The following is a 62469-nucleotide window of genomic DNA, read 5'->3' on the forward strand; positions in this document are numbered from 1 at the left end:
TTTAGATATAATTAGGAGGATGGTGGAAAAGAACGGGATAAAGAAGGCCAAAATGCCCATCATCTATGACAGGGATGGGACAGTTGATGTCTGTGCCTTGTCTATAATTCTGAGTGTCTCAGAATTCTCCCCATTGAGCAGATGCTCTTAGTCACAAGAAAAAAAATATATTTCACACCTCTAATTTTCCCCGTGAGCAGTGTCATATTGGGAGGTAGAGGTGGTGTGAGCAGATAAAGAATTAACAGGTGCTGGACCTTGGGTTATGTGGCCCGGAGGCTACAATGGCAGATAAACTCCAATTTCAGAAAAGGTTCAAAGAGACTTTAAGCTCTTCAGTAGTCTGTATAAATTGCATTTCTGAAGTCATGAAAATGAAGAGACAAGAGTTTTCTCTTCAAATTTAATCTCAGTGATAGGCTTTTTAGAACCAGACATCTTGTTCTGTGAATGATGTTTTTTCATTTCCTTAATTTTTGTAACCAAATTTCCTGTGGAACACTAGGAGCTTGGTATCGGGCTGAGTGTCTCTCAGCTTCTGGCTCTTATCTATATTTATTAAACCCATACTTGGCTCAAGGTGAGAGAGAGAGAGAGAGAGAGAGAGAGAGAGAGAGAGAGAGAGAGAGAGAGACAGACAGATAGAGACAGAGAGACAGAAAGACAGATTCCTTGAGGAGTATCAGAAAATATCCCTTAATAGAGAATACACTGTCAATGCATAACATGAAAATTCATGCATATTTATCCTAAGTAATTTGAGCACTCAGTTTGAAAAACCAATTGTTCAAGTGAAACCTGAAAGCAAATTTATTTTGAGTTTGGGGAAATCTGTCAACTGTGTAACGGGGAAGAAACTTTGCTTGTCAAGGAGGAAGACGGATGGGATGGGGGTGATGAAAAGAGGGGTACGAATGTGTTGTCAGCAGAGGAAATAAATGTGGCGAGGGAGAAATGTTAGCTCAATTATCTCTTCCTTTCAGGCAGACACATGATGAAAACTCAGATTGATACTTTTGCCGCCACCAAAGACAAAGCCATTCTGTCACACGTTTCGGAATTTGCTATTGTGAAAAATGAAAGAGCTTGGCTATAAGGACACACAGTGTGGGCACAGAAGATGACACATATCTCAGACGGGGGTAGAAAGGAGATGCTGGGGAAAGTGGCATATGAAACAACTTGTAGGTCATGAAGTATGTCTCGGTTTCTGGTTTGCAACAAGGAAGGATCTGTTGAAAATTCTCGCAAGACAGTATTGTGTCCAAATCCCAAAGACCATCCTCCATCTGTTTCCGATCTGAACCTCAAGTCTAATTTCTAATTATTTGCTGCACACATCATGGACTAGTCTATACTCGCAGAAAACACCTAAACAGGCGTTTCTTCAGGTCCTTTCCCTGCAGAGGCAGTGGAATTTCCCTGAGGGATGAGTGAGGAAATGAAATCTCCTGAAGCTATGATTTTTAAGTCCTGACTCATGTGTCCCTTTCCTTGGGAGTATCTTCCTTGAATTCTACATCCTCTTTATCAGGGAGAATTGATATATCCTCTCACGTTCCAGCAGCCTCTGACGTATCTGTAATATTTTACCATTTATCTTTGTTCTACTTTGCTAGACAGTGAGCTGGACAAGGGCTGAGACCATGGCGCTCATCTTTGCATGCTCGGCGACACCAGCGATGCCTGATGATGCGTTAAGTCCTTTCTGGATGGATGCAGAAGCAAATTACGTTTATTTCTTAATTACGATAACACATTGGTTAGGTCCATCAGTTCTTGAAGATACAGTACGGAGGTGGCATGTGGGTTGATAAATTTCGGTTATGAAAGGTATGCCAATGTATCTTTTAGTGTTCTCTGCTCATACAATCATCTTAGTTTCCTGGAGAATGGGGAGAGACTTTATGGCATCTTAGAGAATCCGGATTATTAGCGGTATCTTATAGTTTAATGAAGAGGCATTCGAGGTCATATCTATAATTAAACTGAAATAAATTGAAATAAACTTCCAGATCTATGAATCTCACCTGTACATTCACTTTGCTATGGCCCAGCTAGTTGTGCAATTAAAACGAACACCTTAGTTTAGCTCTAACCCTAACATTCAGTCCAACGCTACTGAGAGCTACTCATAGGATTTGTATCAAGTTCATGCCCCTCGGTGTTTCCGTTACCCCATCCTTGCCATCACAAAAAGGGAAGCAGCAGACAATCTAATGTTCTAGCAGACAACAGGGTGTTTAGTGTGAAAACTTTTTAGCTTTCACACTCTCTCAGAAATGGTTCACAGCAGTCAGAACTCTGCCTATCCAGTTTCTGAGACCATCTGCTGCAGAGAGCCATACAAATAGTATCCGAAAGTGAATACAGAGAGAAAGACAGTAAGTATTGAAATCAGAGACGAATTTAGAGATTCAGAGACTAAGACACACTTCTACTTGCAGACAGTGCTTCAGCCTTAGATTTATGTGTGAAGCCAAATATGCCTTAAACTGGGAAGACAGGCTTTTCAAATGTGCAATTGGAGAACTTTCTGGCATAGAAATGGCTAAACAGGGACACGAGTAAGGAAAGCTCCAGAAAAGAGGAGCATCTTTTTCCATTCTGCAGCTTTTTCTCACCTTCTCGATCTCCACAAAACTTTCATTTTAAGGTCTGTAAACCCTGCTGGTCTCAGGCAGAATCATTCTCCAGGAGTCTCGAATTTCCTCGGTTCACAACCATCCCTGTTCAGCAGACTACTCACTTTTGCTCTTCATTATAACAAGAAAAACCCTGCTGATCTTAATCAGCCAGTAAACTTATCTGTCTGACACATGTCCTAAGTATGAAGATAGTCATCAAAGTCATAAGCCAATCTATCTTAACCGCCCACCGAAACACACCCTGAGAGGAAGCCCACCGAGGCTTGTTGTTAACACTATTCTTCATCACTGGATCGCTCCATTAATGAAAAAGAAATGGAGACAGTAAGTAGAAGCAGAGCAGATATTGCTCTCCCAAACCCACAAGAGCTCCCCAGGTAAGCACAGGCTATTATTATTATTATTATTATTATTATTATTCCTAATTACTTAGTGAGTCAGAGATAGTCACAGTGGTGGGGAGATGTCAATTTGTGGACCCGGATGTGGACCCATCTGTTTTAATTACACTATTGAATATCAGGAAGCTATTTGCTCTACTTCCCCAGTAGTTCTCTCTGGTTGATGGGGAGGAAGGTTTTTACTCAGCCTGTGAACTGGGATTCACTTAAGTTTTCTAACTAAAGAGGCTCATATTCTGAGTTTGAGGCTGAGAGTTTGTACCATCAAGATAGATCTCTTGACTCTGTGTCTGGTGGGTATTAAGGGACAGAAGGTTTTTAAAATGGCCTTGGGATCCTTCCTGGTTAGTCTTTGTGAGTTGCAAGCTGGGGGGCTCCGCCTCACTGTGTAGAGGGGACATTCCTGGAGCGAAGGCCGATAGAGGTGGATGCTTTAGTTTTCCTTTGAATACCAAAAATGGAACACATGCTAAGATTTCCCTTTTAAAGCTTGTAGGAGAGTCTGAATCCATATTGGATTGATTCAATATTGGATTGACTTTCATTGCAAAATGTTACGTATACTCCAAATCTTTAGAAGGCACAGTATTTCTAGTTAACTTCCTCTGAGAATGATAACAAGAATAGAGATTTAACTAAGCCTTCAAAGCCATTCCTTTGTGTACACGATGTTGGGTGTGTCACTGACAAAATATATTAGATGCATTTCTATATTAAAAAGACTGAGAGATGCCAAAGTAAATGTGTTTGATTGTTTTTTATTTTCACTCATCAGTTTAGATTAATGGGGAAGAATTTGGATTGATTCTTGGATTAATCCTGGAATAAGAATAAGACGATTTGGCACAGATTTTGTTCCATTTTGTCTCCTCTAGTCACTGATCAAATAGTGATCTTGGCCAATAACTGGGACTCTCTGAGCCTCCGTTTTTCATTCCTTGCAATGAAAATTTTAATTGCAGGATTGTTTTGAAAAAATAAAGCATCAAAAGTCCCCTTTCTGCGGGTTCAGAACTTTGCACAGGAAGTTAGAGAATTTTCTCACGACTGAATTTCTGTTTAAACTTCACAGTGAGCCTGGAATTGAACTTTCCGAAGTACCTTCCCATGAGGACACCCAGCCAGGGAGGACTGTACGATCCCCACCACGCCAGACATGGCTGACATTTTTGAAGAAGGAGCTGGAATTTCTCGGGGTGAGTGAGCCTCCTCCAACCTCAGTGAAAGTAAGGCCTGGCTCTAGGAAAGAGTATTTAGTTGCATCAATAGCTTTCCCACTTGGATTCATGAGGAGCCAAGAACCCCGTAGATGAAGAGTTGACACTAACTGGGCCCCGTTGGGTAGACAGAGCATTTTCTCCTGAAGATTAGGATAAGACTGGCAAATAGGACCTGCCACCTCTGGTCGGTTGCTGGTGGATTAAGGCAATATCTTGCCATGAAGGATTACAATCTTTTTCTTCATTTAGATGGAAAGGGCAATTATTGATGTCCACTGTGACTACATCAGTAAGTCACTTGAGAAATAGATTGGCCATTTCTGCATTAGGTCATGCCTGTAGCGATTCTTAGATTGCCCAGAGGATACTGGAAAATACTGTATTTGGATCCTTTTTTAGGACTGCCTAAGACACTAAAGCAATTTCTCATGTTTGGCCTCAATTATGAAGAAATTGATGCAATCTTGCAAAAACATCTTTTTATTTCACAAGAGTTATGCGTTTCCCTACAGGTAACACAAATTCTGATTGCTTTGATATGCTTTTGTTTTGGAATAATTGTCTACTCCATGCTCAAGATTTCAGGATTCGAAAAAGATTTTTTTTCATCATTTAAAGCAGGCTACCCATTCTGGGGAGCAGTATTTGTGAGTATCTATCTACAATTGTCTCTAAAATAACATTGCACATAGCCTTTCTCTTACTCCAATCAGATCTAACCAATTATCTATCTCTAGTATTTAGATTATATATATTATAATATTTATATTATATATATTTATACATAAATATTTATATAAAATATATTTGCAGTTTATAAAACACTTTGGGTTAAACATGCTAGCATAATTTTATCAGATGAGAAACCCGAGGTTAATAAAAGCTAAATGAATTGCTCGAGGGACATTTAGCCAATAAAAATAGAACTTAAACTTTCAGAAAAATGTTCTTGAAACTATTCATCAATAAAGCTATTTTAGTGAAAGGAGGATCAAGAGACTGCTGAAGTGAAGAGAATAAAGTCCAGAGGAGGCACTAGACAAACTCCTACCATGCCCTAGAAACCATTTCAGGTGCTTTCTTACCATATCTCTTTTAATTATTGTACTGTTTAGAAACGAGATGACTAACTGACCGAGGTTACAAAGATACATAGCTTTATTGAGGAATAATTGACATATGCTAAATTGCACATATTTAAGCTGTGCAATTTGACAAATTTTGACACACGTATGCACACGTGAAAACATTACATTAATATAATGAACATATCCAGCATCTCCAAAAGTTCCCTTGGTAATCCCTCCTTACCTTTATCCTCTGTCTTCTCATCCTCAAGCAGTCGCCAGTCTGCCCTCTGTCACTACAGATTAGTTTGTGTAATCTGCTCTCTATCACTATAGATTAGCGTGTGTTTTCTAGAGTTTTCTATAAATAGAATTATACAGCATATTCTCTCCACTTCCTTCACACAGCATAATTACTTTCAATTAATTCACATTATTTTTGTATCTACACAGGACATATTTTAACTCTAAAAAAATGACACTGGTTTGGCACTCTGCCAAATACTTAGGACTTGATCACTTGTTCAGCATACTCTTTGAACTTCAGCCATATTTTATTCAAAAGTTCTCTGTGTCTTCATTCTAAACGCTTAGCTTGTTAATGTCTCTCCACCCATCATCCAATCTGATTCTTTGACTTTTTTTTTGAATTTATGCTCTTAATTTATATTTTTAGCCTGTACGCTTTCGTAATTCCTATATGTCTACGTGATATATGTTGGACTCTAGAGATAGGCATGCCACAAACACACGTTTCTTGTTCAAAAAAGAAGACAGTCTAACACACAGCATGCTCGCACAAATAAAAGCAATACGACGACAATGAGAGTCTCGTTAGAACAGAGTCACACGTCGGTGCCATCGGACCTTGCTACCCTGACAGTGACCCGAAGCCCGTCAGGGTCAACATCACCCGGGGAGCCTGGGAGACATAAAGAATCTCAGGCCCCAACCAGGACCTACTGAATAAGAACCTGCCCTTTCACAAGATTCTCACATGAGTCACATGTACATTTAATTTTGAGAAACACTATAGGAAATAAGAAAATAGTGAGCCTCGTGGGGAATGGAAACAGATGGCTTTATAGAGCACCCACAGCTTCACCTTGTATTTGAGGGAGGTGGGCGAAGGGGACATAGAGAAGAGCAGAGACTCACTGTGCCTCCCCCTCCCCCTTTGGACAGTTCGCGATTTCTGGATTTTTGTCAGTTATGTCTGAAAAGAATCATGCCGCATATCTGGTGAGTTGTAATTCTTTGCTCATCTTTGAGAAGGTAAGAAAAATTGAATTTTAGGAGTCTTAAGAGAGACATGTCATCATCTCTTATGTTATGAAATGATGAGGATATGTGATTTTTTTCCCCCCAATCTACTTTATGTTGGATATAATCATTGGAAAATCAATTGTGTCATCTAAAAATAATAATGTGTAATTACCTTGACATGCGACTTGTTTTCACTTAAGGAGAATATTGGAGGAGAGACTAGGCGTGTCTGTGTGGGTCTTTCTGAATGCAATCTCAGCAAGAAAGTTATAGATTCTTACTCAATGAGTATGTTTTCAAGATTTCCCTTATTCATCCCTATTTTGAATAAACGTAGAGTTAACTGGATATGTCCATCCCTGAAATGCCGGTGGGTTAATTGAATGCACAGGCAGATGTGGGACCAGGTGTTCTTTATCACCAGGTGCACGGCAGCCTGGGAGCAAACTTGGTCAGCAGCATAGCCGCGGTAGCAGGATTCATTATCTTGATCGCCAACCTAAAGAACAGCTTGGCTTACATCTCCTTTTGCCAGGAAGCTTCTGTGGATGACTTCTGCTCTGCAGTTTTTTTTTCTACTGTACGTATTTCTCACAGGAAGATGAAGATTCTGGGCCCCGATCTAAGAAAGAAGCCCTCATTTCCTTTTCCATGAACATGATCCTTTCTCGCGACCCCTATCATAGAACGTGGTTTTCTGTAGGTTCATGGACAGAGATGCTGGGTGCCTTCCCCCGCCCCCAGCCCCAGTCCCCAGATGACTTCTGCAGGTTGCAGTCATCCGCCTTGAGCAACCATCTCCTGGTTTTCCCACGCATGTGTGTCAGTTTATAGAGACAGATCGTGTGGTGGGGGATCATGAAAACAGGGGTTGCTCTAAGGGAACGCACCTTGGGGACACCTCCCTGGTGACTCTGCCTTTTTTGGTTGTTGTTGGTTGTTGGTCAACAGGAAATTGTGGCGACGATCCTGTTTCTCACCATTCTGGGGTTTGGCGCTGCTGTGGCACTCACAGTCTACAGAGTTGGAGAGTTATTCAAAAGAGATAAGGTAGGCCGAGGCCCGATACCAAATCCAGAATGACAGGCTAAAGAATTTGAGTTTAATCGCTTACACATATGGCCTCTATTTCCTAGAACACTTCTTCCGGAAAATTGTTTCTCCAAGTTTCAGTTTTTTGGTCTCCAAACCTCATGTTTTAAATCACATTTTCCACCCAGAGGTAGCATAAATATCACAGGCTCTCCCTGTGACTGAGGGTTGGGAAAATACGACCTTCATCATGTTAGAAAATGCAGATGCTTCGAAATGTGTTGGGCCTGAGACGAACGTGCAGGTAGCATGTGATGGGACCCCTCAGATGTGTGGGCTTATTTTCTGTCCCAGAACAGTTCTCTTCTATCTGTTCCTGTTCTCTCTTTTTCCTCTTGGTTTTCACATTTCCATCTGCTCTTCTGAAGCCTTAATTTTCTTTCCTCCCTAAATCCCAACTGGCACCTGTGTTTCCACTTGCCTCACTCCTTTGATGCATGAAGAAGAATCGCTAATACTTGATGTGTGTACACTTACTCAGACCTTCCAGAGGAAGCACATTCTCTCCATCTGTCCACTTACCTGAAGTATTCAGGTCTCGCTACCTATTTTGATCGCTTTCCCCAAAGACAAATAAGACAGCAGGTATACTAAAGCCCAGACAGACTCGACAACTTGTCATTGACCAACATAATTTCTTTTGGGCACACTCGGACAGCCAATCTGGCTTGGTTTGTTGGAAATGGAAGGAATAATTAGAGGCTAATGGGAAAGAATATGATATTCAGAAAGACAAAAGCAGATGATATGTCTCTTGAACAAATCTTCTAGGGGTGGAAAATTCTTGGTGATTGATTTTGAATAATTTTTCCCTCGTCAGAGTCTAGAAGAGCGTCTTTATGAAGAATTGAATATATATTCACCGATTTACAGTGAGTTGGAGGCATTACCTCCCACGGATACATAAGAATCATGTGTTCAGAACATTCTTATTAACAGCAAAAGGGTCTAGAAAGCCAAGATCTTTGTTTAAGAGGCTACTGGCAAAATTTCAGTTCTCTCTATGATCTGCCTGTTTTACATTGTGACTTACTCTCCAGATGGCAAAACTCTGTTTCTATTGTTTCTGTAGACCTAACTACTCCCCGTCCCCACATTCGTAAATATGATAGATTCCTATTTTTCTTGTTTTCTATTGCTATTGCACATCCATCTCTTCTGGGAAGTCAACATGTAATAAGCATTTACTGTGTGCCTATAACCGCCAATGGGAGAAACAAGAGGAAGCCTGGTTGAGAGTTGACAGTTTGATAATATTTGGTTTTCAGCCCTTTTTAGAGTTCACAAAAGCTACAGATGTGTATGACATATGTCCCCTATGAGACTGTAATTGCTTTGAGTGCAGAGTCCACTCAGCAGACACATCCTGACGACCAGGATGTGAGAAATAAGAGATTAGATTATGGATAGAAAGTAGTGGAGAAAGTTAGAAAAATAATTTTATTGCTGTTGCTGTTTTTTATTATTAAGAGAAGGAAAAATAAGTTCAAATCTTTAGCCTCAGTAGAGGCATCCTGTGGAGGGACTAAACAATCAGTTTAAAGTATTATTCACAATTCATTAATGCAATAATTAATTACATTTTATGTATTTAGGAAGCCAAAATTAAAAAGTGATAAGTAGATAGATGTTAATTTCCCCAAACTAGGAAAGCGATCACATAATCATACAGTGAATGACTAAGTGACTTGCCTGTCCAATCACAGGACCTCAGGTATCCTATTTTCATTTTTCTGAAATAAAATTACATTTCTTGAAATTCAACAGCAGAATAAAAACATACCGTGTAGCTAGCTCTTAGCTTCATCTCCATTTTTTATCATTGATAGTTATTAATCACATCACTACCATGGCATATGTATTCACATTCAAACACTAAGCCTGGCCTAGGACCTCTACAAACAGATCTAGTCTACTGTTGCAATTGTGTAATATTTTACAACTCTCTTTCTTCCACTCAATTCATTTTTTTTTTCTTCCAAAGAGCTCACTCTAATCAGGCCCAGTTTAATCCTTTGTTTACTTATCTTGGAGGAAGGACAAGCTTGACATCTAACCCCAATGAGAAAGATTCCTACAGGCCATAACATCAACATAATGGTTTACATAAGCAGAATTCACAGCTATACTAAAGAACCCTCTTACTCCAGCTTTTTTTTTTCCAAAAAGGTGGGTGGGTATACTGCAACTGAAGCAGAATTTAAAAAGTAAGTTTCTCTCAATTCATATCGTAACCATGTTGTTGACGGTACATTTTCTGTGTACACAACACAAAATCTGACTCAAGATCACACGGATAGTCGTTCTGCCGCTGCCTGCCCTTGATCATATGCCTACTTTAGGCATACACTGAGCACATGACTGGCACGCTCTACACAGAATCATTGCTCTAAATTCCTTGATAAAAATTTCAACTGAAAGGTCATCTTCTCCATGAAGACCGTCTAATGCTCACCTATTCATTTGGCCTTGATTTCTTGTTGCACGACTTTATCCTATGATGCAGTGTATTATCGTTTATGATTAGTGTACTTGTGATCTCTGACCTATCCTCGATTACTTGTATTGAAAAATAAATTGGAATCATTTAACTCGCTTCCTTGTCTCTATCTGTGTGTATATGAGGCGAGGGACTGATCAATAATAGAATCAAAGCATCAATTCGATGATGCCGAAGGCCAAGAACCACTTCTGGAGTCCTTCATCAATGCTTTACCAAATGGGACATCTACAAGTAACTCCATATACAGAAAACTATTGTAAGAACAATTATCAGCTATCTACTGTCAATAAAACATTGACAGGACAATGGACCATGAGTCACATTTTACAGGTTGGTTCTGACCCTAATTTATTCACTATGTGACCTTGGAACAGTCTCTTTCTTTTGTGGACCTAAAGTTTTCCATGTGAAAATGAGCAGTTTGGAACAAAAGATTCCCACCTGAACTTTCTGTTTCCTTTTCATGTGCTTGTGGAAAATCACAATTACTAAGTTTGAGGCTGGGATAGCAACAGCGATCAGAGCTATTTGATATGTCATCTAGCAAGACATCTGGGATGATAACACTGGATCTATACTCTCCTGACAAAAGCCAATCAAAGGTCTCTTTTTGAAAACTGTCTTAGAAATAAAATTTCCCACATACTTCCCATTCTATGAGCTATGGATCTACCCTCCCCTCACACACAAAAAAAATACTGATAAAATAGGATACTGTATTCATCATTTCAGCTTTAGAGTGTCAAGATAGTTTTAGATGTGCAAGAGTGTGAGAGTCTATTGGGAGTCTCTACCTGTTTCATGAGTATTTCCCTTCACAGGAAAACCTCTGCTCACTCCACAGTCAAGTGGGCTCATTTATGCTTCCCAAACAGCTTCTATCTTGGACTCTCTACACTGGGTTTCATTGAACAACACTGAGGAGCGGGGATCATTTGGAATATGGACTATGGAATATAATATACTCAGAAACAAATTATAGCAGCTACGTGAGATACCAGCTCTATGTTTTTGGGTAACCTTTTACATTTTACCTTAGTTTATTTTTCTCACCTTTTAAATGGATATATTTAATATAACTACTTCAGATACAGGTATATGTTCAAAGATTATGTAGCCAAGTGTCTAGAAAGATGTATGGGACATATTTTTTCATTCATAAGTATCGACGCCTAATCCTGAACTTGAAATTAGGAAAAGAGACATTGTTCCAAACTTTCAAGAACTTTTGATGAAATTCACCTCTACCTTGTTATTTTTGATTGGAGATAATGGATATGAGTTCCTGGAAGAGACGATGAAGGTCATTCTTAGTAGCTTTCACATAGAATATTTCCAGGTAAATGAAAATGCGACAAATATATATTATAAGCTGATACTGTCTTCGTCCTAAAAAGGCAGAGAAATAGATGGAGAGAGGCAATAGGAAAAATGCTATCAGATGAGCTTTGGGAAACCTCTAAAAACATTTCTTGTCAGCAATGAGAACTATTTTAACACGTATTATCCACCTATTAGGAAGAAACTGCTAGAAAAACACAGTGCAAGAGCCTTACTCTGTAACAAACACAAGGAATAGAGAGATCAGGACAATCCGTGGCTCCAACACTAAACTGTGCCAAAAAGAACAGAACAGCTCATTTCCTGATCTTATTCTTTAGGGGCTCAGACACCATTTTTTGGTTAGATTTTGGTCTTTGCTTCTGCAAGGTCTCATTCATGGGGATAGGAGGGCTGTGCAGAGGAGGGCTGGTAGTTACTCTATGTGAGGAAGTTAGGGACAGTTTTTTACATGGTATAGTAGCTTTCGGTGATTTTTTTTTTTTTAAAAGAGACAAGTGTCCTAGGATAGAAACTATGCCTCCAACCACATCTTTTGCCATTTTAAAATAAATCGTTACTTTATTTAATGGGATTCTATGGATATGGCAATAGACCAGAATAAGGGCTGATGCCCTGTTGGATTCCAGACATTTTGCTAGGACACAGAATGGAAGATATGAGTAAGCTATAAATCCCACCCTCAGGAGTTCATATTCAAATAGAGAGAAAGATCCTTTTGAGCAAATAGAATATGCTGTTAGAACCTAGGGGAAGAGTACCTCTAGCTTGGGAAAGTAAATGGGAAATCAACAATTAAATCAAAAAGTTGAACTGAAATTCTAAATCTCAAGGGAGAATGGGAAAGAAAATAAAGCTAAAATTAATTGAATTTCCATTATGTCTCTAGCCTCCTGCTGTAAGGCTGATTTGTCTTCCTTGATTTTAACCCATAAAATGAACTCCTGAAGTAAGCAATATCTCTTTTTTAAAGGCACAAGCTTCTTTACACAAAAAGAATTAAAACAATTTGCCCAAGCTCACTTAGCCAGTAGCCTACAGAGCTGGGATGTAAACCCAGGCCAGCTTGACTTAAGCATGCATGTCATTTCCACTTGGCTCTACAACCTCTCTTTATCATTGGAGGTGTGTAATAAATAAGCTCTACCTTCCAAGTGCTTGTTTATTTGTTCTTGATATAGAAACATGGAGTTTTGGAGTGCCACTAGCATCATGGCGGCCTAAGACATCCCTCCTTTTTCTCCGCCATTTTAAACAATTAATTCTGCATCCATCCCTGAAAAAAAGTACCTCTATGTGGGCTGTGGGATTCAGCGTTATATACGTAGGAACTCAGTAAGGGAAAATCAAAAGAGTGCTGACTTTAGCAGATACCCATGGATGAGAGAAACCCTGTAGAAGTCCAGCCTTCCCAAAGAGAGATTCTAGCACTCGGTTGGAGAAACAACAAGCAAGCAAACAAAAAACAAAACAAAACAAAACAAAACAAAACAAAACAAAAAACAAAAAATAAGTTTAGGACACATTGTAGAGGTAAGAGAAACTTTGCCAGTGATGCCCTTGTCTTAAGGTGGCACAACATGGGGCTGAAATAGTGCCACTGTCTGAAAAAACAAAAGAGGTTTCCAGCAGCCAGTCTGATGAGTTAGAAGAGCTAGAGAGGACATAAGCATAAGAATATTGCCACGAGAAGGAATAAGACATATAGAACAGGCTTATCCATACGAGGTTGGAGAAAATGCCGGACATAAGCAGGACCAACAGAAAATATATCCTACTAGAAGATGACAAGTAGAGAAAGACTCTAGGAAGTGTCTGCTGATTCCAATGGGAAAATAGCAACACAAACTCCAAGGAATGTCAAGAATCAAGGAAACACGCTATTACCAAGAGAAAACAATAAATCTCCAGTAACTGAATACAAAGACACAGAATTTTGCGATTTAGCTGATTATGAATTCAAAATTGCTGTTTCAAGGAAACTCAATGAGCTACAACAAAACACAGAAAGATAAAGCAATGAAATTGGGGAAGATGATTCATGAATGAAATGAGATATTTGACAGAAATAGAAATCATGAAAAAAAGATCTGAACAGAAATTCTGGAGCTGAAGAATTTAATGAATAAAATAAAAACTGCAATAGAGAGCATCTCTTTTAGCAGAACAGATCAAAGAGAAGATAGAATCAGTGATCTCAAGGATAGAAACTTTGAAATAACCCAGAGGAAAAGAAAACATAATAAAAAAGAGCAAAGAAAGCCTACATGCTTTATGGAACACCACGAAACATGCGGATGTTAGAATAATTGGAGTCTCAGAAGGAGAAGAGGGAAAAGAGGGGGCAAAAACTCTATTTAAAGAATTAATTAATAACTGAGAACTTATCAAACCCGAGGAGAGACCTTTACAAACAAGTTCACAAAGATAATGGATCACTCCATAATCTCAATGAGAAAACAACCTTCTCCAAGGTACATTAAAATAGAACTTTCAAAAATCAAAGACAAAGAGAGAATTCTAATTCTAATTTATAATTTATATCTCTCTTTCTCCTAACAAATTTTATTCTAGTACATATCGGTGGCAGAATATAAATTGCCTCCAGAACCCTGGCACCAAAGATATCTGCGAAGCATTGGCCTCAGTCTTCCAGAGCCTTTTACACAAAGTGGAATATGAAATTGAGAAGGGCTCGTCTGATTTCCGTTTAAAAAAATTTAACATACGTATTGAAGATAACTTTCTTAAATGCTTAGTTTGGACCTATAAACAACCTACCCCCTTTCCTTTCTATTTCCTTTGACAAGGAAGAGGAAAGTTTAAGACAGAACAGGATGCTGGAGTGAAGGCAGGTATCTGTCGCCAGAGATGACTCTCCATAACCAATGCTGAGGAGTTGGGTATGTGGGGAAGTACAAACTACAAACCATAGGTATAGGAGAGTCTTTCTTCCACGTTATTGTGAGAATGTTCAACTGTATTTGTGGCTCTACAATGCTATACATAACGTCTTGCCCAAATTTTGCATCCTGAAGAGTAGACTTACTCACCGAATATAAAATCTTTACTCTTTGTTATTTGTAAATGTTGGTTCTGTGCATTCCCAGTGATGCTGTTGCAGATAATTCCATTTCCTGTGGAGGAAAAGGTGACCTCGTGGGTTATTTCAGAAAGTGGAACCTCTCTGCAAAACCGCATTATCTTTTTTGCCTTTCTTCTGTTCCCAGTCACAATGCGATATGTAATCTCATGATATGTACTCTTTCTTATTTGGCTTCTTGCATTCAGCAAACTTATCGCAATGCTCACCCATATATTTCTGTGCACAGAGCAGTATTCCATTGTATGGGTGTACTACGACTTGTTTATCAACTTGCTTATTGAAAAATGTTTCCTTTCCCGACTAGAGAGCAACGTGTATATAACCAAAGTTTAATGAACTCGCTATAATGAACGGTGCTCAGCATTTCTTCTTCCAATCCTCACATGACACAATGATCCTCTCGTTATCTGTATTTCATAATTTGAAAAAAAAAAAAAAGGAAGTTGAGAATGGATCCGAGATCATGCAGGTAGTAATTAATCAAACCAAGTCTGTCAGAGCATACACCTGTATTGTTACGGTTCATTTCAGCAAGCTGAAAATCAGCCCAAATGTCTTGCTGTGGTTCCTGCATGGCACTTGACCCTGAGTCAAAGCATGAACATGCCGGTTCATAATGCTGCTTTGTAACCATGGGTGCAGGAGTTTCCGGATGGTTTGCCCCAGCTTGTCAGGATTATTTATTGATAACAGTGTGAATGGTGATTTTCATGCTGCTTCAGTGAGACCACGGAATGGTCTGCCATTGGGCCGGTTGTGTAACAAGAAATATGACAAGCCAGGTATGAGGATCCTCAACCACGACTATAATTTGGGGCTCCCTGTTTCTGAGGTGTTCTGTTGGGGTTCTCTATCAAAACAGAACATGCATCACAGAAAGAGAGGACAATTGGATCTGGAGCCTGGCCTTCTGTACCCCTTGCTGTGAGGCAGTCTTTAGCTGGAATGTATATTATTACACATAACGGTTTAATGTTGTTGCTATATTATGTCTTGTTTCTGCAATAGACTCTAATATTTTAAGCACTGTCCTATTGGATCATGTGAGTCTTCTTTAGAAATTAAACCCTGTCTAACTACCACCATTAAAATTTACTTATACATAAAAAGGATGGTTCTGATAAAGTGGATAATGAGGCGGTACTGAGCCACTTTAATTTGAAGTAGCACAGGCTTTGAAATTAGTTACTGATAATACGACTCTCCAGTATAACATTGAAATAATAGGTACTGTCAAAATGGATGAGTAAAGAATTGCAAAAAACTGGCAGGTGAGCTAAAAAATTTTATTTTTAGTGTTTCTGCTTAACAAAAACAAAAATGAACATTCCGCTTTCTGGCCAGCAGGTGGCGCTCCAAACAAACGAACCTGAGTAACTAAAACTGATAAAATGGCTTCTGAGAATTTGAAGTTTACTAGACTGGGCTGAGGGAGGGTGCATCATGCTCAGAGAAGGATCTGCTGACCCTCCTTTGTCACATGAATATTCAAAGCCTATAGAAGGCGGAGAAACAATACAGATGAGTATACATTGAGGATGTATTTCCACGTGTGTGTGTGTGTGTGTGTGTGTGTGTGTGTGTGTGTGGTGTGTTGAGGCTTAACATCTCCATTTGAACAACTGTTCTTATTTTGAAATCAGAAGAAAACAGGAACTTGTCTCTTGAAGACGGTAAGTATTCCGGCTAGATTTTGTTTGTTTTGTTTGAATATTTGATGAGGAGGAAAGAAGTTGGAATTTAGGTTTATGTCTATCGTTGACTTACTCTGTGTTTAAAAGGAAATTAGGAAAGTGAATTTCAAAAAGTAAGTAATTGCGATATTGTGATTTATAATAATACATATATTTGATTTTCCTTTCATTTCCTGGTACAGAGCTCCTGAAACCAGTAAATTTCCCAAGTGGTAGAGCAGTAAGCTGTCTTTTGTTATGTTAACGAGGTCACTTAGGGAAAGCCTTTAGGTAACTTACAGATAGGGGCTGGTTGTCAGGGGAACCAACCACACGACTAGACAGTCGGAATTTGCATTTCTACTCAGACATCTGGGGAGGAGGAAAGGGCTGGAAGTTGAGTTCAGTCACAGATTACCTGTGATGTAATCAATCATACCTGTCCGATGATGCCTCCATAAGAACCCAAAAGAACGGGATTGAGAGAGCTTCTGGATTGGTGAGCATGTGGAGATTTGGGAAGAACAGAGTGCTCAGAGAGGGCATGGAATATCCCCAGCTCTTCCCAAGCCTTGCCATATGCATCTCCTCCAACTGGCTGTTCCTGAGTTATATCGTTTTATAATAAACAGGTAATCAACAAGTAAATGTTTTCCTGTGTTCTGTGAGCTGTTCTAGTAAATTAATCGAAACCAAGGAAGGGGGCTTAGGAACCTCCACTCTATCGCTTCCAGTGGGTCAGAAACACAGGTGATGACCTAGACTTGCGATTGGCGTCTGAGGTGTTGGGGGCGTGGGTGGAAGGATGCAGGGCTGCAGGGTTGGGAGGGTTGGGGAGAGTCTTGTAAAACTGAGCCCTTTTCCTGTGGGATTGGATGCGACCTCCAAGTAGGTAGTGTTAGAATCCAGTTAATTGCTAGGTAGAGTTAAATACACACACGCACACACATCATAGTACTCAAATAAAAATTTCATTTTGAAGCCATGTACTTCAATAGGTCCTGAGACTTAACTGCAGGGGGCCGTCTGCGTGCACTAATGAGTGACGTGTGTGATGAAGGACTCGTGTCTACTATGAAAGAGTCTGAACACCGCAGTAAATCAGTTGACTCTCGTTGGCGGTGAAGGGGTACGAGGACACGTTGTCTCCTTTACTTTGTCGTTATCCACCGAATCACCATTCTGCCTAGTTTTCTGGGAAATGTCTATTTGGCCAGTCCAATCAATGGTAATTTATAGTCCCGTGCTTTTGTTGAAGTCAATATCTGGCAAATCTAGAGATCAACCCCCTGAAAACATACATTCAATGACAAGAAAACAAATATATAGTTTTTAAATGTTCATTACATAAACGTGTACATTTCAAGGAACTCAAACTGCTTTCTTGGTTAGGTTTCTTCGGTTGGTTTCCATACATTATTATAAAGAACCAATTTCTGATGAATATTTTCCTTTTTTTTTTCCCCTAAGAATTCGATAGTTTTTCATATCCACAGCCAAAATTTGCCTCTGCAACTATGCCGGATTTATCCTTGTCACTCAGAGGCTGGAAAAGCACACTCTAAAAAAAACAAAATATGTTAGTTTTTCAGTTGTCACTTGGATTCAGCTTAATGTGTATCTTTATCTCGATGCCATCTCCTCCAAACTTTAAATATAGAACTCTTAGGTATTCCAAGATTAGTAAACCATGTCATTCAGTTCTTTAAATAACTGATATTCATCAGCCTAGCATCCATTCTACTTTCTATAAGAAAATTTTTGATAGATCAAAACTTTTTAAATTCAGTTAAATAAAGCCATGAATCTGAGGTGGTGTTAGGGTGGTGTCCCATGAAATTTGAGTCAACACATTTTTTTTTATTATTATTTTAAGAGAAAAAAAATTTTTAAGATCACAGAAAGGGAAAATCAGATCATAGGACATTGACTGAATCCCTCCACATGCGCAAATGCCCTTTACCAAGTCAAGACTGTTAAAGAGACTAGCGGCTGCGGCAGAAGGTGTTTCTGCCCGGAAGAGAGGCAAATGGCACGTTCTACTGACGAGCACAGGCACAAACTCATAGCATAATGCTCGGCAAATCACTTAACTTCCCAGGTTTCTGCCTTTACAAAATAGTTGATTTCTCAGAGTCAACTATTTTGCCACGCAGCGACTCCTCAGCTGGTCAGAGACTCGATCGCAGTCTGCTTCCATCATCTGTCATCCATCACCAGCAAGCCACCCCCCATTTGTATCTCACGACCAGCAACTAATGGACCCTTCTGCCACTTTTGCTGACATGAGCTCAACACAACCCAGAAACAGAGGTACGCCAGGCAAGACTCAGGGAGGCGAGGCATCACACTCACCCCAGGAAACTCAGAGTGAAACTCCTTCCACCAGATCATGGCCATGAGCACAGCTAGGCAGAACTCCAGCACTGAAAAAATCAGCATCACAGACAGTACTCCCTGAAATGCAGGAAACACGAGGTTGGTGGTGCTTGAGTCAACCAAAGCCTTCGCGCCTTGTCGGGAGGTGCCCGTCGCCACGAAGACCACCTCGACCATCAGAGATGCAGCGAGGATGCCATCAAGAAGAGAACCCTGCTCCTTTCATACCTAACAATTGGCTCAACTTAATTCCTTTGCTCCTTTACTTCCTTGGGAAGAAGAGGAGGGATGAGCAGTAACTAAGTCAACTAACTCACTCTACACACTCGTTTCTTACCTCTCTAAGGTGCAGCTAAATCTGATTACACCGTTCACTCGGCGAAGGGGCACGGTGGACTAACACCCAGGACCGAGCGGCCAGGTTCCCGTTCGAGCCACACCTCTACTGCTCAGCTGCGGCATGAACCTGAGCGAGAGTCTCTACTCCTCCAGCTTCCGTTTCCTCATTTATCAGATGTGCATAATGATATTTCCTTCGCAGAGATTTGTGAGAATCAGTGAGGCTTTGACTGGGCAAGCCCTCTATAAAATTCAATGTGAATGCCCCTTCTCTCCATCTGAACCCCTTGGGGTGTGTCTCCTTAGCCTTTCTTGATGGCAGCAAGGGTTAGAACAATCAGATTGTAAACTGCCATCGCTGTTAACAACCCAAACCAACTGAAGGGGGGAGCCACACCGAAGGGTAAGTGCTACCATTTCTGTCCTGAGGCATCATTTATGCGGAGCTGACCAGCCAATAGAACGAGAGGAGATGTGATTGCACAAACCTCTGGCTTATTTACACACAATTAAAGAGGAAATGGAACTTGTCTACATTACCTAGAAATTTTCCCAACAAGCAAGCTCGATATAATCCCTTTATTTACCATGAAAAAAATGATCCCGTTATGAATTCATACTTCAGCGACCACACAAATCGTTCCCAAGCGTCACTGCAGAATTTTTTCCAAGGCAGAGTTGTCTCTGCCGCATGTTGGTTTCTACTAATTACTATCAGCCTTGTTTGCATGTATTTTTTCTTATTAAAACATCATTAATCTAGAGAAAAGCATCTGGGGCCAGCTTAATCAACTCTGCTTTTATCTGGCCATTCTCCAACTGTGTCCTTGACTTAACGCACTTTTATGATTGCAGGACAATAAAAATTCTGCATCTTTTTTATTCTTATGTGACCTGTTTGTTCCCCCCACCCCCGAATGTGTTGGTGACCAAAACCATGGCCCTAATGCTCCAGCATATTATTCTTGTTAGCCACACTTTGTCCTCCAATAAGGACAATCGTTACTAGTTAACATTCTTCGTCTCCCTATATTTCTAATTTTATAAATCTCACTTCTGTAAGTTTTGGGGAAAACAATAGTGATGTTGATTTCTGGCCTGATCAATGCTACTCAACACTGGTCTCTGGAAGGAGGAGAAGCCCTCACCTCCAAACCCCATATTTCCTGCTCTCCATTTCTCAGTGCTGGGCCTGAAGTCTGCTCAGACCCAGTTAACACCCCACCACACATACATACCGTGTTTTCTTGTTGGCATTTCCTGATCACCTGGGTCTTTCTGCTATTTTGCCTTTTTAAATTCACTACTCCATAAACCAAGATGTTCAGTTTGACAAACTCACATTTTATGCCTCTAACAATAGAATCAGTTCGATTAGTAAGAAACTATCGACAGTAAGTTTTAGTTTTTCACTGTCAATCTTATTTGATGTTTACTCTTCCGTTCTAGCCTATAGTGGGCAATGACATGGCCTACCTCCTTCATCTCAGTCATGTAGTCTCTCCTTTATACTGCCTTGGCCTTCCCCAAAATGCCCACACCAGAAAGAATCAGAGAGATTTTCAAAAGAAGGAATAACAAGAAGTCAAGTCTTTAAGAAACCTCATGAGATTGGAGGATCCCATCAAAAAATACTTACAGCCAGAGTGTCATTGGCAATGAGGCAGTTCATCTCATTTTGGTAAAAATTATGGTTAGAAGTCTGCCATTCCGATAGTAGCTTCTCTTTGTCCAAGTCACACTTCTGTAGAGCAGGACCCAGAAGAGCCAGGTTGACAGAGAGGAGGATGAAACCCACCAGAGCAGACAGAGAGCTCAGGAAGTTTGCAGCCAGGCTGCTCTGAACCTGGAAGAGAAATGCTGAGTAAAGATCGCTCCAAATGAGCAACGCATGTCTCTTACCCCTTTGCCAGTCCGTTGCAAAATATCTTTTCTTTTCCGTGTCCCTTGAGGAGGTCTAAAATTGATAGACTTAAACCTGGATGTCTCTCTAGTGACTAGCAACATCTCTGAATCTAGAAAGTCAATGTTAGCTAAGCAAATAAATCAATGAACTATTCCCCATTAGGTAGGACTTCAATAAGGTGGCCGAGGATGTTGCTCTGCTAAATTCTCTACCCTGAACTGACAGCAGAGCTCCATAAGGCTATGCCTGCAGAATCCCAAAGAGAGTATGACCAAAAGGCGGATATAGTTTCTCTCTCCCGCAGCTAACTCAGAAACCCCTCGTGGCAGCATTGGCCACACAGAAGAAGCAGATGAAGCAAACCACGCTTCCTTGCACACAGCCTCTCTTAACTGCACACACACACACCCCAAAATGAGCCTGGGAACACAGTTCTCAGTCTCAGGCGGGCCCTGGAGTCTGGACAGGCTCTGGTTGTCCATGTCCAGGGCCATATATAGATGGCGGCAGACAGAGTTCTAGACTTGGGCCCAAGGATGGTGTAATATGTGAGCAGCAACAGGAGGTGAAAGAAAGGTCAGGACGCTGAGGTCACAGCGATCTTTGCCTCTGACATGCTCAAGTTTCTTGAGTACTCAGCTCCTCCATTTCCTGCTCTGGGTCTCGTTTCTACATTTATGAAGTGAGGGGAAGAAATAAACTAATCTCCTAAATGGCTTCCCTTCTACCTCAACCCACAGAAGGGGGAAGCAAGTTAAGATCATTCTGAAAGCTGTAGTTATAATTAGGTACGGTCCAGAGCACACCCAATAGTCACAAATTAGAATATAACTCAATCCCATCTAGGCCCCTCTTCTTTTAGGGACTCAGCAGCTGAAACTTTAGGGCGCAGCAGAGGCACATGGAGAGAGCATTTTACTCCTCCAAATCCCAATTTTCTCAAATAATGACTAAAGTACATGCTTCTACACCTCCTGATAGCCAGCAACAGTCACAATGCCTGGAATAAATATTTCTTAAAATCAAGTTCTGGGAAAACACTCTTCCTCGATCTCAAAAAAGGGCTGATATAATGTGCGACCACAGTGGAATTTACTATGAGATAGATGGTGCTGGTGAGCCTGAGCCTGTCCTTAACACCTCACCCTGTATCCTTGAGCTTGCTGCCAAGTTCACTGTGGTTTTTCTCTAGAGTAAGAACTTCACAGGATCCTCCTGGAAAACCTAGAAACATTATTCTTGTATTGTGCTACTTAATATGATGGTCACTAGCCACATGGGCCACCTAGATTCAAAGTAAACTTAAATAAAATTTAAGATCCACTTCCTCAATTGCGCCAGGTACATTTCAAGAGATCAGTAGCCACACCTGACCACTACATTGGACAGCATAGAAGCTGCATTTCCATCCTCACAGAAAATTCTACTGGATGGCATTTGTAGAGTAGTTTGGGGTCTCGGTGCGGGTTCCAAATAATCATCGCTACATTTTGTTGAAAGAGAGATATTGGCACTGTCCTGAGCACATTCTCTAATGTCTTGCTGCCTTCGGGAGATTTTTTCAGACGAAGGTTCCAAATCGAGTTTCTGCGTTTGCTGCCTTGCTGGCGTTCTCGCAACGGCCCTCCCTCTGTCCAGCTGGCCTGAGGGACTAAGAACTGAAAGACTCAGTGCACCTTCACTGGTTAGAAATCTTCTCCCTATAATCCAGCTTTCCTCTTCCCGTCACTTCCAATTCTGGTTTTCTTTGGAAAGAGTTAAAGGCAGGTGAAGTTGTGTTCTTAGCTTATGCAAATGACTAACGACAACTTTCAGGAGTCAAGTGTTCATTTTAAAATCCAACGAGAGTGTTACTTTTCAGATCAGAGAGATAAAAGAATGAGAAATGATTCCTCACACGAGCAACATTTTAACTGGGTTTTCTCAAGGGTTTTAACAGATGGATTAAAGTAATGAATCTATAAAAGTAGACTTATTTAAAACACAGTCAGCTTCTTGGTCATTGAAGATCTAAATTTGAAGGCCAATTACTATCAAAAGGGCATTATAAGGAGGCTGACTTTTTCCAGAATAATCTCCTGGGCACTGGTCCAGGGTATGATGCAATACCCAGATGTGGACTGTGATCTAGGGTAGAGCAGTTGCAGAAATGCACACTGGACAGGACTGTAGATGGCCAAGGGTCATTTCCTAATTCTGCCAAACATCTGCCCTGACTCTGCAAAGTGCAGAGATGGGCCTTGGAGAGCTCATTTTGATGTTATTGTTTTCATACTCACCAAAGGCTTAGTGGATTTTTTCTCTGTGATGATTGATAGAGATCCAGAAATGACAAACTACTCAGAAAGGAGAAAAAATGGTCAAGTCAGTGTCTATGTACAGATGTAGCAACAATGTTATTATCACGGCATTTATGGAAAACTCCCATGGGAGAAGCCCTGGGGGACCAATGACCAATGATACCAAGACCCAATTAAATATAGATATGTCCCTTTTTGCCCACAGAATATTCAGAAAAGCAGGAGAAAAGGCAGACATGTGTAGGAATCTATTCCAATAAACAAATGAGGGCCTTTAATATCCAAAATATACAAAGAACTCATGCCACTTAATAGCAACAACAACAAAAAAAACGATCCAATCAAAAATGGGCAGAGGACCTGAACAGACACTTCTCCCCAGAGGACATACAAATGGCCAACAAATATATGAAAAAGATGCTCAAATTTGCTAGCTCTTAGAGAAATGCAAATCAAAATCACAATGAGATACCATTTCATACCTCTTAGAATGGCTATTATCAACAGGACAAGTAATAACAAATGTTGGAGAGGATGCGGAGAAAAAGGAACCCTCATACACTGCTGGTGGGACTGCAAACTGGTACAGCCACTATGGAAAACAGTATGGAGGTTCCTCAAAAAACTAAGAATTGACCTACCATATGATCCAGTAATTCCTCTACTGGGTATTTACCCCAAAGACTTGAAAACTCATATCCGAAAAGGTATTTGCACACTGATGTTCATAGCAGCATTATTCACAGTGGCCAGGACATGGAAGCAACTGAAGTGTCCTACAATAGATGATTGGCTAAAGAAGCTGTGGCACATATATACACTGGAATATTACTCAGCCATAAGAAGAGATGAAATACTGCCATTTGTGACAACACAGATGGACCTTGAGATAATCGTGCTAAGCAGAATAAGCCAGACAGAAAAAGTTGAAAACCACATGATATCATTTATATGTGGGCTATAAACCTAAAAGCAACAAATGAACAGGACAAACAAACAGAGACCCATGGACATGGACAATAGACTAGTGGTTACCAGTGGGTAGGGGGTGGGAGAGGAAGGGGGAGGTAGAAGGGGTAAAAGGAGTCAATTATAGGGGAGTAAGGGGAGGGCGAAGTGGGTAAAGGGGATCAAATATATAGTAGCCAAAGGAAACTGCCCTTTGGGTGGTAAACACATCATAGAATATATAGATGCCAAATTATAATGTACACCTGAAAATTATATAATTGTGTTAACCAGTGTTGCCCCAATAAACAATTTAAAAAACGAGGGTCTTAAAAGCCAGGATAGAACGTTTTTCTTTAAACGAGAAAAAACATGTTGGAGTCAGACGTTTTCTAGAGAAGAACGAGAGAACAATGGGGGAAGCTCACAGACACGAGAGTGCAGATGCACGTTTGAGTCGGCAGCTCCCCGGGCGAGGGTAGAAAGAGGACTGAGAACAGAGAGAGAGAATAAGGTTGGCAGAGAACCTTAAAGACTGTGTACGGGAAATCAAAGGTGTTATCTCCACTCCCTAGAGTATCACGAGTAGATTTAGGACTGCCAAGACACAGAAAATCCCTTGACGACGGAGAAGTGGGACAAAACAGGGAGAAAAGTTGTAGTTCTGGCGCTCTCAGCTTTGAGTCGCTCAGGTCTGCATGAAGAAGTCCCGGGCCTTAAAAATCAGACAAGAGGCCTCTTCGAATGTGGGCTGGGCTTCCAAAAAAAAAAAAAAAAAGAAGAAGAGGGAGGAGAGTAACTTTACAGAGAAGAAACCTGGCAGACACGACCTTAGCCTGCACGTTCAAGGTTAACTGCATCAGTGACAAATCAGAGCGATAGCATCTACCGCTACTATGAAACGTCATCTCTGTCATCTTCCACCTAAAAACCCATCAGCCTAGTGTTGGTGTGAGAAAAATTCAGATGAACTGAAGTTCAGAAACATTCTGTAAAAAATCCTGGTCAGGGCTGCTCAAATCCATCAAGATTATCGAGGACAAGGCAAGTCTGTGAAAGTTTGGACAAACCTAAGGGGACATAATGACTAAATGTAATGTAGTTTCTTTGACGGGGATCTTGGAACAGAAAAAAGACCTTTCAGGGAAAACTTGTGACATCCAAAACAGTGTCAACTTTAGTTAAATAACAAAAGGAAAATGAACCAGATAAGGAAAAGGTGGACTTGTGGAAGCATCAAAGAAACTGACAGCTACTGAGTTGTGGGAAGCCGACAGGAAAAACATGACGAAAGAGAAGCTTAGTTGAGAGAAAGTCTCCCCACATCGATCTAGAAGAAGGCTCTTCTCTGAAGAAAGAACTACCAACATCCCCTTGACACATGGATTCGAAACTGTTTCAGGGGGATTCCCAAGCCATCACTAAAGCATAGACATCTGCTCAGTGCGCCCTGGGTACCACCAAGTAAGTGCAGCAAAGAGCATTTTCGAAGCGCTCAAAGACAAAAGCGCTTCTTCTTCTGTGATTCTCACAAACGTGTGGTTTGCCCTGTAAATGTCTGGTCTCTTTCCCCGATGCTCATTTTACTGTATAGAAGGCTCCTTCCCAACTTTATCTTCCCTCATGGGTTTTCCTTAAACCCGGAGAGAAGCCATGAGCCTCCTTATAACTCCAGATGATGAGGTGAAAGGTAAGATGATCTTCAAAAGAAATGATAATTTGAGCCAGCTAAAATATGGATTTAAAACCGGGTGGCTTCCGTCCTCCTACCCCACTCAGTTCTTAGGCTACGAACGCAGAAGTTCTGCCACGGACCCCTTGCTTCTGGCAGACAGAAACGTAGCAAGGTGACAGGGGAAGAGCCCAAACTATTGGCGTCTGTGCTCCACCTTCGCCCGGCCTTCACCCCATCTCGCCCTCCTTCAGGTTTCGACTCACACACAAGCCTCCGATGAACGGGTAAGCAGCTTTCAACAGGGTGGAAAACACGTGGGTAAAATGTGGAGAGAAGGGAGCAGATTGCAAAAGGATTCCCAGACTCAGCACCATGGCCCCGCACACGATCTGGATGGTCTGTCGGAAGAAGAAGGGAGATCGAGGATTAAAGTCGGCATTTATGAAGACAGGGCCTCTTACTGCTCCCCCCCCATGCTCATGCATTATCACCTTCTGCGGGATCCCAGGGAGACACAGACACTACAAAAGCCCCAGAGGGAGAACTGTGGAAAGACATTTGGGAGGAGACGCTGTCGTGCCACAGGAAGCCACTGTCTCGGGCCGCCTGCCAGGCACTGAGCATGCCTTGCACCATTCCTCCTCTCTCACCCCGTCTGCTCGGGGCTCTTGTCCCGGCTCGCGCTCAGTGCTAGACTCTGTTTTCCCCACCTCTCCAATTTCATCACTACCGACTCTCCTCCATCTCTTATGGGAACAGGGGACATCCGAAAGCATTCACGCTCTCCTGAGCGCTGGCAGTGTGGAAGCCCCTCCTTATTTCCCTGAGGCCTTACTGGACACCACAACATAAGAGCCTGGACCTCTGGCCAGCTCGGTGACCTCTTCGGTCCACGTCCCCGTAGCCGAGGATTCCGAAGCTCTATCTTAAAAGGTCGAGTTTTCCTCCTCGACGTTCTCTTCAGATACTTAGGCTCTATGAATAGTCACCGAGCAGTTGACTTAAACTTCTGTCCCAGGAACCTCATGGTAGCCTTTGGGATCGTATTTTTGATATAGGCCATCAGTCCTACCAGGTTCTGCAAACTGATCATGGAAGTTCAGAGACAAATCTGGGAAGCAAAGCTCTATACTTCCCTCCCAGTCCTAGATAGATCCTTTGCTCCTCTCCTGCCTCCACTCCACAGAGTTTCTCTAATAAGTCATGTACGAGAAGGGAGAAACTAACGAAAGGTAAATATCATCTCTGTTCTCAAACGAGAAGGAGAAAAGAGGGAAAGGAAGTTTATTTTTCTTGTAATTTGCAGTGAGGGAGAAATTTTCTTCAAAAAACCTATCAGGTTATTAAGCATGTAATTGGTGAACACATAGAAAAAAAATGTATACAAAATATATAATTATCACTTTTAAAAAATATATAGATGTACAGCTTTTTGTATGCCAATTACACCTCAATAAAGTGGTCTTTTAAGAAAGAAAATGTAGAGAAGTATTCTACTACAAAAATACAACAATAAAAACACAATTGCTCATTTTGGGTTAGAGTGAAAAACATTTTTAATGCCATGTTATGTGGAAAAGGTCTGGGGAAGTTTCAAATGGGTCTCCAAATGGTTTTCATGGGTCTTAGATCAACTCGAATCCCTCTGACAATGGATCTCCGTTCCCAAGACGTAAGTAGTTTCTTCCCTTTGCTCCTCCCCCTTCCCACTCCAACACCTTCTGAATCGAGCTTACCCCAAAAACTTTGACCTCTGCCTGTAGATGTTTCCTCAGGCTACCCTGACTCTGGTTGGCAGACTTGGATTCATCTGCTTGGGCGAGGTCGATGCCATTTGCTGTGAGAATTACGATGTTCTCTTTGGCCATTGGTTGTGACATCATGATGAAGCTGGAGGAGAAAATAAATTCAGAACTCCCTGGTCTGGCTCCCAAAACCATAAGCCAGTATTTGCCCATGAGTCCAGATCTGATCTGTCCTTTAGGGAAGGGAACTGGTAGTACGAAGCTGTGAAAACCATGAAATCTTGGTTTCATGAATAGTTTCCCATAATGTTTGGCATAGTCCACTCTCCATAGGTAATAGACCCACCACAGGGACGGAACAGCATGAATCTCAAGAGGTCTCAGTGTTCAGAGGCAAATGGTCACACGAAACTCGCAATCTGTAGAAATCTCTTTTCTTTAGTCCTACCTACAACTAAATTGCCCTATATTTGATAAATTTCTCCTCAAACTTTCCTGCCAGTCGTCAGATGGCTTGATAAGGGTTCTTTTCATCAGCCTTTTCCTATTCAGGTTCTGCACTGCTCATATTACTTAACTCATTTTTTGGGGTGTAATAATAATATTTATTAGCATTAATCCTGGATGTTTTTATCGTATTTTACTACACATTATCCTGTAGTGCTTTTGATCCTTACAACAACCCTAGACATTAGTTTAGTTAGGTAGTTGCAATATTTAGGGAAACTCAGAATCAAAAAATTTACTATGAACAGAAACGATACACACTTTACATAGACGTGTGGCATAGAATTAATACTGAAGGAATATTTGCAGTTATCACTCAGGCATGTTCATACAACTGGGAGGTTGTAGAGCCAGGGGCGAACCCCAGCCACCTGGAGACTTTGCACAATTCACCCCCTACCTGGCAATGGCAGCTCATGTCAGAGTTTATTCCTTGGAGAGTAGCAGCAGGCAGTAATATGAGGACAGGACTTGGAGTCATTAAACCTACATTCAAAGCCTGGACCCTCCACTCGCCGGCCTGAAGGACCACGTTGCCTGTGGTATTAGTGGCCACGACCTCGCTTTGGACCTCTTTTTGCTGCACTGTTCTCGGCCCATGGAAGGCCCAGTTTTGGCTCTGAACCTCTGAAGGGTCAAAATCCCTGCTGCCATTAATCATGTGACCTTAGGTAAGGGACTCACCAAGAACATGCAGCTAGCAAATGGCAGAAACAGTTAAAACCAGATACTCCTTCCCTTTGCCCATCCTACTTCTAGAAGACTCTAGTATCTCTTTTCTCAAATCAAATATCCCCTCTGAGGGAGTCACGGCAGGGGGTTGGGGAGCTACGAAGTGTCTCTCGGCATTGCCTACCTGTGCCCTCGATCTTGCCCGTTGGTCCCAGCTGAGCTCTCAGAAACTCCCAGGGGGTTTTAACTCGGGCTTCTCATACAGTCCTGTCAGAATGTCTTACTTGTCCTCATCTTCTGAAAGTTGCCAGCTCTTCCCTGGTTCGGTGTTTACAGCTACACAGGAAGTGAGGCTTACAGATTGTAGATTTGTGAAATGTGCTTGCACTTCCCCTTTTTCTAAACTCCTAGGAACTTCAGAAAAAATCACGAATAGAACACACTCATGATTGGGAGAGTATGGGAGTCACAGAGTTCTACGGGTGACTTGCCACCTCAATACTTATGGCCTCTGTGTTATTCGACAAGTGTTCTTTAAATCTCAGTTTTCTGATCCATTAAATAGGGGAACGATATTGGCACTGGAGATTTGTTTAAAAGATTAGAGAAAATGTTTATAAAAGGCTTATACTGCTTCTAAGGAGCATTCGAAAATAGGTAACTGATAATAGTAATATTGACAGTACAGTATTCAATACTATAGAGCTAGCCACAGTAATAATCATGGTAATAATGACTTTCAAGGAGCATTCAATGGTATATAACTAATAACTGTACTAATGGAACATAGAAAAAAATTTTTTTTTGATATTTGTATATTCTTTTCTATTTCCTAATTCCTCAGGCTCTGGCCAGGCCGAGTACAGCCTTTTGGCATCCTCCCCTAATTTCTGCTTACTACAGAGACACCTTCTCTGGCCTTGTGCTTTCTCTAACGAAAGATCTCTGTCCTCCGAACGGGTGGGGCACGTCTAAGAAAGCAGTAAACCTGGATGGGGGCATAGATGGGGACGGTTCAGCATGACCTGCACGAATGTAACAAACTCACACATGGGATGGTTTTGAGAAACAGAGGGTTCCTGCCCCTTCCAGCCCTTAGACGGGCGTTCTTTGGAAGTTGATTTCGATGGACATGGCAAGGGTGTCAGAGTCAGAGCGAGTCACAGTGACCGAACAGCCTCACAGCACAAGCTTCCTCCTTTCCTTGGAGGAAATGCCAGGAACAAAGTCTGAACAATCACCGTCACTTCTGGGGATGTGGGTTCTGCGCATCATACCATGCGTTCACCTTCCGGTGAAGAAACGCGTTAAGACATACCATTTGAAAGGTCAGTTTAATTTTCAGGACCAGAATGACACAGCTCTCTAAATGCATTCCCCTCGTCTTCGATTTTAGAGCTGCGTCTGAGGGAGGGAACAGCCTCACCCAGCAAGTTGTGCAAGAGCAACAGAAAAACTTCCACCCCTCTCTCTACAGGATTCCTGGCATCTCTTCCTCTTTCCTGAGGCACCTGCTGGCATTTCCCCATCATGCCCTCCCTGTGACCTCACCACCATTCCAGCATCCAGTAAAATAGTAGGGTACAGCTCTTCTCCTGGGCTTTGACAGAGAAGGAGCCCAGCTTCTAAAAAGGACAAACACAGTCACTTTCTCTTCAGTGGAATTTGCCAATAAACCAAGTCAATCTATCAACTCAAGCAAAGATTCCCTCTCCAGGGTTTTTCTCTCCGTACTGTTATAATTTTACCTGAATTCAGAGAGGTTGCGAGGATTACACGAGACCAGAACTCTACAGAGTAGTGGCCCCAAAGTGGTCCCCTTGCTGCCTTCCCTCTACACCTGTACCAGTCTCGCCATGCCAGTCCATCCTCCAGCTCTTCCTCCTCCTCCTCCTCCTCCTCTTTCCTCTTTTGGGCTTCACTAACGTGTAAATGCTTGGCATGGGAAAATGTATCATCTTGCAAGAACTTTAGTCTTACTCATAATCTGCAGAAACAGATTATGAGTGTTGGGCAACAGGAAGTCTGCAGTTGAAAATACAGCCTTGCCAACCTGCTCCGGCCTTCAAGGAATTCAGAAAAGGAAGTCGAGTTCAGCACAAGCCATTTCATGGCAGTGACAGAAACTTCCCATACATAAATGAAGAGTTTCTTCCCACAACAGAGAAGAGGGATGTGTGGCAGGAAGGAAGGGGAAACATACGGTTTTCAAACAGAGCTGAGTGTGGAGGGTCTTTGTGAGCTGAAGAAATTAACAGCTAGAAACAGGCCTCTGGCTCTGATCTCCGAGGAGGACATTTGGGTGTTTCTAATATAATAAAATCTTGCTTGTTATAGCTAAGTAATAGATCAGTTGGTTTCTATTTGTATCTGATATGTATTACTTTGTATTTTTGTTTAAAGATTATTTCTGCCAATGTCTTGAAATATTAATTTGTGCCAACTAATAGATGACAGTTTTATGGTTTTGATGAGGTTGATTGCTCTCTGAATCAATCAACATCTGCATTTAGCATTCAAGCTACTTGGGGAAACATGTAGCTGGTTTAAACTGTGCTGTGTCAAACTAACACAAGACCTAAGCTAATTCCCTCATGAAAAATAAATATTGATGCATAATTAGAATCAATTTAGCTAGGAGATCTTGCTACAATTATGTTTTTTCAAGAAAAGTACATTTATGACTTGAGCTCAGAGTTTCTGAGAAACTATCTACTAGATAATTATATTAATAAATTGAGGGATAATAGTTTTGAGGTTATATGGGAGAATGTTACTCTTAGGAGATAAATCCTGAGTATTTAGGGACAAAATATCATAATATCAAGCCCTTGCTTTCAAATGATTCAGCAAGACATGGTGTAGTTGTGTGGCTGTAAGGTGGTTCTGACCACTAATTACAACTTGCGTGTGTCATGGGTTGGGGCTTCCATACCACCAAAGGATTCTGGGGCACCAGCATGGCGTCCTGCCATTCAGTTCAATTCTAATATCATCTATCTGGAGAGAGCATCAGATTCCACAGGTTAAGGGCTCAGTCCCACAAGACTGCCCCCCCACTTCAGATGCCAGTTGCAATTCCGGGTTGCTACCTCTGTTTCTGATCAACCAGTTATAAATCAGAGGTTCCAATGACCCTCTCCTTGAGTTCAATTAATTTGCTACAGGACTCAGAGAAACATTTTCTTCACTAGATTAAGATGTTTAGACCTGCAGGGAACAGCCAGATGAAGGAGACACATAGGGCAAGGTATGGAGAAAGGGCTCAGAGATCCACAACATGATCCAGTAATCCCACTTCTGGGTATGCTTCAAAGGAAATGAAATCACTATCTTGGAGAGATGTCAGCATTTCCACATTCATTACTGCATTATTCACAACAGCCACGATATGCAAGCAACCTAAGTGTCCATCAATGGTTAACGGATAAAGAAAATGTGAATATATATATATATATATTCACCTTAAAAGAAGGGAAACCTGCCATTCACTACAACATGGTTGAACCTAGAGGACCTATGCTAAGTGAAATAAGCCAGACACAGAAAGACTAACACCGTACAGTCTCGCTTATACAGCGAATCCAAAAAAGTCAAACTCATAAAAGCAGAGAGTTGAATGGTGGTTGCCAGGGGCTGGGGGGCTGGGGAAAATGGGGAGCTGCTTGTCAAAGGGCATGAAGTTTCAGTTAAGTGGAATGAGTCAGTTCTGGAGATCTGGTGACTGTAGTTAATAATACTGTGTTATATACCTGAAATTCTCCAGGAGTATCGATCTTAAGTGTCCTCACCACAAAAATAAAAGATAAGCGTGTGAAGTGACTGGTTTGTGGTAATCGTTTCAGAGTGTATACCTGTATCATAACATCATGCTGTACACCTTAAATACCTAGACATTTTTTTGTCTATTAATTATCTCTCAATGAAACTGAAAAAAATATTTAATGTCCATAAAAATACATGTCCATAAATGTCCATAAAAATGCAATAATCTTTTTTCTCCTATCGTAATGACAATATCAGAAAAAACTTTCTTCAGAAAGAACTTTCCTGGACACTTTTTTGATGTCTCTCCCCTCCTACGTTACCATCATCACCAGCCATCCTCCGGCGCATTAACTTGCTTTACCTTCCACACAGCTTCTAACAACATTTGCAAATATTTTGATTGATTGTTTTGATTGTTTATATGTTAAATTATGCCCTGCTGTATCAGTTTATCCTACGTGAAAGACATCATCTCTTTGGTTCACCAGTGTATTCTCCGATGCTTAAAATAATAACTGCCCATCATAGGCACTTTATAAATATGTGCATAAAGTGATTATATACACACATATACACGCGAATACATAGACATGTATATGTATTCACTTGTGTGTAGAAATTAAAATTTGTAAGGCTCAGTCTGTGCCAATCAGAGTAAGAACTGCTCTACCCTTAACATACTTAGTAATTATCACAGGTCTATGAGTTAGGTGATATGATCACTATGTTACTGAAGAGAAATATGAAATATAGAAAAATTTGTGGTGCGTCAATGACCAGTCAGGTAGCAACTGAGAGAGATGGAATTTTGGACATGAAAACCCAGGGCTGTCTGATTAAAAAGCCCGCGTGCCTTACTATAGTACTACATTTACTGATCTCCACACTTAGTCTCTTCCTACCACGTCACATCTGTGTGGGAAGTAGACAGGACACGAACTTACTGTTTCTAATTTTATTTAATTTATTTTTGTTCTGTAATAAATCAAGTGCATTTCATTAACATGCAGTAAATACCACGTACGGCACGATTCCATCTATGGCGCTGGATACAAATGGGATCAGGATATATTCCTGCCCTGGACACGAGGGAGGGGGAAGGAGAGGAACGAGGAAGGGAAAGAGGAAGGTGAAGAGAGAGGGAAAGAAAACGGAAGTTGAATCCGATCCATGACATGATTTTTACTCTCTGGGTACTTACTCTCATATAATGATTCGTGCACATGCAAGGCCTGACCGTACTATTTAAAGGTATTTTCTATGGAAGAAGGAAAGCAGAGAGAGGAAGGCAAGGAAAAAGCCATACATCGTAACGTTATGAAGGTGAGAACACTCCGCATTCCCAAAGTTAGGAACAGAGTCGGACAGGTGGGAGGGGTGTTGGCCTGGGAGGCAGAAATACGTCGTCTGCATGGAGGCCTCATTTTCGCAATATCTTCTTGTCGTTTTTCTGCCAAACCTTGTTTGCCGCCTTGATGTCCTTACATAAAGCCTTAAAGTTCGATGAAAATTTTCAAGCATTATTGGTTTATTAAATTTATTTATTTATCTTCTGCTACTATTGATAAAGAGCCAGCGAAATGAGTTGTTAAGTTCTTGGGAAAAATAGGAACATGATTCTGAATTTTAACATAAATGATCCAAATCAGAGTTGTACTCTACTAATTTTCCAAGTGGGGTTCTTGCATTACTGTCCAGATAGATTTTCTGGAACGTTTTCCCATTGGTCTGTTGGTGGCATCGAGTCTTTTAAGATGCTGCCGGGGATGCGGCTTCTGCCATGTGAGGATTTGATGGCATAATAAGCACAACCTGTGAAATCAATCAGAACACCATCGATTACTCAAGCAAACGGCCTCACGGTTTCCTGTTTCCTGTCTACATAATATCGTCGCTATCAGTGCTGATCCCTTCTTCTCCGAACTGAGTCTCGAAATCAATGTGGTGGCGTTTCTCAGGCATTCTTCCAATCGGGCTACCTCTATGAGAAAAGCGCAGCGATCGCTCTTAACGTGGGATGGCGACAGCTGTGGCTGTGGTCTGGCAAGCGGACTGATCTTCCGTGCGGATGATGGTGCCCACGGCGTCATGGAAAATGAAGAGTTCATCTTCCAAACCAGGCCGTGTATGCGAATGGCAACAGCATCCCCAAACCATGGCCTTGCCTGCCGTGACTAAAGCATAGCAAAAAAGCCACTGATCCAGAATGGCGGGAATCATTGGAAAACGAAGAAAAATGCCGGTCCTTCTACAAATTCGGTGGGAATGGAGGGGGTGGATGGGATAACCAGGAAGAGATGAAGACTTAGACATTACGTGCCCAAAGCCATTGCTCTTTGAGGCTCCCGCTCCCCAGCTTTGAGATTATTGGAAGCGCCATTCCCCAGCTCTGTCATTACTCCAGGAGCAAAGGGGGACACAAGTCTAGATGTTAGGAAACAAACATTACTAAGGAGTTTGTGCCCTTGTCCAAATGCTTCACTTAATAAAATTACAAAATAACTGGGAATTGCTGAGAAACTCTGGCTTCTAGGGCCTCCTAACGCAAAAGTCCTCTAACAGAGTTACCATGACACGTCAATTTTTCTTCTGTGGAGACGGACTGTGGGAGTGGGGGATGTGGTGTAGCATGGGAGCCCCCAAAGAAAGTGAAGAGGCACAAAATGTTGGAGGAGAACACCAGAAAAATAACCTCGTCAAACTATTATTTTATGACTTGGCTTTGGGCTTTGTCTGGGCTACTGCGTAATAAAACTAACTAACACGTTTTAGGGTCGCGATGCCCATTTTCTCATCCTGGAATGCTCAGTTCTTGGAAGATATCTTTGTTCTATTCTTCCTAGTGCTTCCTGGTCTCTTCTCTCCTCCCATTTCCCCATCCTCTCTGACATTCTTTCTGCTTAGCAGGCAGGAGGCTCTGCTGCAGTTCTCAAGGTAGAGAGTGGCCAGGTGTGCACTCATTGAGAGAGAATTCTGAAAGCCTGACTTTCTTCAGTAGCCCAGGGAAGGTTGCTAGAATGGCATAATGAAGGAAAATATGGCACTTTCGGGAAACTTGTGCATTGTGAAGCATTCTCTGATCTAGACTAAGAGAGGGGCCCTTTGAGGGAGTAAGGATGGAGAAAGTAGTTTTTCTTTATTCACTGTAGCAGACGGAATTCTACCATGACACCAGATGACCCACACCCCTGTGCAATTCTCTCTGCTTGAGTATGAGTGAGACCTGTGTGTATATGATGGGGTATTACTCCCGTGAGTATGTTACTCATCAGTTGCTTTTGAGTTTATCAAAAGGCACGTTATTCTGGAAGAACTTCACCTAATCATGTGAACCCTTTAAAAGAGGCTCACAGCACTAGAGACGTCCACTCTCCTTCTGGCCTCATTGTAGAAACAAGTTGTCATGAGTCCCACAACTGAGAGGAAATAAATCTACCCTGAGAGCATGGAAGAGGGTCAGAGGCCTCAGCTGAGACCATAAGTGAGACTCTGAGCAGAGGAATTGGCTAAGAGGAATTGGCTAAGCTGTCCCCAGACTCTTGACCCACAACAACTAGGAGATAATAAATCTGTGTTGTTTTAAGCCTCTAAGTTTGTGTAATTTATTATACAGCAAAAGAAAACTAACATAGGCATCTTCGAGGGAAGTCCAGTACTTACCCCACCAGGATTACAACAGGTTACTTTGCACCCGAAGGCAGACAGAGACACAGAAATGCAGAACTCCAGCACGCTTAAAATGAGCACTATAGCATCCATACCCTAGGAGCAAATTCATAACAAGGAAATGTGAGGAACGGAGATGACGAGTTCAAAACACTGACCACTGACTACAGTGCCAGAACAGAAGCACCGCCCAGAGGTCAGGAGAGCGGGCTCCTAATCACAGCCATGCCCTTGTCCAATCCTTGGCCTGCCGAATGTCGCTTATCCTCTCAGGTTTTCCACTAATAAAGTAATCGTTTTTTGCACCCTCTAATTTACAGTGCAATTTTAGATACAGAATGTGAAAATGCTTCGAAAGGGGAGAAGGGATCATAGGGTAATTATCGACTTGGTTCTTTCAGACACTAGAGATTTTATACAGTTGACACAATAATGTGGTTTCATATCTTAGTAACTGTAGACACAGTAATAATTGTAGGCAGAATGACAATAGACTCGAGAGGTCCACATCCTAATCTCTGGAACCTGTGAATAAGTCCTTACATGACAGGTTTGGGAGAATTAAGTCTGTAGATGAAATTAAGTTTGCTTACTAGCCAACCCTGGGATGGAGAGATTATCCTGGATTATCTAGGTCATCCCAAAAGTAATTACAGGATCCTAATAAGTAAAAGCGGAAGGCAAAAGCATCAAAATCCAGGAAAGATTTGAAGATGTTGCACTGCTTGCTTTTAAGAAAGAAGATGAGATGACAAGCCAAGGAATGTAGGACTCCCCAGAGGCCAGGAAAGATAAGGAAACTGATTCTGTCTTACAGACTCCAAAAGGGAAGCAGCCTCACCAACACTTAGATTTTAACCCAGTGAGAACCATTCCAAACTTTGGACGTTCAGAACACTAAGATAATAAGTTTATGTTGTCTTAATTTACTAAATCTAGTTGCCTACAAGGGAGCTCTCATAAGACTATCATGTGACTTCTCAACAGAAACTTTTCAAGCCAGAAGGGGTTGGTACAAAATATTCAAAGTGATGATGAAAAGCAAGGACCTCCAACCAAGATAACTCAACCTAGCAAAGCTATCATTTAGAACTGAAGGACAGATAAAGAGCTTTCCAGATGAGAAAAAGCTAAAGGAGTTCATAACCACTAAACCAGTATTACCAAAAATAGAAAGGGACTTCTTTAAGAAGAAGAAGAAAATAATAAAAAATAAATAAAATAAAATGGCAACAACTACATATCTATGAACTTTAAATGTAAAGGGACTAAGTGTTCCAATCAAAAGACACAGGGTGGATGAATGGATAAGAAAACAAGACCTTTACATATACTGCCTACAAGAGACTCTCTTCAGATGGAAAGACACACATGAACTGAAAGTAAAGGGATGGAAAAGGATGTTTCATAAAAATAGAAACAAACAAAAAGCTGGCATAGCAATACTTATACCAGACAAAATAGACTTTAAAACAAAGGCTATAACTAGAGACAAAGAAGGACCCACTAATCCCACTTCTGGGCATTTATCCAAAGAAATCTAAAACACTACTTCGAAGGGGCATATGAATCCATATGTTCTTTGCAGTATTATTTGCAGTAGCCAAGACATGGAGGCAACCTGGGTGTCCATCAATGGATGAAAGGATGAAGAAGAGGTGGTACATTCATACACTAGAACATTACTCAGCCATAAAAAGGAATGGCATCTTACCATCTGAAACAGCTCAGATGGAACTAAAAGGTACTGTGCTGAGTGGAGTAAGGCAGACAGAGAAAGAGAAATGTCATATGATTTCACTTATATGTGGAATCTGAAGAACAAAAGAAACGAACAAACAAATTAGGAAGAAACTCATAGATACAGAAAACATTGACAGTTGTTAGATGGGAGGGGGATTGGGGGTTGAGTGAAAAAAGGGAAGGGATTAAGAAATACAAATTGGTACTTATAAAATAGTCACGGGGGCAGAAAGTATAGCATAGGAAATGTAGTCAGTAATATTGTAGTAACTATGTATGATGTGAGATGGGTACTAGATTTATTGGGGCAATCACTTTGTAAGTTATACAAATGTTTAATCACTATATTGTACACTTGGAACTAATATAATATTGTACGTCAACTGTAATTGAAAAACAAACCCAAAAAAGTTTTTAAAAAAAGAACTGTTAGAAATCTCAAGGGGAGTAAATTAGTTTAGCAAAGATGCTCAAGGGGTTATTTTGGTGTGAAAATCTAGCACTAAAGATTTACTGAGGCTTAGCTAGGAATGAAGGAAAGGCAATGCAACTGGTCTGCATAATAGGGAAGAAAGTTGGGTTTCCACATTTAGGGGAGGAAAGAAGATAATGAGGGAAAGAACTAATGAGCAGCACAGTGAAATGCCTGAAGGTCCTATAGAGGGAAGATCGCAGAAAATTCAGTGGTGTCGAGGATGGCTAATAGACCTTTTAATAAAATTTTTAATATAATTTCATTTTAGTTTGTTATATTGTGCTGTGATAACCCTTCCTCCACACAGTTACCCAATGGCCCAAACCTTTAAGAAGTTTTACTACCTACAAAACCTTGCGTAAGTGGTAATGTGGGAAATAAAGCAATCAGGAGAACATTTAGATGAGGGAAAGTGATACAGAAAAGTGGCAAAATACAAAATAGTGCTTGAGAGTTTGCCAGAAGCTAGATATTGAGGCCAAAAGTACTTAATCTTGCAAGGACATCCAGAGATGTTGGGAAGGATAGCGGGCTATTCATCACTTGTCAGATAATGTTCAAGACGATTTTACTTTATAATTAGAGAACCAGGTATCTCCACCGGGCTCCATCAAGAAGCCCTGGGGACATCCAGGAACTGGCGTCTGGGCTCCATTTTTAGAGCCAATAATAGTGCATACTTATCGGTGTTCTGAAACTCAACAGGAGACGTTATGCAAAATGCCTAGCACGCTATGAGAAGGAGGTGTCCTAGAACTATGAGCTTTCTTCCCACCTTTCCTCATCACCTGTAGAGGAGGAACAAAGAGAGATGAGATGTCGCGATTCATCAGTTAGGGGAATACTGACTGTTACTCTGCCAGAGTCAGGGCTCCTCTGCCTTGCTTTCACCATAGTCTTCCACGAAAAGCAGCAGCACTCACCAGAAAAATGGAGTTGACCATGAAACAATCCCCCGACGTCGTTTCATATCCACAATGACCATAGGCGAATGAAAAGACACCCAAGCTAATGGCAGTGAGTATGATCCCTGTTATGGCAAAGACAGAGCTGGTGATGTTGAATCCCAGGCTACATCGGACCTAGAAATGAATGAAAATCAATTAAACAATCCAGCAACGTCCTCAAGATATGTCTCCACTAATCTCTTGACGCCCACCACTTCCTTCCCAACCCAGTCCATCCTCTCTGTCTTGATTATTACGATACTCTCCTGATATGTCTCTTTCCTTAGAGTAGTTTCGACTCTAAGCTCCTGCCAAAAAACAAATATGATCTTGTTTTTTCCAAGCCTGAATCCTTCAGATGACTCCCACTGGTGCGTGCGATCAACTCCCATCTGCTTAGCAGGGCTTTCAATACTTTCCCCGCTTCAGCTGAGCCATCCTATCTATGCCCATCTTCTATCTTGTTCTGCTTCAGGTGGCCGGCATCTCAGCATTTTCTAAATGCCATTCGCCTCTCATGCCTCCCTGCCTTATTATTATTATTATTATTATTATTATTATTATTATTATTATTATTGCATATTATTTCCCTTTGCTGTGTATTCTTTTTCCTACGGTCTCTTCTCACGATGCAGCCATGGAGGCTTTTTATGAGAACTAATATTCCTCAGGAAACTCTGAAAGGTTTAGTGTGGCTGTCGCACGAGATCGATCTGAGCGGGTGATACCTGAAGGAGATGCTAGGGAGACAGACTGAGGTGAGGTAGATTTATGGTCACACTCCAGTGTGACATTTACTGTTTGAGCAAAGAAAATGCAAATATGGTCTTTAGCCAGGAAAAACATTTGTTGAGATCTGGGCTCTTGCCTTTTATTGACTTTGTGAAAGATATACTGGCATGGATGTTATGTTTTAAATTAGCTGCTTCCTATTTAATAGATTACTATGAATTTCTTTCATCGCAAACTGAATCGAAATCCTTTCTGCATACAGTTACAATAGAAACTTTAATCGATAAGTCACAAATAATATGCCACCATTGCCATGAATTAGATCTCAAGCTACAGGGTTTGTTTGACCGACCCATTTACTATTTCTTCTCAGGGATTCTGTATTTTCATTAAGATTCTCTTAGCAGCTACCTTCCCAAACTATTTGTGTGCATGTCAGTACTGCGATTATCAGCCAATTTTTTAAATTATAATTTTTGAAAGACCAATTCCACTAAGTAAAACTTACAATCTCTCCTGGTTTTTTGAAAACAAACAAAATCTGGCAGAATACGTACTCGGTTAATCCTTCTTTTGAAACGAGAGAGAGAGAGAGAGAGAGAGAGAGAGAGAGAGAGAGAATATTACCCACCAGGCCTTTTGATGTTCTGACTCCTGCTGCAACTGACAAGGACCCTGAAATAAGAAACTGGTAACACGGGGGAAAAGGCAGGTCAAAAACTTTAAACAAATATTTGAAGTCATAGCTTACCAAAATCTATCCTTAGATGTGATAAATACACTAAATAGATCAGTTATATCGGAAGAAGATAAAAGTTTGTAAATAATTGACCCATTTCACCCCCCCCCCCCCCACCAAAACAACAAAGAAATTCTACCAGAAATTCACAGGGGAAAATATCTAACTGAAATGGTATTGAAACTGTTTGAGGGCACTGAAATATAAAGAAAGCTTCTAAATTCCTAATATTAATAACCCTAATATGGTACCAAAATTTAATAAGATATTACTGAAAAAAAAGAAACTAAAGATTATTTTCCAACTAGACCAGAAAGTGTTCTACTCACCATCACTGACCCCCAAACTGTGTACCCCGTATACACCGAAAAGGGTTGTGTGTATATGTATACAAAATGTGGGACCGTGACACTTATAATTATTACTCCCAAGCTGAGATTCGTTAGGGCAATCAGGATCTGCACAACCTAAAAGTGATTAAAAAAAAGAAAAAAAGTTAAAGCTGATGATCTACCACAAAAATGATGTCCAAGCCGCTCCCTTTCCACCCACTAAATTACCCTCGTTCTCCATATTTTGAAAGTGAGGTGCTCTTCTTGATTTCCCTTGTCAATTTTATTTCTTTCATATAAAGAACTGCGGATGTATTAACTTACTAAAAGTATCTCTCAGGATATCTATCCCAATCGCCTCAGTAATTTCAAGGTAAAAGAATGTACCGGGACCTACCTAGAGGTTCTCTCCTGGTACCTATGATGCTACTTCTACCATGACTGTTGCTCTCCTTCGCACACACTCAGAGAGCAGTGATCCAGAGATGAGGGAGCAGTGATTCTAGCAAGGATAAGTAATCTGAATAAAAGGAGAGTATTACAAGGGAAGAAAAAAAGAAGAGCAATATGACATTTTCTTGCGGGATGGGGTCTGAGGTCTAAGGACATGAGCGTGTACAGGGGTCTAAAATGAACGGAGTGGGCGTACGGTTACCCCGTGGCATTAAGAAAGGATTCAAAGTGTCATGACTTTGTCCCGCTGGTTTCAAGCTTGGGCTGGAGATAAACCTCTGCATGCACTGCCCTTCCGCCTGTTCTAACCTGTCTTCCTTTAAAATGCCCATTTCTTTCAGGTCCACCCACCTGAGACTCTGAACAGAAATATACGGAGGAAGAATATTTTCATCCTCAGAGGAGCAAGCTAAGAAAATTCCCTAAAGAGAGACAGTGATGATATGGGGCCACCAGTTCTTAGGAGGGTCTGTGGAAGGGACAGAAGCTCATGTACCTATGGCCTTTTCTTTAGCTGCTCTTCCACGCTGGAATTAAACACATTCATGATAACTATCATGAATGACTCACCACCCCCAGAACAGCTCCGAAGTCACTAGATATTTAATACGACTAGATTAGAAACGTGACATAATAAAATATTATATCCCTTTTCAAGTGTAGGGCCTAAACATCAGATTCCGATGCCCCTAGGGCTGGCTAACGTATCATGAAGCTAATGGGACAAAGTATTTGCTATGGGTCTGATGAGTTGGAAGTTTACAACACGACTGTTCTTCTCCCAGATTTGCAACTGACTTACCCCAAGGACTTTGGGTTCCCCCTTCAGGAACTTGTCTATTAACCCTTTCCACAAGTACGACTGGACAGCAGCAGGCTGCCCCAGCTGGAACACATGCTTTGGTGTGGTCTGTTCCATTCCTTGCATGGTTGTCATGGCAGCAGGAAAGCCGCTGCAATGAGAAACGTAATTTAGGATGAGATCCTGGAAATGACAGGACCACCTCTGGTCTACATTCCCTTCCACTATTGTAAGCACTATTAGAACATCTGCATAAGATGTAATGATTACACAGGCCGGCCAGGAAAGCAGAACAAGAAACACCTTAAGGAGAGACAGAGACAGAGACAGAGACACACGAGAGAGAGAGAGAGAGAGAGAGAGAGAGAGAGAGAGAGAGAGAGATCATGGTTTCTGTGCTAGAAGTATTGAAGAGAGGGAAACGTGGATAGAATTAAGATGAATATGCTGGGCTGCTCAAATTAGGGAACTGTCTTCAAGTTCATACATCAAGTCTGGACTCGGATTTTATCTCTGTCCCTATTACTGCAGATTCCCTTGGTTACATCCATTTCCCCTTTGAAGGATAACTTTTATAATAGTGATAAACAGAATCATCTCCGTCCCAATTAATTGTAAACTATTTCGTAGTCTCCCTTTTCTAATGAGAGCACGATTACATTCTCAGAGCTGAAAACCTTCCCTAGATTCATCTTCGCTAAATATGATTTATGTATTTTACCCTTGGATTGTATTCTATAAACTGTGGATTTGGGGGCGGGGGGGGAGAATTTATAATTCTGAGTCATATCCTGGGCACCAAGAATTTAAACGTCTTGTCCTATTAAGATGCTTTACATCCTGACTGACTAATGCATCACAATGACACATAAATTATTTTCCCGAAACTCAAAGCACTAACGTAATAGTCTTATGCTACTTTATCTCCTGGATATAGTTAACCCTAACCAGGTCATGCGGGGATAGGTTTAAATCACGTGAATCCCTTTTCATCTACTCATTCGAATGCATATTCAGGTGTTGCATGGCTCGCGTGCATAAATTTTGAGGGAAGTGAACTTATTAAGAGTCTACAAACCACAATCAAACCATTTATGCTTCACCAAGGCTCTATAAAAGTTTTAAGTTTGGAGATGTGTACCCCTTTATTGGCAGCACAAGGCAAAAGAATGTTCTAGTCGCACAAACTTTCTATGTTCTCAAAAAGAATTCAGATTTCTCTGGAAAGGGTTATTAACTTATATTATTAGTTATCCAGCAATAAAATGGATGGAAATTTTAAAAATGAGTCAGTTTCAGGGATAGATAGAGGAAGAAAAGTCCAAATGAAAATAAAAGGTTAATCATTTAAAACATTATTTTAATTTTAGTAACATAGTCATTAAAAGTTCTGGAAAGCAGTAAAATGAAAAAGTACATAGTAGTAAATTATAGAGTAAGTTTAAAATTTTTTAAAGTATGAAGACAGAAAAATATAATCAATAATTCATGAGAACTTAATGCAATATATATATGGCTTACTGTTGAATTGTACGCTTGAAACTTACCGGATTTCATTGACCAATGTCACCGTAATAAAAAAAAGAAATCATGAAGAACACATCATGTGCAGGGTAGTAAACTAATCAGGATCAGAAAGTACATAAGGGGATGTAACCAAAAGTCAATGTTTTTCCTTCTGTCGTAGAAAATTTCCAAAAACAATACGAAGAAAATTGGAAATTCATTTTGAAACTGGAAAACAACTAAAAAATCTCTATAACTCAAGTGAAATGATTTTTAAAAACAGTGAGAGGTGGAGGAGCGGCAGGAGGGTTTGGCTGAGCTTAGGCTGCCCGTCAGACACAGGCTGGGGCCCCGGGGGAAGGGGGAGCCGGAGCCCCAGGACTACGGAAGCCTGGAAGTCCCCTCCCTCCCACTCCCCCCACTCCCTTTTGCCACTTCGTGACATCCCCTTCCCTCCACACTTCCCCGCTCTGATAATCTAGCCACGACCAGCAAACGCACAGCCAGGCCCCATGGGCAGCGCCAGGCTCACAACGCGGGCCAGTTCAAGTGGGTCCTGCTGGGTGCACCTGCAGTGGCGAAGTCCAGCCTGGTATTCGGTTTCATCCAAGGGCACTTTTGTGACCAGGAGAGCGCCGTCTGAGTGGCATTCCTCGCCCAATCCGTGTGGGTGACACAACAGTGAAGTCTGAGATCGGGGACCCAGGTGGGCAGGAGCGACACCGTAGTTTAGCTCCTGCGTACTGCAGAGGTGGCCGAGCTGCAACTGTGATTCGTGACAGGACTAATCGGGAAACTTCGGCTCGAGCGAAGACGTGGGTAAAGGAACGGGCCAGCCCCGGTTTCGTTATTGTCTTGGCGAGGAGCAAAGCTGGCCTTGCCAACGAGGGCACGGCGGAGGATGAAGAGGCCCAGGCGTACGCCGAGGACAACGGCTTGCTGTTTATGGAGACCTCAGCCAGGACGGCTCTGAATGTGAACAATCCCTTCCTGGCGATGGCCAAGAAGTTGCCACAGAGCGAACCCCAGAATCCGGGGGGTGCAGCAGACTGAAGCTGAGGTGTGGAGCTCCATGAGCGGCCCTAGAATGAGAGCCGGGGTTGTAGCAACAGGCAGGGTATGCAGCTGGCGTGAGAGCTAAGGAACAGCCTCTATCCGCGCCACTCAGCACACAGCCTCTGCGGTAACGGCACACCGAACTCTGGTTCCCAAGGGCTGTCCCCTGACAGGTCCATCACGGCCCTTTTTAGCATGTCAGCACTCAACGCCAGGCAGCTGTGGCCACTGGCCTCTCTCCCCAACTCCGGGGCCTGGAGGTCAGACTGCCCAGGACACGCCATCTAAAATAAACTTCCTTCATTTGTATTACAGGTGCAGGGTGGTGACCTACTTACTTTCCATCTTCCTCTTCATCTTTTCAGACACCATTTTGCCTCCTGCCCCTTCCCCATCCTGCTGTTGGCCGATCCCTGTTTGTGGCCCCCTCTTCCTTGTCTCCCCAGGATGGCGAGGCTCGGGGCAGGAGGGAATAGGGAACATCGTCTTCCTCGTGGTTTCATGTGGTCAGAGTTTCATGTGGTCACTGAGGTGCTGTGAGTCAGCCTTGTGGAAGGTGTTTCTAGGTAGAGCGGGGAGGGGAAGGCCAGTGCTTGGGCACTAGGTGGGAGCTGTGTTGTTAGTGAAGCGGGCAGAGGTGGAGGGGCAGGTGGAAATGCAACGTTATCTTCGGCTCTGGGAGCTTCCAAGGCCCAGCCAGGGTCCCCTCCCTCGGCCGCGTAGGTAGCTTTCCCCGTGCAGTGTGGGAGACTCCAGGCTCCAGAGGCCTCCACGTAATTGTCTCTGGTCGCCTGCATCTTTGGCTCTGCTGGGATCGCACTGGAGGAGGGACCAGTTCCCGATACCCGACCTCGGATTTATACACACGCGTTCTTTTCCTCCCCGGCTTTGAGATGACCTCAGCGTCAGCCACCGTATCTCCCCGCAGTCTTCACTTTGATCGAGGGTTGTTCCATCGAGATGCTTGTTTTATGGGGGTTTTGATTGATTTACCTGCCTTCTCACCTTTTTAGTTAAATGGAATCCAAGGCGATTGTGAGGTTTTGGGAAGGACTGTAGGGAACGGTTCCAGAAGTAGCTACTCAAGCCCAATCTCCACGGCTAGCTTCCTCCACCTCTGATCCTTCACCGATGCCCGTGAGGCCCTCTTTCTTCTTCATCGGTATCTTCAGCTTGGTCCCTCCATGCTTATGCTCATGTCTAGCCTCTGTGCAGCCAGTGCTTTACTCTACATGCCACGAAGGGCCGGCACCACAGGGACCCACGTGGGGCCCCCTCGCATCACGGCACCTGTTCCTACGGACGGAGAACGACTGCCACCGAAGGTCCCTCGCGACCGTCCCGCCTCACTCTCTAGTCCCTCCTCGCCTCCCTCTTCAGGTATTCTAGGATGTCTCTGGGAAGCCATCGGAGCAAGAGGAAACTCTAAACTCTTCCTTGTTCCAGCCTAGAGTTTTTGAAAAAGTGGGGGAAGTAAGACAGGAAAGGCCTCCGTGACCTAGGATGGGAACCTTTCCGCCCTTTTGCCTTGCAGACTTCCTTCTGCCCCAGAGCAGCCAAGAAGAAATCGATGAAGCTGAGAATCTGAAGGAGCCGGCTTGGGTCCCTCCACTTAGGCCGTAATGCCCTTTCTGTCCCAGGGGCAGCCTCAGTTCCCATGGCCCTGAAACGCACATGCATTTTCTCCTTCCGTTTCCAGCACCCACGAACCCCCCAAAGCACCTGGTGCATCCTTACACATGAAAGAACTAAGATGGCTTTCTTAAGTCTCTTAGAAATGAAGTTCTTTATCTGTGCAGCTTTCCCCCATGGAGCAGGGGTGAAGGTGCTTCACTGCCTTGGGGCCAGGAAACCATTCCTCCAGGCTTCTTCTCCCCGATCCTGCCCCTTAGAAACAGGATTGATCTTAGCTGCTGGACCTACCTGCTGCTTTCCTTCTACTTCCTATCAGCTCTTCTGCTTTCCTTTGAGTTCTGTTGGGCTTCAGGAATCTTAGGTTTTATTTTTCAGTTCTTCATTTTTACTTCTGATCAGTTTTTTCAGAGGCGGTAGGGAAGGATTCCCCTTCATTTCCCTTCTTCCTCTAAGAAGACGTTTGTCTTATTTTTACCCTTTCTTCCTCTTTCAACATTACACTCATGGTAACAAAATGTGCTACTGATTTACCGATGTACTTAACGTAAGTAAAAAACATTTTTTTAAAGTGCAGAAACAACAAAGAATGCATGAGGATGAATTTGGGAGAAATGTATAGGAAATATCAAAGAAATGGGACACTATAGCCAAAAATTTCAGGGCACGCTTATCGAAGATACTCACTGAAGTATTAAACATATATTCTTTATGATCCTGAGAATGAATGCACCAGTGGATAGCTGTAGTTTTTTTGGACAAGTCTAATTCTGAGAAATAGAAGAGAAATCACAAAACAAAAAGCTACTTTTGTAGAAAGCTACCCGTCTCCACAAAGAAAGAAGCAAGCATTCTTGAGTCTCCAAGTAATCGCATAGATTAGGATGATCTGAATATATCATCATAATCGAAGATCACACCAAGTTCACATAAAACAAAATTTAGTTATGAGAAACATCAAGTGCTTCAAATATTAGAATAATCAAATGTAGACTGTGAAATAAATAGGAATGAAATATTCAAATAAAAATAGAATCACAAAAAGGAGAAAGCACAGATTACATGTAAGAAGTGACATGAAAAATTTCAAATGTGATAAAAGATAATGCTGATGTTTAAAAAATACTTGGTCAATGTGTTAAATAGCAAGGAACAATTAAAAAGAGAATTAGTAAAGCAGAAGATAAATCCAAAGAATTCACCCCAAAGCCATATAGGTAGACAAAGAAGTGGTCATAATAGGAAAAAGATTGAAAGGTTATAAGTAAAGAATGAAAAGTTCTAAAATATGTATAATTAGAGTACCAGACAGAGAGAAGACAACAAATAGAGGATACGCCTAATCGACAATCTTTGGAATGACGGTATCTGTATATTTTCCTTAACTAATGAAATATGTAAACCCACAGACACAGGTCATAAAACATACACAAACAGTCTACTTGAAAAATATATATTCAACCACATTACAGTGAATTTACAAGATAGCAAAGACCGAAGATGATCTTAGAAGTAGTAAAAACATAAAAAAGGTCAAATCACATGCAAATTAATGGCAATTAAACCGATAATGTAAACCAGATAATCACAGCAAAATATCTTCCTGACGGCAAAACATAAGGTCTGAGAGAAAACAACTATAGACCTAGAATTTGTTATTCACGAAAGCAAGCTATGTTTCAAGATCAAAGGTAAAATAAAGACATTTTCAGATAAGTCAACATCTGATACAATTTTCCAGCGGAGACATTCACTAACTAGACCTTTTAAACGATGTGCTTCAAAAATACGGAATATGAACCCCAGCAAGTTGTTCTACAATACTAGTAGGCATGTGAGCACATAAGCTGGTAACCATGCATGTACACACGTTGTTTGTACCGAAACAAGAATGACAACATCGAATTGATTGGGTTAAACGTAAGGAGAAAATTTAAATACTTAACCACAAAAAAAAAAAAAAAAGCAAAATTTGGGATTGGGATGACAAGAATAGGTCTTCTTGTGCCACTTGGGATATGGGTGAAGAGAGTAACTCTAAATTTTAAGTGAGAATGAAAAATCAAAAGTTACCAATAAAGAGAAGTGGGTTATGTGATTTTTTTTCAGTATAGAGAGGAAACTGCTATGAGAAAACAACTAAATGATAATAAATGTAACCCACCAACTGAAATGGCAAGAAAGGAGACAAAATGAAAGCGGAAAAAGCACCTCCAGAATTGCTAAGTGGGTACACCTGAAAATCCGAACCTCTGAGAACGCTGGAAATCAATTTTTTCACAACCCTAGACATTAACCAAGATCTTAGAACAATCTGAGGAACAGTTTTTTGAAGAAAACGGCTAAATCCTAGTAAGCATGTGAGCTTCAGCGATGTGTGTGTGTGTGTGTGTGTGTGTGTGTGTGTGTGAGATAAAATAACCACAACGTACAATTTAACATATCAACCATTTTTAAGTGTATAGTTCTGCAGTTTTAAGTACATTCGCATTGTTGTGCAATCATTACCAGCATCCCTCTTCGAAACTTTTCCAACTTCCTCAGCTGAAACTTTGTACTCATTAAACGCTATTTCCCCATTTCCTCCCTGCACACCCTCCCCCACCCCCAGCCCCTAGCAACCACCGTTCTACTTTACCTCTCTGAGCCTAACTACTGTAGGTACCTAATGTAAGTGGGATCATCTAGTATTTGTTCTTTCGTGACCGGCTTATTTCACTTAATAAAATGTCTTCAAATTTCACCCATGTCGTAGCCATGTGCTAAAATTTCTTTTTAAGGCTAAATAATATTTCATTGTCCGTATAAACCGCATTTTGTTTATCCAGTCATCTGTCAAGGGGCACAGATTGCATCCGCACCTTGGCTACTGTGAATAATGTAGCTGTGTACATGGCTATACAATCAGCTATTTGAGTTCTTGCTTTCACTTTTTTTTAGGGTATATATAAAGAAATGGAATTGCTGGATCATATTCCCATATGGTAATTCTAAGATTAATTTTTTGAGGAACCATCACACTATTCGCCACAGCGGCTACAATATTTTACATCCCCTGCCCCCCAGCAATGCCCAAGCATCCTATTTCTCCACATCTTTGCCAAACTTCTTACTGTCTCTTTTTGTTGTTTTTTGACAATAGCTATCCTAATGGGTATAAAGTTGTTTCTCACCGAAGGTCTGATATGCAGTTCCCTAATGACTAGTGATGTTGAGCATTTTATTCATGTGATCGTTGGCCATTTGTATATCTTCTTTGCAGAAGTGTCTAGTTCAAGTATCTTGCCCATGTTGAGTTCATTATATATTCTGGATAGCAATCCCTTATTAGATAGGTGATTTGCAAATATTTCTCCATTGTCTTTTAGTTCTGTTGATAGTCTTCTTTTATGAACAAAAGTTTTTAATTTTGATGAAGTCTGACTTATCTATTTTTTGTTGGGTATACTATTAACTGCATTTGTAGTCAATATTATATTGAGGTACTCTCCTTCTCTTTCTATTTTTCCGGATGTTTTTATCATGAAAGGATCCTGAATTTTGTCAGATGCTTTTCCTGCCTCCACTGATGCGATCACGTGCTACTGTTTATACCATTCTGTTAATGTGGCCTATTGCACTGGTCATTTGCATATGTTGGACTATTCTTGCATTCTAGGGATACACCCCACTTGGTCATGGTATATGAGCCTTTTAATATGCTATTGAATTTGATTCGCTATTATTTGTTGAGGATCTTTGCATCAATAATCATAAAAGATTAAAGACAGTGGTCTATATTTTTCTTCCCTTGTCATGTCTTTATCTGGCTTTAGTATCAGGACAGTACTGGGATGCCAGTGACCTTACGATAAAGTTAACATAATTAATGTAGTTGATAGGAGAAACTCTACCACTTCGGCACGTATCTATCGTCTTGACCTTACCTTGAATCTGTTTTTCTTTTTCTTTTTTTGAAGTTACGAATATATTTGATTTATTTCAATACTTCCAAAGCAGCAGTTTCACTCCTACATGGGGGCATCTGCACAAGTCGAATTCATTGCCAGGTACATGTCCCCCCCCACCCCCCACTCCCAGCTACCCTGCCACAATAAAAACCACCAGAGGATTCGATCTTGTCACACACTGATAGTATTAGGAGTCTCTGCCTTCTCCCAGGCACAACTCCCCACCTCCTCCACCCATCACACCTGGCTTACTCAACCTATGACGCTAAGGAAGGGTTTAAAAAATCTCATTTATTTCCCTCTTTCATCATAAGGATCAAAAGTGTAATACTAACTACCGGTGATGCTTCTTGGTCCAATGGCATGTGTACTTTGGTTTATGTCTCTTTAATTCAAAGGAACTGTGCAGTGGTGTCTCAGGCATGCCATTGGACCGAGGATCTAGGAAATACATGTCCTGTCTTACCAAACATCCCTGGTGGTTCCTCCTTTATATTTAATAAGACAGCGAGCTTCCCCAGAGCAAACACTATGTTAAGATAATGCTTCAAATGACTTTTATGGTCTTCTCATAGTTCTCTGCTAGCATACTTCAGGTCCTGGTCACTCAGGGATGATACTCTCTCTTTCTAAAAAAAACTCTGGCTGTAAACTCATATAACCACCTCCTACCTTCACACCACAGAAATCCAGGTGTCGATTACCTAAGAAAGGTAAATTCCCCAAGGACAAAAATTTGTGTTTACTCTCCAGGGTTCAGCTTCCTTATATTCAGATATCGAGAAAGTTAAAACAACAGAAAACACTGGAGAGATATGAGGGACGTTTCTTCCAGATTGGGGAAGACTCCGAACCCTAGTCTTGTCATGCCATGTGTGACATACACGGGGGTATTGATAACTATAGTGTCTTTTTCGTTGTCGTCATTCCTGCTGTAGATGTGAAGAGACCTAGAAAACACCCCAGTCTTCCTGCACAGGCTCCAATCTCCTTGATGATCGGTGCTACCAGTCATGTGTTTCCTTATTTTTGCATCACTATCTTCCCCACAGATGAGGGAGCACAAGGAGGATGGTCTTTCCTTTTCAAACTCATGAAACAAAAGAGAAGCCCAAGAGGAGGCCTAAACTTGGATGGTTTTGTGGAGGATGATGATGGTAATGCAGAAATGGTGACCTGGGTGGGGAAAAGGCCTGGACTAGGAATCAAGAAATCCAGGTTCTTCTCTCAGCTCTTTTCTAACTCGTGTGACTCTGGCTAAGTTATTTCCCTTTACTGAGTTTCATTTGCCTCATCTGAAGAAAGTATGCTTTGGGCACAACTGCCTTCGAGCTTCTTTCTGACACCAAGAATGCTCAGAATCTACAAAGTCTCTCTTATTGGTAGGCCTCCTCATGAGCAGCTTCCGTTTATGCCTTGGAGGAGTCTCATGAACGGTGCCCAAGATTGTTGGAGAACCAGGTCAGGCCACAGTCAAGATCGGAGACCCTGCCTCTGCCCTACAGTATCTCCACCAAATACTGCAGCACGTGGCAGATCTTCCCTTAAATGTTGAATTGTAAAAATGACATGTCTGAGACAGAGAATAAAGACCATGAAAGAAGGGGCATCGAGAGTACATGCAATAATTACTCAAACACATAAAGCATTGCTCTGTTTCCTGAGAGCCTGAGGATTCAGGGAACAGAAGTAACCAAAACAACCTCGTCCAGCATCCAACATCAGTCCTCAGCATCCTGTCCATACCCCCTTCTTCTGCATCATACCCCTAAATGTACATTTAAAGGTGCACTCAACCCACCTCAACCCAGAATACCTATTTGTGCCATGGGGGCAACCTCATCCTCTCTCATTCCACTCCCAGGGGTCCTAGAACTAGTGGATGAGAAAACCAAAACCATCAGCCTAAAAGCCTGGAAAGGCCTGTCCTTGGACCTACCTTTCTTTAAGCCTGCAATGTCTGCTGTGTGCCTTATGAGTGCCAGAGACTCTGGGCAAATGCCTTCTTCAGTCCAGGTGCGATTGCTTGCCCCTACTCCACACCTCACTCCGTTTCAATCTGCATTCTTCCAGCAGTTTTTTCCGAATCTCAAAGGTTATGCTGAGTGTTTCTGAGACGCAAAGCTAGTTCCTTTTTTTTTTTAATGTCGGAAGAGCTGATTCTGTGTCCCAAACGGGGTGTGGATGCCTGTTGTGAAATTTACTGAGCAAGTGGTGACCACATTATACGGTCTTTATAGAAAAACAATAATGGTTAGTACTGTGGAGATTAGCGGTCGAGAATCTACTGTGTGTCTCACTCTGCTCCAAGGCCTTTATATACACAAACTAATTTAATGGCATTTAAAAATCATTTGAAAGGCCCCTTTTCACAATTTCATGTGTTTTACACATCGCTCTTGTCTCCCTAGAGAACTGTGTGTTACCATTCTCTACACAATTTAAATGTATTATTTACATGGAATTCTACCATCGGAGATGAATTTCTGTTAAATGGCAACAAGTTGATTACGTAGCAATAATTAATGTGACACCTTTCTAAATCAAAGAGGCAGCTGGTATCATAGAGAGAGCCTGGCCTTCGACTAAGACAAACCCAATTCCAGTCACTTATTGCATAACCTTATTATTTCTCTGAACCTAAGATTCCCATTTGCGATACGAAATCAATACTTTATACTGAGGAGGAAGGCAAATGGTGTTCAGTTCTCACTCGTTCAGCATCTTCTAAGAAAAAAATTACTACGAGCCAAGTGATGTGCTATGTGCTACAGATAAAATGGCAAAAAATGATAGCAAAATCCCTGTCCCCGAGGAGCTTATAAACCACTGTGCAACAGACAAGATAAATATACTATCAGAATCCAGGATACTCAGTTCCCTTCAGGGTAAAGTAGAGTACTCTAAGGTCACTCACAGGAGGATCAATTCATCCTGCCTCGCATGCAGAGAGACTTTGTGGAGAAGTCGGCATCTAACTAGGGATCTGATGAATGAGCAGGAGAGGGACCAATGGAAGACGAGTTAGGGATGGAGGATGTTCTGGACCGAGTCAGTGGGATGAAGCAGAACCACAGGGCTAAGTGGCCTAATGGTGCATCTGGGAAACTGAAGGAGCTTGCTTCCTAATCACTGATCGGAACAGGAGCTGAGCGTGAAAACAGCCAGAGAATTCAGAGCCTGGCATCACCTGCGGGCCTTTGGAACTTACTCCGAGTCGTGGACCTTTATGAAAAGTCTTTACGTTACCGAATGCGACTGAATGTTTACTGCACGTCCGGTCATGTGCTATAGACACGTGTCGACTGCGCTTTTCCCAGGAAGTGCAACCGAAGCGAGGCGTCCACGCGGCTGGTGTCGGTGAGGCGGGGGCCCAGCTTTGCCTAATCCGAAAGACTGTGTTGCCTGGAATCTTCTGAAATTATCATTCTCAAATAAATAAATAAATAAATAAAATATCTCAGAAATGTTGTCCTGGCTGCCATGCAGAGAAATGAGAGGAAGACACAAGACGGAAGTCACCGACTTAGATTCGTGGAAGCATTCGAGACAGCGGCACTGGCGCTAATGAAGGCGGAGAGACGGGAGTGAGCTTGAAAGGTGTTGAGGAAGCAGACACAGCAGTGGTTCGTGGGGGGATGGTGCGTAGGGTAAGGACAAAGAGTGGGAAAAGATGACCTTCGGATTCTGGTTTAGGGGACTGAAATGAGTGACAGGACCATTCGCTTGGACAGGGACAAATGCAGGTACAAACAGTAAAATTCTGAGCATGTTTAGCTTGAATTACGTCAGGACCTTCAAATAGGGTTGAAAGTGAGTAGCTGGACAGCAGGCGGGAGCTACGGAGTGAGAACTGTGGCCATGGAGGTCATCCAGGCAATTAACACACACGGAGGGGTGAGATCGCCCAGCGCTGCGTGTGGAGGCAGAGAAGAGCGAACCCTTTGTGAGACAATAAAACCAGCATTAGCAGAAGCGGGAGTTCCCAGGGGGACATAAAAACGGAGCTAAGGAAGAGAGCGAGAAAACTAGGAGGATATGGCACTACAGAGGCCACGGCTACAGAGAGTTTCGTGACTTCACAATAGATGTTCAGATGTTAAACCAAGGACAAGTTCAATCTCCCCTCCGACTCCATACTGCATGAAATGACAAAAAGGTTAGAGATATCAGGAGCTGACAAGTGATTCTGAGGAATTAAGGAAACAGAGAATAGTAGAAATGAAACTTGACAGAGCAGCATGACTAGAATCACTCCACCCCAAAGTAACCATAAAAGAAAATACAGCAATAAGATCAGATACAGATAGAGCCCAAGTTTAGTGTCAAAAACTATAGATAGCAGGGGAGTGGGACGGAGTCTGGGGTAGTTGTTTAGGTAATTGATTTTTAAAATAACGTTGGAAACAGCTGGGCAAGCTCTCCCTTTCTCCCTTGCCCAGGCATCACACGACTGTGTGGTTTATCCCTAAGCCACTGGTTGAGAACTGTTATCTGAGAAAAATTACAGTTACACGACAGGCAAATGCACAGGAGGTGAGTGCTTTATCTGGGTAAGAAGCAGATCAGAGACTGGAAAAACTTCAAACTTTGAAAATAACGGGGGAAAAAGGAAGATTAGGGAGATGGGATTCATGGAACTGGCCCCCAAAGGAAAGTCACCTTCTAGAAGTAGGATTCCGACGATGGAGACACCGAGGGCAGCGTGGTCTGGAGCAGAAGAGTCCTTTCTCCCACCTCAATACCGGTCAACCTCCACCTGTGACCGGTCTTTGTCCCTCACCAGATGTGGAATGTGGTAACAGAACATACGTTCACTGACTTCAACAAAGTAATTATTAAATAAAAATGTGAACAGACACTAAATATTTAAGGAAACAAATGCTATAAAATAGAGAAACCAAATTAAACGATTAAAGAAACAACAACAAAAAAAATGTTTTCTATTTTTTGCAACCACTCTGTATACTCTTATCTCCTTTTCCTTACATTATTTTCAAGCGATTGAATAACTTTTATTATATTATTTCTCCCTTCAATTAGTCTGGTAATTATATACTCTTTTACAATGTGTTGATTTATAACTTTAAAAATCACCGCATGGGTATTTCATCTGTCAAATTCTAAGAGAATTAGAACTTTTATTTCTTCTGGGAAGGCCAATAGCAACATGGTGGATCAAATTCTAAATATACGAGTGAATATATTATATGTAATAAATGACAGAGATGTCATACCAGATTTTTAAAAAGTCAAAACTTAAAGGATACAAAAAAGCTGAAAGAAGGAGGAGAAAAGACATATCAGGCGGCCCCTAAACCAAAAATCTGTTAATACCTGACAAAGTTGACCGTAGAGCAGAAACCATTACCGACACAAAGAAGTTGAGGGCACAAAAAGAGCTCTTTGAAATGAAAACATTATCACCATATCTATCATTGTCATTGACACCGATTATCTTGAGAATTAACTTTGTGCTAAGCTTTTTAGATGCAATCCGAATGATCCCTACACACACCTTTCTATTTAATAGCATCTCCATTTAGCAGACGAGAAAACTGAGGATCAGAGGGCTGAATTAATTTACCTACTAAACCCCCAGATAATATGGGATCCAACCCAAATCTAATACACAAAACCAGAGCTTTTAGGGCACTGGGGTGAGGTGGGGATTCAGAGGACATTTTTCTTGCTCACCGACTCCCTCTTGTGGGTCAATTAAAAATACCACTTTAGTGTTAAAGGATACGAAGCAGATTACTTGGGAAACAGAGCCGAGACAACTGGGTTATAAATCCATTATCTTCACGACCCGCACAAGCCGCTTTTTCTTCTCTGGGCCATAGTTCTCTCGCATTTCACTGTCTGGAATCAGGTAAGAAGATTCAAGCCCCTTCTCGCTCTTATGTTCTATATTTATAAGACGTGTGTCAGGAGGAATATATGGTCAATCGTCAATGTATCAGACAAGCTTAAAACACGTTTCTTTTATATTGGCTCGTTCAAGCATTTTGTCATTCAAATCACCTGTGTTTTGCTTACATTTCTCAAATTTTCAAGGTACCTCTTAAAATTCTCATGACTATTGTTTTCATTAGTTTCTCATATTCCTAGGCAAAGTTTTGATTATTTTTATACTGTTATTTGGTCACAAAGACTCTTGACAACATATCATCATTAGAAATGAGCACCTTTGTCAGATTTAAGAATTTTCCTTAGACTTTTTGTTGTCTGATATGAATATTGCATCCTTATTTTGCATTTTCTTACCTGTCCGCTTCTTCTTACCCTTGTACAGACTACAGTACTAGGGACCTTTGTAAATACAAATAAGATTTTGTCACCACTCTGTTTACATCCTCTGTGGTTGGTTATTGCCTCCCTGACAAAGCTCAATGTCTCTGGGAGGCGTTCAAAGCCCTGGGCATCCAAAATTTTGCCTCTCTTTCAGTTCCATCTCTTACTTCTCTGTCTGTGATAGAATCATAACAAACTGCTTCCAGGTCACCCAAAGGGTCAAACGGTTTCAGGGCCTTGGCCTCTGCCCACACCGATCCCCCCGCTTAGAATGCATATGGCCACAAACATCTGTTCTTCTTCGAAAGCACCATTTAAATGTCCCCTGTTCAATGAAGCCTGTTCTTCCCCTTGTCCAAGCTACTTCTCCCACTTTTTGGCTGCCACGATGCTCTCTACATACCAAGGGCAAGGCCAGGATCTTACTCATCAGGTATCACTAGTCTCTAGCACAGTGCTGGCACATGGTGGGCACTTCATGACTGAGTAAGAGTCAATTGTGAGTGACGGCTCACGTGGGATAGTAACCTAGGAGTGCATTGAAAATGCAGCATCGAGTGCTGCATTAAATGTTACACCTATGATGTGATTCCTCAGCCTAGTGTCGGTTTTCCACAGCCTAGAACAACCTACCAGCCTAAGTACCCATTAAGGGAGCCAAAATTCCTGGTGGGAGGGGAACCCAACTTTTGCACTTGGTTGTCCTGGAGAAGAAAGAATTTTATTGCCTTTCTCCGACTCCCATTCCCATTTCCTTCCTCAAGAATGGTTTGGTTTCTTTCTTTTCCTCTTGTCATTTTCTATCCTTCATCTGTAGGGCCCAGAGTAAAAGATTTAGACAATTTCCCTGTTGGAATTATAACACGATTTGGAGAAACAGTGGTATTTGTCACCAATAGTAAACAAATAGTTTTGAGTTTCTACATACAATGGATGGCGGTGGGGAGAGCACATTATTTATCACATAGAGAAAGTCGGACCCAAAGGCATAAAAATGAAGACTAGTTCATCTGACTGAGATATTCTAGACCCAAAGGACGATTGCAGTGATATAAAAGTTAAAGGTGATTTTGATGAGAGTTGGTAGAGTTGTGGTAAAATCTTTAGGGTAAAATCACATTAAGGGAAAAACTAGCACACAAAACCGTATTTGCAGAATGGTCAACAAGTGCGAAAGGAGCTCTACGGCTCTGTTAGACAAATATCACGGCGTACACACTCATAAACGCTTCCCGACTTCAGCCTCTCCTTCCACCTCCCTCCCCAAGTGCGCACATTTGCACAATGAGATGACTCTTTTGGGACGACCAATGAGTAGTCAAGAGTCTGAGGGGAAGGCTTGATGAAGAAAATAAGATGAGGGACAGAATGAAATTTCTGCTCTCTCATGACCCCTTCCTGGGGCTCTCGCTCTGGTGAGGTTTCTGTTTCTGTCGTGCAGGAGGACCCGCAGCCCCCTTTTTCCTTGTATCCCACCCATGTGAAGGGCCGAAGGAAGCCAAAAGTGGTATTATATGTTTCTGACTGATTGCACCCTGAACAGTTAGATTTTATACCCAGGGTCTCCCCCCTCCCTTTTTTTTTTTTTTTTACATTGTATAAATAGGAATATTGATTTCTGTTTCCATCAAAAAAAAAAAAAAAGAATGATGTTATCCTAAGAAAAGAGGTAAGGAAGTTGCTGGAGAAGGCTAGGGGGTGTCAGGAGGAAGGGTGGAGAGAGGGCTGCCCGGACATGTGGGGTCTGGCGAGAAAACTGCTCTGTGTTCCCTGATTAAACCGTGTTCCCTTTTCCCGGCCACTTTGCTGACTTTTCAAGAGACTTCGAGATTTCTGTCATTTTCAGTGCTCTGAGGGCGAGCTTGTTAGCTGCAGCCCTTTCTTCACCCGCGGAGGGCGGGAAGGCCCGGATGTGGTCACCTGACATCCGAAGGGCTTCTTTTTCAGATTCAGGATCTAGGCAGCAATATTAGTTTCACTTCCAACTAAACTACTGACCACAACTAAGCCACTGGAGCACTATCCCCCGGAGCACACGTCCTTTCTCACCGCATTTTGTTTCGAGACTTAAGATATCTTTTCCTAGTAATGTATTTTTCCCATTTACAAATATTGACATAAAAGCTACGTTTCTACTTAATGTGCATCATTTCATGTGATTTTCTGAACTCTCTGTGTGTGTGTGTGTGTGTGTGTGTGTGTGTGTGTGTGTGTGTGTGTAATGCATATGAATCATAACAGGCAGATGCCCTGCTCCCTCCAGAACTGCTGGGAAGGAAAAGTTTTAGCTTAAGAAATGCTTTACATTAATCAAGCAGTAGATTTCATCTCAGAGAAATTAAAAATAATTGAAAAAAAACTCATAAAAACATATCAAATTTCTCATGTGTGATAAAGGCGGAGGGCAGTTTTGCTATCGTTTTAAAAGTTGCTTCAGCTAATGCTTCCCCTTGTCGCCTGCACCTGGAGGGACCCCCACCACCCCCTCCCTGATTTACCAAGAGGATGACAGTTGTTCCCAATTTACAACATGAAATGCCATTCACCCAAGAAGAAATTTTAAAAGAGCCAAGAAAGGTTTTCTCAACCAGCCTAGTAAAGAAATTTAGACTGAGATGGAACTAAGAGAATTTCATCAGAAACAGAAATTCACTTGACAGCTTTGCTGGAGGATTCCGTCAGAAGAAGACAAAGCTGTGTGACTTCCCCTCCTCCCACTGCAGGAGAAGGAGGAGGCATTCGCCCTCATCCTTCAGCCCACAGAGCCAGGCTGCAGGGGGACCACGTGGGGTTCTTAACACAGGTCCTCGCAGACTTGAGTCTAGCACGCTCTGAGAAACCCAAAGAGCCCAAGCCTTGGGCTTTGCACTCTGAAGGCCAGTGCATTTACCTATTGCTACACAACGAATGACCACAACCGCAGAGGTTCGATACAACACGCTTTCATTATTTCAGTGTCTACGGGTTGGGGTCCTGGGCATGACTTAACTGTTTGCTTCAGGATCTCGAAAGGCCGCAGTCAAGGTGTCGGCAGGGTTCTGGCCTCGACGGAGGCTTGATTGAGCGAGGATTCACCTTCAAGCTTCCACTGTTGTCAGGATCCAATTCTTAGTGATTATAGGGCAAAGGGCCCCATTTTCTTGCTGGGTGTTGGCTTGAGGCCTTGTCATATGGAAGTTTCCTAATATAGCTGCCTGTTTTCTCAAAGCCAGCAAGGAAGTGAAAGAGGCAGATGCTATAACCTTCTGCAATGTAATCATGTAATCACATACACGCGTAACCACATACATCCTGTCACCTTTGCTATATTCTACTGATTTAAAGCAAGCCACAGGTCTTGCCCATACACACAGAAAGCAATCACAAAGGACATGAATGTCAGGAGGCAGAAATCCTTAGAGCTGCCCTCGGGTCTGTCTGCTGCAGCTCTGCAGGAAGCGTAGGTTGTATTGGGAAGGCCTGTCCCTCTGCAGGAAGTGTAGGTTGTATTGGGAAGGCCTGTCCCTCTGCAGGAAGCGTAGGTTGTATTGGGAAGGCCTGTCCCTCTGCAGGAAGCGTAGGTTGTATTGGGAAGGCCTGTCCCTCTGCAGGAAGCGTAGGTTGTATTGGGAAGGCCTGTCCCTCTGCAGAAAGTGTAGGTTGTATTGGGAAGGCCTGTCCCTCTTCATGGGAAAGAGACTCTGGGTGGTCTTAGAGCTTGCTCCAAAAGGATTCCAGGAGGAAGCAAGGAGACCTTGAAGACAATGAAGCTGGAGATTTTTTGCTGGACACTCGAGGGTGGGACAGAAGAGGAACCATGAGCAACCAGCTGGGTAAGCGTATTAGAATCCCGAGGGAACCACAGCTGATGAATCCCAGTGATGAAACCACAGTGCATTCAACCCCCATCAGCCTGACGGCAAGTCAGACAGTACCGAGCAAGAAACACATCTTCGGCATCTCAGCTCTTCCACTTCCTATGCTCAGCTCAGTGAGAATCAGAAATCCTTCTCAGCAGGTTATGGGGGGAGGGGGCGGGGGGGGCGGGGGGGGGACAGTTAGAGAAAAAGAGGAAGGACTCTTCCCTTCTTCCCATGATAGGCGTCTGGTCTTGAGCAGACCTGAACTGAATACCACTTACTTAAAATGAAGATGACATTTCATATCAATAACTTTTTAAAAATTTGACCAATACTAAGAATCTCAAATCACATGTGTGTTAAATCAGAAGGTTCGTAAGATTGTAATCCCATTATGGTAAGATTTGACACATGTCTGAGTAAAATGCATATTACTAGAGCTTTCCGAAAATGAATAAATAAACTTGAGTTTATGTATTTACATATGTGTCTGGTAAGGAGATACCTCAGAGAGGAAATTCACTAAGTATTCACTGAGGGGGAAAGTCAGGGATTTCCCGGCTGGTGCAAAGGCCATTTTATACTGCTTATGAAAACTGAAAACTGACAACTAGCACTCTGGGTGGGAAAAATGAGTTTTTTCAAACAAGTTCTGTTGTTCAAAGTTTATAATCATTTATCAGCTTCAGTGGGTTGAATTGGTTGTAACGAGACCCAACACTCAGTTTTGATTTATTTCCTAGAAATACTTACTTTTTACACTCAGAATTAATTGCTAGCCAAAGTCATGGGAAAAAAATTGATGGAAAAAAATTTGTTTTTTACGATGCCAATAAATTCGATATAATACAGGGGCTGTGTGTGTGGTAGGGGGAGTTAAAGATGAAATATAAAATTCTCCCATAGTAATCTTAATAATATCTGCAAAATGACAGCAAAATAGTTCTAGTCACTGCTACTGTCTGGCTTAAGAAAATACTTAGGAAGAAATCTTATCAAATCTTAAGTGTGTCATTTCATAATTTTTCAAATATTTTCAGCTAAACCTTTCAATGAACTCATAACCAAGTTATCTGAAATATGCAAAAAATCCACCTCACCAAGACATTATATTGCAAATTCAACACCGATTGTAAACAGGTAACTTGCCTCTTCATTATCTGGCCTCCCTAGCTTTCTAACAAAATAATGGTGACTTTATTCAGCAATAGTACGGTGCACAGCTAAGAGAGATTTTCCAGTCTTCTTGAGGACAGAAATGACGGTCTGACATAATTCTGGCCGATCGGACCTGAAGAAGAATTTTGCTGGGAGACTCTTGGGAATGTGTCAATTTCTTATCTTGGTGCTCTCCCTCCTCCTCACCTCTTTGTTCTTCTTCCTCCGGGGAAAGCGAATGGGAGGCTGGCGGTGGAACATCCAACTTGCTAACAGACAGTTCCCAGGAGGGTGAAAGCCCACACACGGACAGCTGAGCAGACAGACAGAAGGAGCTCAGAACACTGACGATCTCACGGATCTTCTTTATTAGCTTTAGACACTCTCTCCAGACTTCGTGGATAAGCATAATTTCCTAAGCTTTGGTATTCAGGAATCTGTGGCATAGAATTAAATGCAGTCTCTCATTGATAGGCTAATATGGGCAACTCTGGAGAGAAGAAATATAGTTTATATAAATGAGAAAATAAACCTCAAGAAATCCTGATAGAGCAAGATTCAAAATGATTCTTCACTAATAATTACC

At 41.8% G+C, this 62469-nt stretch overlaps 3 protein-coding genes and 1 pseudogene across 5 annotated transcripts; 2 read left to right on the forward strand and 2 right to left on the reverse strand.

Annotated features, from left to right (window-relative positions):
- The first annotated feature begins 2388 nt into the window (after positions 1-2388).
- On the forward strand, positions 2389-10287 carry MS4A2 (membrane spanning 4-domains A2). Its single transcript, XM_016119071.2, has 7 exons — positions 2389-3025; positions 4122-4245; positions 4782-4916; positions 6522-6578; positions 7027-7182; positions 7554-7652; positions 8515-10287. Exons 1-7 carry the CDS (start codon positions 2964-2966, stop codon positions 8599-8601), a joined length of 720 nt encoding a protein of 239 aa, XP_015974557.2. The 5' UTR covers positions 2389-2963; the 3' UTR covers positions 8602-10287.
- Positions 10288-17643: 7356 nt separating this feature from the next.
- Positions 17644-29154, reverse strand: LOC107497349 (membrane-spanning 4-domains subfamily A member 6A). Of its 2 annotated transcripts, XM_016119047.2 has the most exons (7): positions 28973-29146; positions 27601-27754; positions 26128-26262; positions 23221-23277; positions 20675-20881; positions 18673-18774; positions 17644-17878 (listed from the first exon to the last, which is right to left on the reverse strand). In XM_016119047.2, exons 2-7 carry the CDS (start codon positions 27745-27747, stop codon positions 17783-17785), a joined length of 744 nt encoding a protein of 247 aa, XP_015974533.2. In that variant the 5' UTR covers positions 27748-27754; positions 28973-29146; the 3' UTR covers positions 17644-17782. The 2 variants fall into 2 exon arrangements, with proteins under 2 accessions (XP_015974533.2, XP_015974534.2); XM_016119048.2 differs by lacking the exon at positions 18673-18774 and having other exon boundaries at positions 28973-29154.
- Positions 29155-33482: 4328 nt separating this feature from the next.
- MS4A4A (membrane spanning 4-domains A4A) lies at positions 33483-54013 on the reverse strand. Of its 2 annotated transcripts, XM_036221316.1 has the most exons (8): positions 53263-54013; positions 52529-52777; positions 42446-42596; positions 41188-41325; positions 40751-40807; positions 39364-39522; positions 36217-36318; positions 33484-34368 (listed from the first exon to the last, which is right to left on the reverse strand). In XM_036221316.1, exons 3-8 carry the CDS (start codon positions 42578-42580, stop codon positions 34306-34308), a joined length of 654 nt encoding a protein of 217 aa, XP_036077209.1. In that variant the 5' UTR covers positions 42581-42596; positions 52529-52777; positions 53263-54013; the 3' UTR covers positions 33484-34305. The 2 variants fall into 2 exon arrangements, with proteins under 2 accessions (XP_036077210.1, XP_036077209.1); XM_036221317.1 differs by lacking the exons at positions 52529-52777; positions 53263-54013 and having other exon boundaries at positions 33483-34368.
- LOC107497308 lies at positions 42635-45085 on the forward strand (annotated as a pseudogene).
- Positions 54014-62469: the final 8456 nt, after the last annotated feature.

The sequence above is a fragment of the Rousettus aegyptiacus genome, unplaced genomic scaffold, assembly GCF_014176215.1.
Source record: "Rousettus aegyptiacus isolate mRouAeg1 unplaced genomic scaffold, mRouAeg1.p scaffold_m13_p_5, whole genome shotgun sequence".
Lineage (NCBI taxonomy): Eukaryota > Metazoa > Chordata > Mammalia > Chiroptera > Pteropodidae > Rousettus > Rousettus aegyptiacus.

Bases quoted from the DNA above. Each gene is read 5' to 3' on its own strand.
- MS4A2 (XM_016119071.2), top strand. From the start codon at position 2,964: ATGGAGACAGTAAGTAGAAGCAGAGCAGATATTGCTCTCCCAAACCCA. The intron at 4,246-4,781 runs GTGAGTGAGCCT...GTTTCCCTACAG, and splicing joins AGGAGCTGGAATTTCTCGGG to GTAACACAAATTCTGATTGC. The intron at 7,653-8,514 runs GTAGGCCGAGGC...TTCCCTCGTCAG, and splicing joins AGTTATTCAAAAGAGATAAG to AGTCTAGAAGAGCGTCTTTA.
- LOC107497349 (XM_016119047.2), bottom strand. From the start codon at position 27,747: ATGATGTCACAACCAATGGCCAAAGAGAACATCGTAATTCTCACAGCA. The intron at 26,263-27,600 runs GTAAGCTCGATT...TTCTTCCGACAG, and splicing joins CAGAGGTCAAAGTTTTTGGG to ACCATCCAGATCGTGTGCGG. The intron at 20,882-23,220 runs GTGAGTATGAAA...TTTCTCTTCCAG, and splicing joins AAAAATCCACTAAGCCTTTG to GTTCAGAGCAGCCTGGCTGC.
- MS4A4A (XM_036221317.1), bottom strand. From the start codon at position 42,580: ATGACAACCATGCAAGGAATGGAACAGACCACACCAAAGCATGTGTTC. The intron at 40,808-41,187 runs GTGAGTAGAACA...CCGTGTTACCAG, and splicing joins CAGTTTGGGGGTCAGTGATG to TTTCTTATTTCAGGGTCCTT. The intron at 34,369-36,216 runs GTAAGTACTGGA...TTGATTTCACAG, and splicing joins CCTGTTGTAATCCTGGTGGG to GTTGTGCTTATTATGCCATC.